The following is a 72,089-nucleotide window of genomic DNA, read 5'->3' as shown; positions in this document are numbered from 1 at the left end:
TTTCTTTCACTTGAATTCCTACCATTCTTGGAAGATAAAGTTCGATGCAAAGAATTCTCACTTATGTTCTCATAAAGACGCCACACGTCATCCTCATGCCTATTAATGTAAAAGCCACCCATGGAAGCATCAACCATGCCCTTGTAATTGTCTGATAAGCTCTCAAAGAAATATTGAACTAATTGCCATTTGGGTATGTCATAATATGGACACTTCCTAAGCAATTCATTGAATCTTTCCCATGCCTCATGGAACGTTTCCCCATCCTCGTGTGAAAACTCTCGAATTGAGGTTCTCATGGCATTGGTCTTAGAAACCGGATATTACTTCTTCAAGAACTCTTGTTATATTTCTGCCCAAGAAGTTATTAAAAAAGGTCTAAGATTGTTAAACCAATATTTTGCCTTGTCTTTAAGGGTGAATGGAAAAAGTTTATGCCTTAAGACCTCTTCTGGCATATCCGTGTATCTTACGATGGAACATACTTCAAGAAACTCATCCAAATGCTTGTAAGGTTCTTCACTTAGAAGTCCATGATAGTTAGGAAGCATTTGAATGGTTTGTGGTTTGAACTCATAGTGGTGTGCTCTAAATGGTGGCAATTGAATGCATGTGGGTGCATTGTATTCATTAGGCACATAGTGATCTCTTAAAGCAAGGGGAGGATTAGCAATTAGAGATGCAACATGGGCACCTTGATTGCCTTGAATGATGGAAGGTGGTGGAGCATAGATTGGCTTTGGCATTCCAAATGGAACTTAGCCTTATTGTTGTGGTGGATGAACAAATGGCCTCGGCATGCCTAATAGTACTTGCATGTTATCATGATACACAATGGGGTGGAGCATGCCTTGTTAGTCTATGTGACCAAGGTCTTCCACATGGTCCTCATTATGTCTTTCCATTGATGAAATGGATTGACTAGAACTACCTCTTCCCCTAGGGTTTTGAACAATGGATTCAAGATGAAAATTTAAAGGGACAACAGCTGGTCGCAATGATCTACAACCATGCATGCACAATGCAACACAACAAGAAATAATGACAAACACTTCACCTTCACAACAAATCAGCAATTAATAAACTTCCTCCACATACAATGTTCCCATACTCCCATGCTATCAACAATATGCAAGAAAGTAAATTGCCTCCGCGTGGGCTCACGATTTATCTAAGAATTGAAATTCAAGCCTTCACGCAGGCCAACGATTTAACTAGAGATTGAGTTAAGAAAGAGCTCACAAAGGGTCCTTTAGCACCTTCAATTTAATTTCGATTTTTAACCTTGCAATTTTTTTTAATAATTTTAGCCCTTTTCCTTTGCTTTGCTTAGCTCCTTTGCTTGGATGCTCCTTTGCTCACCTTCTTGCTCAATGCACCTAGTCAAACAAGAACCAACACAATAAGTAACAAAATGAAAACAAAGTAAAGACACGATCAAAAGAGTACTAATTCCTAATTGATTCCACAAATACGAAGTTGCCTTCAATCAATCCCCAGCAACGGCGCCAAAAACTTGGTGGTTTGCCACACACCGACCCAAAGTTAGTGCATCAAAAGATGATGGCGTAGAGCTATGATGAATGTGGCCAAGTTTTACATTTAGAAATTGCCACTACTACTTTTTACTAAAAATATAGCTAGGGTAAGTAGGGATCGTCCTAAGGGATTGGTGGGTCGTACTAGGTTGAGGAATCAAGATTAGGGTTAGTAGGTCGAGTGATTAAAAGATTGGTTGGTGGTTGAATTACACTAAGATGCAATTTAAACTAAAGTAGGCAATTACATGTAATAGAGAGAAAATAAGAGAGAAATCTTGGGGTTTAGAGATCACCACTAAGCATAGCTTTTCTACACCCTTAATGAATGATTAATGAGGGGGAAAAACATGTATTGCAACAAAGTGTGTGTGTGTGGTTGTTTCAACCAGCCATTAATCAAATATTGTCTAAGCAACATGGTGGATAACACAACATATCAAATTAAACCATTAATCCTTTCTTTAAGCTCACAACCAAACACTTCACAAGGTTAGAGATATATGTTACTTGCTTTCATAAGTATGGAACATCAAACAACAAGCATGGATTGTCCTCCCATTTAACATCTAAACTACAACTACACTACAATTAAGCTAATGATATAAAATTAAACTAATTAAACTAAGGGAGAGGTACAATCCATCAAGAAATGAGTATGAACCATCAAATAAACAACAAGAGCATTCCATTAAGCACTATGTCTTGACAATCTCTAGATCTATATCATTAATACACATAGAAATGCATCAATAGCACAAGAAATAGAGACAAACACATGAACATCTATTCTAGCATACATAGACATATGGATAGAATGAAATGATCAATTGGAAGCATTAAACCATACAAATCATTGAATAATCAAGATCTATATATAAAAGTGTCAAAACATGTATCACAATACAAATCCTCTCAAAAATACATAAATCAAGATGTAAAAAGCATGCTTAGGGCTAACTCTAGCCCCAAGAGGATGTCTAGCCACTCATGGATGGTATCCTCCAACCCTCAAGGGCTAACTCCATGGTAGAGATTGTTCCTCTTCTTGGTTGATGGAAGAACTCCAAGCTTGTATCTTTAGCCTTCTCCTCTCCTTTCTTCCTTGCTAAGATATGAAAATTATGCCTCTCAAGTATATCCAAAGTCTCTAATCCTCTCCTCTAAGTATATCTCAAAACGTGGTTCATATTCCTTATATAAGTATGTCAAATATCACCCCAAATGAGTTAGGCTCGTACACCAAATATTCCTCCAATGATTGGATATGAGACAACTTTTAATGAGCTGGAATTTGGATTTTCTCGGGATTTGGGAAGTTCGATCGATCAAACTTGTGGTGAGATCGTTCAAACATGGCTGAGATCTATCAAATTGAAGCTGGATCGATCCTCTATGGCGGCGCCTTTTTTGATAAAAACAAATCTGAGATATTTTGAAGTTATTTTTGAAAAAAAGACAAAAGTGGTTGGTAAGGTGGTACAGCTGGATAAGATCAATCATTTGGATAAGGACAAGATGGTTCGAGCGATCAGAGAATCAAGTTGGATCGATCAAACTTTGAGATCTTTGAATAGGGACAAACATGGCTCAGATCCATCTTGAAGTGTTGAGATCGATGAAAGTCGGATCGATCGTCGAAGTTGCTGAAATTCCACCCTTTTGCTTCCTTTTGCTCTACTTTGCTCATTTCTTTGATTCATCCCAGAATTGCTTCATTTCTGCTCTTATTTGGCTGAGTTAGCTTATTTTAGGGATAAGTACCTGAAAATAGAAATAACACGAAATCAATGTAAAGCGAAAAAATAAGATAGATAAAGGTTCTAGAATACCCAAGCTTAAGGGGTTTAAATGCGCATTTTTCAGCGCTCATCAGAGCTTATATTGGATGAGGCCAAGAACCAATATTTTTTCCTATTGAGAGGGTGTTCCTTGTATACCTTGTGTTTATTGTATTTGTTTGTCAACATTGATCTTGCTGTGATTAAAAAACCACACCCCCCCTAGCACGCCTGCCCACCCACTTGTACGCTTAGTCCAAAAGATTTGTTCCCCTATTAAGAATTAAAGGTCAGAATGTACACCTTATGGAAAATAGCATCATTTGGTCAAGGGGGGTAAAAAGAATTTTACCGAAGAGGCTGCGGATATTTTCGTTTGATCCAGGATGACCCATTAGGCTGTTAAGCCAATTGGGTATCAAAGAAGAATCGGTCATTGTGACCAATTTCAATTATGATCTTAACAGTTTAGGCCTTTAAAAAGTTTGGTCGGCCCTCAATTTTAAAGAGCTGGGGGAATAAAATTTTAAATTCGGCCACTTAGTAATGCTCTTGAGTAAAATCAGAGTTAAAATGTTCAAGTGTTGGTGAGGTGCTGAATCAGTATTTTGAGGTGTCGAACCTATAAATGGTTGAAATTCAGTTGTCGATTTACAATAACAATTGATCTATATTTTGGTACAACAATTATCAGTGATTATCAGTAGTTTCAGTCAGCCAAAATGATTAATAGAGTTTTTAGAAAACTTGGGACACGTGGCAGGAGGTGCTGAAGCACATAACAGAAGTTGCTGATGAAGACATAGACTTGCATTTGAATTTGAATTCAAATTTAAATTATATTTGAATTCAAAATTGAATTGTATTTGAATTCAAAATTAAATTGTATTTGAATTTAAATTGAGCAGTTGGTTACATCTAAATTATATTTGAATTCAAATTTGAATAGTATTTGAATTCAAATTCAGCAGTTAGTTAAAATCGCCATATAATACAATAGAATAATGTGCATTTAACTTCCTTTGTTTTCTTGTACACCAGAGGGGCATTAAAGTGGGACAAGAACAAAACCTGGGCAATCATTTCTGCTCGACCCTAATATTCCATTTTTAGAAATGAGAAAGAGGTTCTAAATATCATTTAGAGAAATAGGTTCCCACTTGCTTAGCTACAGAAGAATAGTTGTTAACCACCTTGAACCACGTTGAAGTCCAACTATAAAAGGCATTGGATAAGATTGTGCAAAATGTCCTTGGCTAAACAAATCTGCATTTTCTTACACAATGTGGTTTTTTTTTTATTTATACTTCTTTTCCATAGGAGTAGTAGTAATGTTAGTGTTGGAATACAATTCCTATCCTTGTACTTGTTCTCTTATACGAGGATTCTTACTTATGAAATAAATCTAGGCTCTAGGATTTCACTGTCTCCTCCAACGTTTATTTTATAAGTTATTTTGGAATTGATGAATGCTTGTGCATTTTTTTTTTGTTTTTCTCCCTTCATCTATTCTTCCATTGATGTTGAAAGTCCTCTTTGTTACACCACACACATGCATACATACACAAACATAGAACGAGATGGATACACACCTGACCACAAAGATAAAGAAAGAACTAGAGAGAGAAAGAAAGAACTAATTAGTTGATCTTTCCAAAATAGAGAGCTAGAAATGGATACAAACTTTTACCAAGAACTTAGTCAATTTTTCGAGTATGAAGACCACCAAGATGAACAAAAGGAGTGTGATTTTGGGAATTTTTTGAATAAAGGGTCAATCGATTTAGGGGAGTGAAGGCAATAAATTTGTGGATTTGGGGAAATTAGGTTAGATTATGTTTGGGTGTGTGTGTTGGTTATATGGTGCTTGGGTCCAATGGTAACAAAAAAAGGCATTATTTTCCTTTTATATTCATAAAGGTGCTGTTTACACCCTTATTTTCACCCAATGGAACAAACAGACACGTAGAGAGAGTTTTAGGTCAAGCCAATTTCTAATACAAGGAGGAGTTCTTATCAAGATAAAATTCAAGGAATTTCAATTTGAGGTGGCTTTTGGTTTTTTATATAAAATCAGTTTGTCCAATCAAATGAAGACACGTGGGGCATGTTTATAGAAGATCTATTCTATACAAAAGCAATAACTGATTTAAAGAAGCCCATGAAGATAGGGACTTTGAGAGTTGAATTGATATAGGAGTCCACTACAAGAAAAGCCACGTGTAAGGAATTTGAATGGGTCAAAGGAATGTGTTGACTATGTGAATATTAGCATATTGGAGTGCCTAAAAAACATGGAAGTCGGTTTTCTTCAAAAACCACGATATAACAAAGCTCTAATAGTTATAAAGTGGGCCATTACTACCACTATCCGAAGAAGAAGGAGATGGCCATTGCTCAGACAAAAGAAATCATTATTGTGATGTTTCCAAATTTTTGACATTTTTTTTTTTTCGAAAATTTTGTCACAGCAAGGGCATTTTCGTCTTTTGCCGTTTTGCATACCGGACACTGTGTAGTGTACCGGTTGTGCCCGAGAGTTTTTTGGGACATTTCATTGAGTCCTAAATTCCTTGAAATGCAAGGGTGATCATTTTTGCATTTTTCAGTTTTTCGGGCCGGATGGTCCTGTGTGGGACCCACTACCGGAATTGTCGAGTACGGGGGGCTTTAGTTGGATTCATTTGCATCATATTTATTTTATTTTATGTGTTTCAAGTGTTTGTGAATTAAATGTGTATTTATGTGTGTATGTGGTATAAATTGAAAACAAAAGAAAAAGGAAAATAAATTTAAAATAGGTGGGACCCACCATTATCACACAAAAAGCTATGAGATCACATGTTTGGTCTCATTCTCCTCCCTTCCTCCCGGCACCATCTCTCTCTTTCTCTATTTCTTGCTTTTTCTTTTCTTTTTTCATCTAAACCTTCAAGCTTAGATTATTCCTTCAATATTTGGTATTTTTGGAAGCCGTTTGCGGTAAATTAGAGATCACAGTGAGATCTATGAGTTGATCAGAGCAATTTCTTGTTTGGTGCACTCTAGAGGATTCGTGATTTAGGGCATAAATTTGGGCTTTTTACATAAATTAAGGTAGGGGTTTCTAATTCCCAATTTCTTGTTCCTTTGTGAGCCAATTTCTTGTTAATTGTTGCTAATATGTTTAATTGATATTAATTAACCCTATAATGATTTTAGCATGGTGTATAAAGTTTTTGGTTTTATGTATTAACTGATGTACATGAAAAACATGCTTAAGTGTTGATTTCCTATGCCTATTGTATTACTAATTGCTATAAATGATGTATGGAAGCATGTATAATTTTTTTTTAGAATTTTTTGTGAACCATGCCTTATTTCAATTGTTTGCCTTGAAAATGATATAATTGTTGTAAGAGAAAGTTTATACTTATATGTATTGATGGTATTATGTGAGAAACATGCCTAAATGTTAATTTCCAAGCCATGGTGTTTATTATTTTCTTATAAATTTCTATGAAGAAACATGTTAAATTGTGAAGTGTAAATCTCCTCTATTTTCATACTATTGATAAAAAATATATATATGGCATGCATCCATAGCATTGGGTATGAAGGAAAAGGGGAAAGTGTTTTGAAATGAAAGTGAAAGGGATTTTTGGGAAGAAATTTTGATAAAATGGTTTTTGAGAAATGATTTTTCCATAGCATGGTTGAGCTATCAAAGGGCCGTGGTGTTAATATAACCTAGAGGGAACTAGGGAGATTGCCATAGCATGGTTGAGCTATCTGGCACCAAATGACGCCACGGAGGTACCAATGGTCAGGGACAGTAGCCAATCCTTCTCATGTGTTGCCGCGAAGTCACCAACGGACAGGTTATATTAATAGTTTGAAAAGTGATGGATTTGGATTTTGAAAATGGGGAGTGACATTAATGGCATCACATATCATGGCACGACATTGTTATTTTGGAATTGGAATTAATGTTGTATTCCATCCAGACATAGTTTGACCCCGCTTCCTATTTCTATTCATTGTTTGGATTCACGGGGTCACAAGAGGTGTGTCTTAAGTACCACCTACTGAGCTTTATGCTCACCCTATTATTTTAACATTTTTCAGCATGTGGGAAAGAAATGGCAGATGACTTTCCACTATATGCCTAATTTGGATTAGAATATCATTTTGTAATTTTTGTATCCAAGTCTCACTATTTTTTTTGTAAAGCTTAGTATATTGTATTCTGTACGGACACTTATGGACTCTTGTTATTGTAATTATATTCACGGACTGCAAGTAGATGTAATTAGAGGAAAATTCTAGTATGTGAGCATGGAACTATGTATAAGACCAGTACTCTTTTATTATGATGAATGGGTTGATGGTGATGGGCTATTTTTAGGAGGTTATTGATGTTATTATTTTGTGAATGTTTTATATTATTTGTATTATGTGCTGGGACAGGTTAGATAAATTTTGAAAGTCCAAGAAAGGTTATTGCATTTTTATACATTTAAGTAGGTTGGCATAGGACCCTTTTTAGCAGAGGTCATGCCGAATTTTTTTTTTTATTTTTTATAATTGGTTTCAGTTTAGGGTTGTTACAAATTTGGTATCAGAGCAATGGTTCAAATACCATTAGGACGACGGGTGGAGACCTACTTAGGTTTGCATGGGGAAGTTGAATTGCATGATTATGTGCTACGTGTTAAAGTGTTTGAATTTTTGAGAAGTATGCCTACTTGTTTACTTGCTTACTTATTTATTTGCTTATGTTATAAGATGCTTATATATTTACAGTTTTGAAGGCATTCCTATTTGCTATGCGCTTACGTGTCTAGATGTTGGTATATGTAAATGAAACGTATATGTTAAGTGAAATCATGATGACTTGATCACCGATTGTAGCCTTAACTTATGATGATGGTGTCGTACATCATGTATACCTAGAACTGGTTAGTATGCAGCTTTGTATACGATTTTGTGTTAGGTGTACACGCTTGGGAAGGGTACGATTTTTTAGGGTAAGTTGTTTGGTGTGTTCTTAAGTGTTGTGTCTCAATTTTGAGTTATGTGAATGTTCAAAGCTTTGAGTCAGGGTTGCATGATTGTGTTGTATTTGACTCTTTTCTTTCCATTTTTAGAGTCATGCGACGTAGAGAAGCTGACAAGCTCTTTGATTGGGATATTTTGGTTAAGAATTCGGTTGAGGCCATGACAAACTTTATACGTACTGTTGTTATAGAGACTCAGAGGTTGATGGTATAGTCGGAAAGGACAGAGGTTATGGATAGATAGGGAGATAGGGGCTCATGGACTTAGGCTAAGGAGGTGGAGATATTGTCCGAGATTTATGTACGAAAGATGCTAAAGGGTGATTCTTCTCATTCTCCCGTTGTTTTTACCTCACTTTTGGAGACTTCCCCTAAGGTCGAGAAGGCTTGCTGTAGGTGCAAGTAAATAGGTCATTTGAAAGCAGAGTGCCTTTGGAGTCTGCCTAGTTCTGGAGTTTATTTTATATGTGGTCAGCTTGATCATAGGAAGAAGGATTGTCCCAAGAGAGGTGGAATTCCAGTTGGCGGGGTAGGTTCAGGGCAAGGACTGACTCGACCTTCAGTATCACAGATTGGTGTTCAACTTGGAGAGTCACAGGAATGGGAGACTCAGGGTCGTGTAGTCAGTCCGATTGTTTCTCCTGTTGAGTCATCGGAGGGCCCCCCCGTAGTCAAAGGTATGTAATTGCATTTATTTTTAGCATTTTATTGGTGTTTTCTTTTGGTAAGTGTTTGGTCTAATGGGTAATGGGGTGGTGATGGTAATGGTGATAATGTCGAAAAAGGAATGACAAAAAGTAATGATGTTGAACTTAGGATATGAAGTTTTCTTGTTTAGTCTTGTAAATCACCTTAGAAAGAGTGGTTTAAGTAGTTAGTTAAGTATTAACGATTGATTGCATTGTTAGTGGTTTTGAGGAGACTGTTGGGTGTTGAGCACTTTGAGATTATGCCCATGTTATTTTGAGGATTTGTTGGCATGGCATTGCTATATAGCGGTTCTTTCCTAGTGGTAAATAGAGGTTATTGTGGGGGGAGTTTCAAGAGGAATGGTTTTTTCATTTTTTGATGATGTTACCTTAAGGATATTTGAAGAAGAATCACTTAGTTATGGCTTGATGGTCTAGTGGGGTTGTAGGTTTGAACCGTTGTTTCGAATGAGTGGCAGTAGAGGCGTTATGGCAATGTTTAGCATTGGTGAGCATAATGGTTTCAGGTACGATCTGAGGATGGATTAGAATTGTGAGTGTTGTTGTATGTTGTCAGGTAGGTGATGGGATTGTGTGCTAGTTGAGGCAATTATGGATGGCTTAGTTTTTAGAACCAGCGAGAGCGGTGTTGCCGAATAGGTACCTTTTTCTTTTGAGGAGTCAGTGGACTATTGTGATTGAGGTCATGGGTTTTGCATGCACGTTGTTCGAGGTAATGTCATTTTAAAGGGTGAAGGTGGAATGGGTGGTAAAGTGTCATTTTATGAGGTTGTCATTTGGGAGTGACAGTTTCCGGATGGGACAGAACGCGGTATCCAAAGTGCTATGATTGTTTCTAGTAATCGAGTGTCGTGAGTATTAGTGCTCTTATCTGGTTGGTTTTGGTTGGCATGAGTATCACGATGTAGCTTATGTAAGGTTCTGTGTTTGTGTTTAAAGGTCCTTATGTGGCAAGGTCACCTAAAATTACGTTCGTAGTCTCGTATATTTTTCCAGTTGGTTCTTCTCCTTGTGTGTAAAAAGTTCATTTCATCTCAGGTGAGATTGGGTGTCTATGGTTAGACGAATGATGAGTGGCGTGTGATAGGGTGTCGGGTGTATTCAGGTGTGAGTTGTCAGTCTTTTGTGAGAATGGGGTTCATTACCCTTTCCATTTGTTCTATTCCTGGTAAGGACGTCATTTATCTTGTGACTTGTTCTCCATCTAGAAGTTATGCGCGTCCGTAGGCGGACAAATTTGTGAGTGGTTTATTGTGTTGTTAGAGTTCACCGATTGAGGTCCTAATTGAAGGGGTTGACTCACTCCCATAGAGGGAGGTGGAGTCTTTAGTTTTTGTAGTGTTTGTTCTAAGAGTGGTTTTGACTGGTAGTATGTGAGGCACGGGTTGCCGAATAGGAGTTGTATTTCGATGTTTAGTACTAACGGTGATGGCTAGGAAATGTGTCGTGAATCGTAGTCTAAGGATGATTAAGTGATCGGATGTGAGTCATGTACTCGGATGTTTTTATACGCCTTTAATTCGAGCAGTGTCTTGAGGATAAGTGTCGATGTTGCTTTAGAATTTTGTGATTTGAGAAAGTGAATATGTGATTCGATTGAGGAATAATAGGAATGATTGACTTTGGTTTTGAGGTTTTAGGTATGAGACAGCAGTATTATGTGTTTTGAAGAAGTAAGAATTGAACTGAATAATGTCATAGAGTTGTTTACCTGGTGAGGATGTTACGAGGAAATTAGGGATCTTTAGTGCTGATCAATGATTGTGATGTTTGGTGTCGTGTTGCTTTTAGCTTGTTATGATTGTGTGATCGAGGAATGATTGTCGTGTTGCTTTTAGAATGTTGTTATGTGACTGTATAGTTGTTGAGGTTATGTAGAGCAATGGATTGATTAGACATAGTGAATCTCATGGTTGTTTTTTGGACAGTGTAGGGTTTTGTTTGAGGTTTAGACCTGAGGACAGGAATGACGTCTGTGTTGAGATTGGATCGATGATGAGAATGGCCAGGCCAACCATTTCTCTTGAATCAGTCCCTCTTTAGCATGATGTTGGGTCAAGGGTGAATGATTGATTTAATTTGTTAGGAACAGTAAGAGTATGGTTTTGGGTGTTGTGTCGATGTGATAGTGTGAATTCAGGTGGTTGATCTCGGGTGATGAGGTGTGGTAGGTAGCACCAAGTGTTCGATGAAGGATTTGTGGTACGATCATTGATTATTGAAGAAAGTGTTTTAAGAATTTGTGTCCTATGTATAGGATGGTGCATTTTACTAATTTGGTGACTAATGTTTATATAGTCATTGGGGAACTCATTGTTTAATCATCTTGAAGTTGTTAAGTACAATGATTATCGTACAGTGTGATTTGTAGTTATTGGTACGGTTATGTGGTAGTGTAGGTACGTACTAGATAGCAAGTGTTTGGTCTGCCAGGGAAGTGTAAGTTAGAGTTGAGATTGATCGAGAGATAAACAGGATTTCTTGTTTGGGGTTTGGTGTGTGCTTTGAAGAATATGTTGAGGTTAGATGTTGTCTTTTTCGGTGGTCTCATAACCGTCATTTTCGCGAGTTTTGGAGCCTTTTGTGACTGTTTAGAGTAAACTGATGTCTGGTTTGAGTCAGGCATAAGGTCTAGTTGGTCTTGTGTTATAAAGAAGGGAGAGATGGGCAACCACATTGGGTTTTGGTGGCAGTGATGTGTGATTGCCTAGTGACGTCCGGTATCAAAGACAATAATGTTGGTGGGTTCATAGTCTCGATGTTTTGTGAGGTGTTCTTAGAGGAGAGTGTGTGGCTGTGGGCCTTCTTCATAAGGATGGTAGATTTCGAGGACGAAATCTCTTTAAGGAGGGTAGATTGTGATGTTTCCAAATTTTTGCCATTTTTCATTTTTTCAGAAATTCTATCGCAGCAAGGGCTTTTTTGTCTTTTGCTGTTTTGTGTACCGGACACTGTGGAGTGTACCGGTTGTGCCCGATAGTTGTTTGGGATATTTAATTGAGTCCAAAACTCCTTGAAATGCAAGGGTGATTATTTTTGCATTTTTCAGTTTTTTGGGCTGGACGGTCCTGTGTGGGACTCACTATCAGAATTGTCAAGTATGGAGTGCTTTGGTTGGATTCATTTGCATCATGTTTATTTTATTTTATGTGTTTCAAGTGTTTGTGAATTAAATGTGTATTTATATGTGTATGTGGTATAAATTGAAAACAAAAGAAAAAAGGAAAATAAATTTAAAATAGGTGGGACCCAACATTATCACACAAAAAGCTATGATACCACATGTTTGTTCTCATTCTTCTCTCTTCCTCCTGGCACCATCTCTCTGTTTCTCTATTTCTTGCATTTTTTTTTTCTTTTTTCATCTAAAACTTCAAGCTTAGATTACTCCTTCAATATTTTGTATTTTTGGGAGCCGTTTATGGCAAATTAGAGATCACGGCGAGATCTACGAGTTGATCGGAGCAATTCCTTGTTTGGTGCACTCTAGGGGATTCGTGATTTAGGGTATAAATTGGGGCTTTTTGTTTCAATTAAGGTAGGGTTTCTAATTCCTAATTTCTTGTTCCTTTGTGAGCCAATTTCTTGTTAATTGTTGCTAACATGTTTAATTGATGTTAATTAACCCTAGAATGATTTCATTGTCGTGTATAAAGTTCTTGATTTTATGTATTAATTGATGTGTATGAAAAACATGCTTAATTGTTGATTTCCTATGCCTATTATATTACTAATTGCTAGAAATGATGTATGTAAGCATGTATAATTTTTTTTAGAATTTCATTTGAAGCATGCCTTATTTAAATTATTTGCCTTGAAAATGATATAATTGTTTTAATAGAAAGTATATGCTTATATGTGTTGATGGTATTATGTGAGAAGCATGCCTAAATGTTAATTTCTATGCCATGGTGTTCATTATTTTCCTAGAAATTTCTATGAAGAAGCATGTTAAATTGTGAAGTGTAAATTTCCTCTATTTTCATACAATTGAAAATAATAATAATAATAATAATAATACATGGCATGCATCCATAGCATTGGGTATGAAAGAAAAGGGGAAAGTGCTTTGAAATGAAAGTGAAAGGGATTTTTGGAAAGAAATTTTGACAAAATGGTTTTTGAGAAAACCCGATCGCCATAGAGCTACCAAAGGGCCGTGGTGTTAATATAAGTTAGAGGAAACTAGGGAGATTGCCCTAGTGTGGTTGAGCTATCTGGCCCCACATGACGTCGCGAAAGTACCGACAGTAGCCAATCCTTCTCTCGTGTCGTCGCGGAGTCACCAACGGACGGGTTATATTAACAGTTTGAAAAGTGATGGATTTGGATTTTGAAAACCGGGAGTGACATTCATGGCATCACATATCATGGCACGGCATTGTTATTTTGGAATTGGAATTAATGATGTATTCCTTCCCTACATAGTTTGACCTCGCTTCCTATTTCTATTCATTGTTTGGATTCACGGGGTCACACGAGGTGTGTCTTAGGCACCACCTACTGAGCTTTATGCTCACCCTATTATTTTAATATTTTTCACGATATGGGAAAGAAATGGCAGATGACGTTCCACCACATGCCTAATTTGGATTAGAAGATCATTTTGCTATTTTTGTATCCAAGTCTCAATATTTTTTTGTAAAACTTAGTATATTTTATTCTATACGGAGACTTATGGACTCTTGTTATTGTAATTATATTCATGGACTGTAAGTAGATGCAATTAGAAGAAAATTCTAGTATGTGAGCATGGAACTATTTATAAGACTAGTACTCTTTTATTCTGATGAATGGGTTGACGGTGATGGGTTATTTTGAGGAGGTTGTTGATGTTGTTATTTTGGGAATGTTTTATATTATTTGCATTATGTGCTAGGATAGGTTAGATAAATTTTTAAAGTCCAAGAGAGACCATTGTATTTTTATACATTTAAGTAGGTTGGCGTAGGACCCTTTTTAGCAGAGGTCACGTCAATTTTGTTTTTATAATTGGTTTCGGTTTAGGGTCATTACAAATTTGGTATCAGAGTAATGGTTCAAATACCATTAGGACGATGGGTAGAGGCTTACTTAGGTTTGCATGGGGAAGTTGAATTGCATGATTATGTGCTACGTCTTAAAGTGTTTGAATGTTTGAGAAGTATGCCTACTTATTTACCTGCTCACTTATTTATTTGCTTATGTGATCACATGCTAATATGTTTACAGTTTTGAAGGCATTCCTATTTGCTATGTGCTTACGTGTCTAGATGTCGGTATATGTAAATGAAGCGTTTATGTTAAGTGAAAGCATGATGACTTGATCACCCATTGTAGGCTTAACTTATAATGATGGTGTCGTACATCATGTATACCTAGAATTGGTTAGTATGTAGCATTGTATACGATTTTGTGATAGGTGTACATGCTTGGGAAGGGTACGATTTTATAGGGTGAGTTGTTTGGTGTGTTCTTAAGTGTTATGTCTCAGTTTTGAGTTATGTGAATGTTCAATGCTTTGAGTCAGGGTCGCATGATTGTGTTGTATTTGACTCTTTTCTTTCCATTTTCAGAGTTATGCCTCCGAAGAGACGTAGAGAAGCAGATGATGGTGGGGAGTAGGATGACTTCTTTGATTGGGACATTTTGGTTAAGAATTTGGTTGAGGCCATGACAAACTTTGTACGTGCAGTAATCATAGAGAGTCAGAGGTCGATGGTACAGTCGGAGAGAACAGAGGTTATGGATAGATAGGGAGATAGAGGCTCATGGACTTAGGCTAAGGAGGTGGAGATGTTGTCCGAGATTCATGTACGAAAGATGCTAAAGGGTGATTCTTCTCATTCTCCTGTTGTTTTTACTCGCTTTTGGAGACTTCCCCTAAGGTCGAGAAGGCTTGCTGTAGGTGCAAATAAACAGGTCATTTGAAAGTAGAGTGCCCTTGGAGTCTGCCTAGTTCTGGAGTTGATTTTATATGTGGCCAGCTTGATCATAGGAAGAAGGATTGTCCCAAGAGAGGTGGAATTCCAATTGGCGGGGTAGGTTCAGGGCAAGGACTGACTCAACCTTCAGTATCACAAATTGGTGTTCAACTTGGAGAGTCACAGGAATGAGAGACTCAGGGTCATGTAGTCAGTCCGATTGTTTCTCCTGTTAAGTCACCGGAGGGCCCCCCTGTAGTCAAAGGTATGTAATTGCATTTATTTTTAGCACTTTATTGGTGTTTTCTTTTGGTAAGTGTTTGGTCTAATGGGTAATGGGGTAGTGATGGTAATTGTGATAATGTTTAAAAATGAATGACGAGAAATAGTGATGTTGAACTTAGGACATGAAGTTTTGTTGTTTAGTCTTGTAGATCGCCTTAGAAAGAGTGTGTTAATCATTAATTGACTCTAGAGGGGGGGTGAATAGAGTCAATGGCCAATTTTTAAAAATTACTTCTAACTAATTTTTATGCAATACTCAATTGAAATATTTAAATAATATAAACACAAATATAAAGAGATAGAGATAGAAATTTACAAACAATGACACGATAATTTAGTGAGGTTCGGAAGCTCCTACTCCTTGGCTTAAGGTCCTCCCTTGAGACTTTCCAAAATCACTAGAGCTCCTCCTTAATGGTGGAGAGCAAACCTTCAATTGAAGTAAGACCTTGCTTCTCTTTCTTGCTAGGAGAATACCCTTCTCCTAGGCTTTGCTTTTGGGTCACACCAACCCTTACAAGATTGTAGAGATATATAAATGAGGATTACAATATTGTTTCTCTCTCTCTCTCTCTAGAAGATATTACAAGAATCAATCTCACACTAGAGTAAGTGGATGAAATAAATGAAGCTCAAGTCTCTAAACTGATATGAGAGAAGGAATGAGAAGTAAATGCTCAAATTAGAATGTTTGGCTCTTTGAATGCTCTTGAATGCACTTGGATGATATTCTTGAATGCTCTCTCAAAGAAGTACTTTTGTTTGTAGACCAACCCTCTGTATTTATAGAGATTTCGAGTTTAATAGAGCTGTTGCAGGTGGTTGGGAGCATTAAATGAAATTTGAGCCGTTAGAAATTTGAATATGCAGAGCTACGATCAAACCGGTCGACATGTGGCTTAAACCGGTTGATGTATGCAACAAACCGGTTGATGTATGCTGCAAACCGGTTGATGTTTTCTTCATGAACCAATTGATGTGTTCTTTGAATCTGTCGATGTAAATGAGCTTCATCTTGACATTTTGCTACTACCTAGATACCAATCGACGTAAATGAGCTTCAACTTGAAATTTCCCACTACCTAGATACCAGTCGACATATGCATCAAACCAGTCAATGTAAATTGCTTGATCTTCTTGTTTTAAGCCCTTTTCTATTGTCAATTGACAAGATCATATTTTGACCCTTTGAATTTTATTGAGTACACTTTGTATGCATATTTATAGTGAGATGGAGCTTTAATTAATTCCATCTATTACTCTGATATACTTTCTTCCTTTCTATAACAATGCATTCATTTCCCTGCGTTTAAATTCAGTTAAACCATTAGTATAAAACTTATTAACTGATTTGTTATCATCAAAACTAATAGATTAGGACATTTGATCAACAATCTCCCCCTTTTTGATGATGACAAATCAATTGTGTGATCTTAAAATAATATAGGGTTGTATAAAAATACTTCCCCTGTTAATTTTCATATTGAATATATAATTGACATGCTTGGAGGAATAAAATTTAAGCAGTCATGACAGAATATCTTTTGTAAGTATATATTTAATTTTGGAGATGTTATCTCCCCCTGTTTACATGCTTCAATTAAATCTATGTAGCATTGAGACTTAGTGAAGTAAAAGGATAGTCATTTTTATATCACACTTTTCATGAAGTTCATAAATGACTAATTGTAACTGGCATGTAACATTTCAAATACACTACTGAGCATCCATGACTCAACTAAGTTAAATTGCATAGATTAACATTAAACCAAATAGTAAAAGGTCACAACAAAATGTACTGCCAAGATGACCAAAGCTAAAATATCACAACAAAATATCAATGTTTTGTCAAAATAACCCAAGTACAATCTATGCTAAGCGTAGATTGTAGATCACCCTAGATCACATCTTCTCCCCCTTTGTCACATCAAAAAGAGGGGAAGGACAAACAGCTAGTGAGGTGGAAGATCGAAATTGGTGCGCAACTCTTGGAGATTATCCTTCATGCTTCTGAGTTCTTCCCGTAGCATCATTACTTCCTCTTGAGTTTGACGAGAGACAGCCAATTGCTGAAGGATTAGCTCGCAAATAGATGGTTCTGCGGATGAACCAGTCTACAAAGCATCAAGAGGAATTCCAGTTTTTGTATTAGCTGGAGGGATTTCATTATTACTCTGGTTGCCCTCTGGTTCTTCCTTATCCAATTCTTCAGATCCACTTTCATTTTGTGCATCATTTTGAAATTTGGGATCAAACCAATTTCCGTCATCATCTCGTTTTAATCTCATACGAGGAAGAGCCAATTTGTTAAAGCGATGTTGAGATAGTAGCTTCATTTGAGGCTGGCCAGCAATCATTACCCCTTTTGCCCGGAATATTTTTGTGAGAAGCATTGCGTGGTACATATGGTATTTTTTGTGATTAACACAATCCATCATGTGATGGTATATTAAGTGAGCCATATCAATTTTGCGTCCCTTAAGCACTCACCAAGTCAGAAGAGCTTCTATAAAGGAAACATCGGAATAGCCGCCAGACTTGGGAATGATGGAATGGACAATGACTCGATAGATTAATCGGGCTTCAATGGTGAGGTCACTGGACTTTATGATATCAATGTCCTCGGTAGTTTTGTCGTGACTGATATCACGAACAGTTATGAGAGGATCAAAGTTGACACCTTCATACCAAGAATGGGTTTCATAGTGCCGGAGACCACCCTCGGGAAGATTTAGTAATACTTTTAAATCACTTTTGCGAAGAGAAATTTCAACACCCTGGACATATGACTGAAGGGTGTTTGTTTTATTAATTTTCTTGAGATGGGTGTAGAAAAGGCGAACTAATTTTGATAAAATGGAACTTCCATTGACACGAAATCAGCCAAGCCTACAGCTTCGAAAAGATCATAGGTATTGAGATTGTTATCAATACAATCGGCATTTTTGAGAGTTTTCCCATAAGCGACTTTCTTTTGAAGAAAAATGGTTTCAAATCTCACCTTATATTTGGGAGATTGGAAGATCATAAGGTTACAAGGAGGAGGTGGAATTGAAACACTGGCTTCATAATCATGAAGGGCCTTGGTTCTATTCTCTCGGGTTTGGGAGGAACGAGGTGGGTTTTTCCTAGGACACATTAATCGGGATTTGATGTGAAGATATGGCAGATATGAATGTAGATTAAGAAGAGTAATTTAAGTTAAATCAATGAGACTCCTAAGTGACACAACAGGATTTTGAAGAGGCGATACAGAGGGTTAAAAAAACTTCAATACACATGTAGATATAACATGGATTGATCCTAAAGATTTTGGCACCCAATGATTATCTGATATTAACTAGTTACTAGGAAGATTAAATATTCAAAAGGCAAAAGAGAATACAAAAATTAAGCTATGAACCCTAGATTAGGATTTACCAAGAAGGATATTACAGCTTTAGTATTTACGATGAGTATAAGATGCAAATTGAAACAAAAACTAGAGAAGTATGGATTACTTACTTTGAATGATGCGAGAATGAAGGAGGCTTGAGAAACCCTAATTTGCCTTGAAGAGGGAAGAGAACAAGAGTGAGAGAAAATGAGAAGTGAAAGTGAAAAGTAAAAAAAATGATGTCACGGTTCAAGTAATATAACAGGTGAAAAATGAACCGTCACAGGAGTCGGTCGATGTAAAAGTTACAAACGCTGACTGGTTTTCTTAATTCGGTTGATGTAAGGTATTGAAACGTGAACCGGTTCACTTAATTCGGTTGATGTAAGGTATGGAAACGTCGACCGGTTGGAGTAAATATGCTGAACCATGTCTGTTTAACAAGTTTAGACCACCTCATTTGCACAGACCATTCCTAAGTTCCTTCTAAGTGAACAGAATTGATCTTCTTGAATAGGTTTAGTGAATATATCTGCTAATTGCTTTTCGGTGCTTATGTATGTGAGCACGATATTACCTTTTGACACATAATCCCTTAAAAAATGATATCTAATTTTAATATACTTTGTTCTTGAATGTTGAATGGGATTTTTAGAAATACATATTGCACTTGTGTTATCACACATAATAGGGATATGATTAAGGAAAAGTCCAAAATCTTCAAGTTGTTGCTTAATATAAAGAGTTTGAGCGCAACAATTATCAGCTGCAATATATTCAGCTTCGGCCGTAGATAGAGCCACGTAATTCTATTTCTTGCAAGACCAAGATACTAGAGATTGTCCAAGAAAGTGACATGTCCCACTAGTGCTTTTTTTATCAACTTTGCATCCGCCAAAATCTGCATCCGGGTATCCAACAAGTTCAAATGAGGTATGCCTAGGATACCAAAGACCTAAACTCATGGTTTTGCTTAAATAGCGAAAAATTCGTTTAACGGCACACAAGTGACATTCTTTTGGACTAGATTGAAAACAAGCACACAAACATATACACTAAACATGATGTCCGGTTTACTTGCGGTTAGATACAATAGACTACCAATAATGCCTCTATACTTCTTAATATCTATATTAACCCCTTTTTCATCTTTATCAAGATTCAAAGATGAGCTCATAGGAGTATTGGCATGTTTGACTTCCTCCAAGCCAAATTTCTTTAGCAAATCTTTAATATACTTTGATTGACAAATGAAAATGCCATTAAGCATTTGTTTAATTTGCAATCCTAAAAAGAAAGTGAGTTCACCCATCATGCTCATTTCAAACTCATTTTGCATGCAAGAAGTAAACTTTTCACATAGCATTTTATTGGTTGATCCAAAGATAATATCATCAACATAAATTTGAATGATTAATAAGTTGTTATCAATAGTTTTAATAAAAAGGGTATTATCAATTTTTCCTCTAGAAAAACCATTTTTAAGTAGAAATCCACTTAGTCTTTCGTACCAAGCTCTTGGAGCTTGTTCCAAACCGTACAATGCTTTTGTCAATTTAAAAACATGATTTGGACAATCATAATTTTCAAAGCCCGGTGGTTGTTCTACGAACACTTCTTCATAAATGAATCCATTGAAGAAGGTACTTTTTACATCCATTTGATATAATTTAAAGTTCTTATGGGATGCAAATGTAAGGAGCATTCTTATAACTTCAAGTCTGGCTACAGGAGCGAAGGTTTCCTCATATTCAATTCCTTCTTCTTGATTATAACCTTGAGCAATAAGCCTTGCCTTATTTCTTACAATTGTTCCTAATTTATCCTTTTTGTTTCTAAATACGCACTTTGTGCCAATAATGGTCTTATTTTTAGGTCTTGGAACCAATTGCCAAACTTCATTTCTTTCGAACTGATTGAGTTCTTCTTGCATTGCAAAGAGCCAAGACTCATCATTTTCGGCTTCATGAATATTTTTCAGTTCAAGTTGTGAAACAAAGGCGACATAATTGCATATATTGCTCATTTGAGATCTAATGCTTACTCCTTTGGATGGATCGCTAATAATTTGATTGATTGGATGATGAGACACTTGCTTCCAAGTCTTAGGAAGTGTATCCTTATGAGAGTGGCTTTCTTTTGGATCGTCTTTGGTGAAATCTTCTATAGATGAATCATTTAAATCAAGGTTTTCAAGATCCTTTTCAATTTCAATCACATCCTCATTATCATCCAAAGAGCATCTAAGAGGGGGTAATGGTGATTCATCAAACACAACATATATGGATTCAACAACTACAAGTGTTCTTTTGTTGTACACTCTAAATGCTCTGCTACGAGATGAATACCCTAGGAAAATCCCTTCATCCGATTTAGGTTCAAATTTTCCTAGGTTATCTTTAACATTCAATACAAAGCATTTACATCTGAAAACCTTAAAATAACCAATGTTGGGCTTCCTTTTGTTCGAAACTTCATAAGGAGTTTTGTTGAGAAGTTTTCTAATAATGACTCGATTAATGACATAGCAAGAGGTACTAACGGCTTCGACCCATAGAGACCTAGGAGATTTATGTTCATTCAACATAGTCCTAGCCATTTCTTGGAGGGACCTATTCTTCCTTTCAACAACTCTAATTTGTTGAGGAGTTTTAGGAGCCAAAAGATTATGATTGTATCCATTATCATCAATAAAATCTTTCAACATCTTGGTTTTCAAACTCTCTTCCTCTATCACTTTGAATGGTTTTAATCTTACACTCTTTTTTGTTCTCAACTCTTTTACAAAATTTAGCAAATATTGTATGAGCCTCATTTTTGTGGGAAAGGAAAAACACCCAAGTGAACCTAGAGAAATCATCAACAATGACAAATGCATAGAGTTTTCCACCAAGACTAGCAATTCTCTCCGGGCCAAATAAGTCCATATGAATTAATTCAAGTGGTCTTGAAGTCGTTATGTCCTTTTTCCTTTTGAATAACGATTTGATTTGCTTCCCTATTTGGCATGCGCTATAAGTTTTATCTTTTAAAAAATTAGTCTTTGGGAGGCCTTTGACTAATTCATTTTTAGATAATTTTGAGATCAAATCCATGCTAGCACGACCTAACCTTCTATGCTATAGCCAACTATTTTCATTTGAAGAAACAAAGCACTTAACATCTTGATCATATAATTCACACAAAAGTAAAGTATATACATTACCATTTCTAAGAGCATGAAATACTTAATTATTATCCTTTTTGACAATGTATTTATCCGATTTAAACAACACATCATATCCTTTATCACATAGTTGGCTAATACTAAACAAGTTATGTTTTAAGCCTTTAACAAGTAATACATCGTCAATAGATAAGGAAGAGGATATACCAATAGTTCTGATCCTAATGACCTTGCCTTTTGAATTATCTCCAAATGTAACGTTTCCTCCTTTGTGAGACTTGATAGAGAGAAATTTTGATCGATCTCCCGTCATATTTCTTGAGCATCCACTATCAAGGAACCATTTGTCCTTGGATGAATATGGAGACTTCAAGCAAACCTACAGAAGGAATTTAAGTAATCTTCTTTTGGTACCCACAATTTCTTTGGTCCATGAGAGTTAGGAAGAGGCATATATGTCCCTTTAATAACCCAGATTTCTTTTGTCATACATGGCCTAATAGGACAATGATTGATCTTATATCCTAGCTTCTTACAATAATTGCATTTTGGACTAAAAGAGGAATTTTTAACAAAGTAATTGTTCAAAGGTTTTCTCTTTTTCAATAAGCAAGAATCTTTGTTATGAGGATCAAATCCAAGCCCATCCTTAGCATAAGTATTTCTTTGCTTTCCAAGTATGAGGCCCAAATTCTCTCTACCTTTTGTGAATTTCGCTAAAGTCTTAATTTGATCTTCAATAATAACTTTCAATGATTCATTTTTGGAAATTAAGTTAATTGAGGCCGATTCTTTAGCTAATTCTTTTTCTTTTTTCAAGACTTCATTTTCAAGTTGAGATTTTTCAAGGTTTTGAAAGATGATGTACTTTTCTCTTTTAAGACTAGCACATTTTTGAACCATTTTACCTAATTCATCATGTAATTCTTTAAAAGCATCTAGCAAGTAGTTATGTGCATCAACCAATTCATCATAAGTAGTTTCCAAATCAAATGAGTTGTGATTAGAATTAACCTTATCTTCGTCGGCCATGAGACAAAGATTAACCAATTTATTGAATTCATCGTCACTTTCAGATCCATTTGAATCATCATCCTCCCATATAGCTCGCATGGCTTTGCCTTTCTTTTTCCTTTCCTTTTCATTTTTGTAAGCATAGCAATCAGATTTGAAATGTCCCGGTTTTCCACAATGGAAATAGGTGGGTGCTTCTCTTTTTCCTTGCTCACTAGATGAACAACTTCTTTTGAAGTTACTGCTCTTTTGATACCTCTTCATTTGAAGGACTCTTCTCATGGTTTTGGTAATGAGAGCAATTTCTTCTTCTTCTTCATCATTAGGAGCCTTATCAATTGCGACATCTTTGGTAGTAGCTTGAAGAGCTATGTCCTTCTTTTGAGTTTCTTTTTTTTTTCCATCTTTATCATTTATTTCAAGTTCATACGCCATCAATGAACCAATGAGTTCATCTATGGGAAGTGTGTTGAGATCTTTGGCTTCTTGGATGCGGTCTTCTTGGCTTCCCAATTTTTAGGCAAAGACCTAAGAATTTTTCTTACATTCTCGGATGATGTATATGACTTTACAAGAGCCTCTAAAGGATTCACAATGTTAGTAAAACGAAAGTACATTTCACTAATAGTTTCTTTGTCGTTCATGGAAAAAAGTTTATATTTACGAGCATATTCTTTTTGGATTCCTTAACATGACTAGTACCTACATAGGTAACTTCAAGTTTATCCCAAATTTCTTTGGTCGTTTCGCAATCCGAAATTCTATTGAATTCGTCTTTGCTTAAGGGACAATAGAGATTCATGATAGCTTTGACATTGTATTGTACAAGCCTACGGTTATTGAGGGTCTATTCAATATCGGGTGTTGGAACATTTTCACCATTTACTATTTTGGTTGGAACATGGTCTCCTTGTTCGGTGGCTTTCCAAACATCTATATCTATGCCTCTTAGGATTGCTCTCATTTTGATTTTTCAATAGTTATAGTCACTTCTGTCAAACCAAGGAGGTCTATTGTTAGATTGACCTTCTTGATGAAACATTGTATTGGCCATGATCATTCTCTAAGATGATTAAATCTTTTTATAGAGATTAGGCTCTGATACCAATTGTTAATCACTAATTGACTCTAGAGGGGGGTGAATAGAGTCAATGGCCAATTTTTAAAAATTACTCCCAACTAATTATTATGCAATACTCAATTGAAATATTTAAACAATATAAGCACAAATATAAAGAGATAGAGATAGAAATTTACAAACAATGACACGGCAATTTAGCAAGGTTCGGAAGCTCCTACTCCTCAGCTCAAGGTCCTTCCTCGAGACTTTCCAAAATCAATAGAGCTCCTCCTTAATGGTGGAGAGCAAACCTTCAATTGAAGCAAGACCTTGCTTCTCTTTCTTGCTAGGAGAACACCCTTCTCCTAGGCTTTGCTTTTGGGTCACACCAACCCTTACAAGATTGTAGAGATATAGAAATGAGGATTACAATATTGTTTCTCTCTCTCTCTCTCTAGAAGATATTACAAGAATCAATCTCACACTAGAGTAAGTGGATAAAATAAATGAAGCTCAAGTCTCTAAACTGATGTAAGAGAAGGAATGAGAACTAATTGCTCATATCATAATGTTTGGCTCTTTGAATGCACTTGGATGATATTTTTGAATGCTGTCTCAAAGAAGTACTATTGTTTGTAGACCAACCTTCTGTATTTGTAGACATTTTGAGTTCAATAAAGCTGTTACAGGTGGTTGAGAGCATTAAATGAAATTTAAGCCGTTAGAAATTTGAATATGCAGAGTTGCGACCAAACTGGTCAACACGTGGCATAAACCGGTTGATGTATACTACAAACCGGTTGATGTATGTTGCAAACCAGTCGACGTTTTCTTCATGAACCAGTTGATGTATGCTCTGAATCAGTCGATGTAAAATGACCTACAGCTTAACATTTTGCTACTGCCTAAATACCAGTCGACATATCCTTCAAACCAGTCGACGTAAATGAGCTTCAACTTGAAATTTCCCACTGCCTAGATACCAGTCGACATATGCATCAAACCAGTCGATGTGAATTGCTTGATCATGCTGTTTTAAGTCTTTTTCTATTGTAGATTGACAAAATCATATTTTGACCTTTTGAATTTTGTTGAGTACACTTTGTATGCATATTTATAGTGAGATGGAGCTTTAATTAATTCTATCTATTACTCTGATATACTTTCTTCCTTTCTATAACAAAGCATTCATTTCCCTGCATTTAAACTCAGTTGAACCATTAGTATAAAACTTTATTAACTGATTTGTTATCATCAAAGCTAATGGATTAGGAGATTTGATCAATAGAGTGGTTTAAGTAGTTGGTTAAGTATTAATGATTGATTGCATTGTTAGTGGTTTTGAGGAGACTGTTGGGTGTTGAGCACTCTGAGATTGTGCCCATGTTATTTGAAGATTTTTCGGCATGGCATTACCATATGGAGATTCTTTCCTAGTGGTAAATAGTGGTTGTTGTGGGGGTAGTATCAAGAGGAATGGTTATTTCTTGTTTTGATGACATTACCTTATGATCGGGTCTCGTCGACTATCAATAATAATCAACCCTTTGCAATAACATAAATCATTGTAAAATAGGGCTATTGGACGGGTAAGTTGAACCACTAGGATTGCTAGTTTATGGAAACCAAGATTATAAAAATCACTTTTAGATTGATGAAAGGGGGTATATGAGTTGTGTTTGATTTGTCACTTAGAAACTAGGAATTAGAGTTGCATAAAACAAAATAATACTTGCAAGGAATTGGTTAGATAAAAATAATATAGAGGGGACTAGGGAAGTGAATCCACTACCTACCCTATTAACATGCTAGTTTGTGGGTAACTTAGGAAATAAATTAGATATATGGTAGTGATATGTAGCAACACAAAATTGCTACACTATCTTTAAGAATTTTATAGAATCAAGAATTAAGCATAATCCCTCAAAGTTTCACATGCTTGACTACCTAAATTAGAGTGTAGCTTCACATCTTCACTAAGCTAGGGACTATTAAACCCGTCAATAACTATGGTGATAGCATATGGAGCCAAGAATTAAGAAAAATCCATCAAAGGGGGGATCCTAAGTCATGGACTAACAAGGTTCTCTATGCCAATAAAAACACTTCCACAATCTCATTTACATTGTCACTATAAAAATGAAAGTAATATAATCATGAGAGGAAACAATCTAAGATAAGAAAATTAACTCAAAATGATCATTTATAAGCATTTAGGTCCATTACATTAAGTGCAAAGCTCTAGATCATGAAAATACCATATATATACATATTTCCCAAAATTAAACCCAACATTAAGACATGCTTACAAGGGAGGGCTTCATCACCTCCCTAGAAATGGAGTTAGTTACCCATGGAAGCAATGGAGGAAGGAGTTATGATGGCCCAACCTTCCATTTTCGCACCTAGAGGGAAGCTTCAACCCAAAACCCTTAAGAACACCTATTTCTCTCTCTAAAACCTTACAAATTGTGAGATGATGTGAGATAAATCATACATGCCTTATTATATCCACCTTATCCTCCTATCTACCCCCAAATTCGTGGTCCATTAGCCTCAGACAATATCAGAGCAATCCCCTAATTAGGTGGATAACATTTGGTGGGAAAAAAAGGGAGCCCATGCCTCTTTGTTTGCAAAATGGCGGGTGCCCGCGGCTGCACGAAGATACTGGCCAAATGGGCAGGCGCTCGCGGAAGCAGGAATGCTACTGGAAAATGGGCGTTTTGGGCTTTTGCTCTGAATTTTTGCTCTTGAACTGCTTTGGCGTGGACCGTTGACGCAACTCTTCTTCCTAGAACATTTTGCATAGATCGTCATGAGTTCCATGGACCATTAACTTGGCTAAAACGAATGTCCCTGGGAACGGCGTACTTCGATCTTCAAAAACTTATCAAAGCAGCACTTTTAACTCTCTTTGGGGAACCAACCTGAAAATAGACAAAAGTATGCAATTAAGGCTAATATATATAGTATAATCAACTAATGGACTTAATTAATACAAATAAGGGCTCTTGAATATACAATATTTGGCGCTTATCACACCCCCAAACTTACATTTTGCTAGTCCCATGGCAAAAGCAAAAATTAAACTCTTAACAAAATAACAACATTTGAAATGCTATCAATCATATAGTAATCATGGAGCAAGTAAATACATACATAGCTCAAATGTAACTCGGAACAGACAGAATGATGGAGACGGAATCATTTTGCAGACTACCTTGCATATATGAATCCTTGATATAACAACATGGCTAATCATATTTTAATTCTCATGTATCAATATCATAGTCTATATAAATACTTTAATTGTCATCTCTTGAGTAGAAATCAACTTTAACTTCAGTGAGAGAGAACCGGATTCCCAATATACGACTTTTGCCTTCTTTTTCCCATTTCAAAACACAAGCTTTAAATCATTGAATTTCCCTTTTAAATAAGGTCTCTCAGGCATGAATTTATTCAACATACAACTTTTATTCCTTTTAATTTTTTTTTTTTTTTTTTTTTTTTTTTTTTTTTTTTTTTTTTTTATGATACATATTATGGTTGTGCAATGTCGAAATCCCTTAAGCTTTCTAACCAACCCATGTAGCAAGTGTTAGGCCAGCAATTCCCAAACCAGATGGCTTTAGGGTGCTAAGTGTAAAGACACTCTTAGGGCTTAATAACTTGAATTGGCAAGGTTACAAACTCCAACAAACCATATTTATTTATTTTTATTTTTGTGAATGACCGTGCAATGCCTAAGTCCCTTAAGCTTTCTAACCAACCCATGTAGCAAGTGTTAGGCCAGCAATTCCCTAACCAGATGGCTTTAGGGTGCTAAGTGTAAGGACACTCCAAGGGCTTAATAACTCGAGTTAGCAAGGCTACGAACTTAAACTAGTCATTATCCTTATTCATTTTTTATTTTATTTTTATTTTATTTTATGAGATTCAATGCCAAAGATATCCATTCATTAGGGTCATCAATTCAAATCAACTGAGTCAAGGTCAAGGTCAATCAGGTTGCATGCGTCACAATTGAGTTTCCAGTGTGCATTTGTGCAGTGTAAAGCATTAAAGAGTATGAAATCTGACAAAAATCTAATTGAACCATTTATACAAGCCAATTTGAATCAATATGATCATTTCAGGTTTTTTTTATTTTATTTTCAAAACTATCATTTGCCTCTATACACAAAGTATTAAACATATACTTCAATCTCCAACAAGTTCTAAGATTACTCTATCACTGTTTTCCAAAAAATGATTTTTATTAACTTACATGAATCAAGTTAAACATGTAAGCAAAAATGTCATACCAAAAATGCAATAATGTACCCCCAAACTTGAAAGTCACATTATCCTCAATATGAGAAGACAAAGAATGAAAATGGAAACGAAAAGAGGGTACAAAGAGCAATAATACCAAACGGATGAGGAAATTCAGTGGCGGTGCAAAAGTAAGCCACCTTGAATTCCAAAAGCACGCCCCCAAACTTGATTCGAAAAACCTACCAAAACATATCTATACACAACAAACATCATATGAATTCAGACAAAGATGAATAGAAATACTGTAATTTTATTTACCTAAAAACTAAATATCCATACAAAATAGCAAAAGACTTGCAGTTAGAAGTGTAAAAATACGAACTAAAAGTAATGCCAAAAATGGCCCAAAATAGATCCAAAAAGTACTACTAGAAGCAAAATAGATAGGGAAAGCATAAAATCACTCCATCATCAGAGTGGAGGAGGAGCCACCGGTGCCGCTGATAGGGCAGTCAATCAAGGCCTGTAGCATGGCCTGCAGCACTTTCTGTCCGTCCTGAGTCTCCTTACGGAAGTCTATAAGGGCGCCCTCGACGTTCCCGACTCACATGTGAAGTGCATCAGGACGAGTGCTGAGAGAGAAATAATCGGCACAGGACATAACAGGCGGAGGCAGCGCAAAGGGTGAGGGAGTAGCAAGAGCAGCTGGGGTAGGGGCAACAGGGACAACCGGAGCTCCCCAATCTAACACATTGCCAATATGGGCCTGACGAGAAGTCTTAAGTTGGACGGTGCTAGACTTCCATGTGCTATTGTCGAACATAAAAATATCCGTCTTCTTCTCTTCAGTATGGGGTGGCCTAAACCCATTGTTTTTTAGCAGCCTGGTGATCAAGGATGGGAAAGAAAATGCCCAAGTGATGGCATTGCTCGTCTGCATCACAATTAAGTCATTATAGATTTTGAGGAATTGGTCCCAGACAAGCTGCAGAATAGAAAACCAATGCTCTTTCTTCGCCGTATATAGGGAACCCAAAAAAGCCCCTTTACGTTCAGAGTGCTTAGGGATGGGGAGGACATTTTTGGACAGGATGGAGTCCACGAACCATAGCTGGCATGGGAGGAAGGACTTATTAGTGCTCGTCTTCCAATTCCTGGTATATTGGTTATTGCAAATGTCCTCTACAATGTCAGACAATGCCAGATCAGCCGGAGAAGCAACATACTGAGGTAAGCCTGCCTCATCCATGGGAGATACCAATGGCCAAGCCAAGGCTGCAGCAAAGTCATCAATGGTGAACTCAAAAGGCTCGCTATCAATGGTGGTCTTGATGATCTCTAGCTCGACACATTTTTAAAACATATTGGAAAAGAACTGGCAGACAATGCGCGGATAGTAAGAACTGGCGCGTGGCTTGAATAGAGATTTTAGGCCACGGTCCATCAATTCTTTGACTGCCCACGCTGTTTTCGGATTGTCCTCGAAGCCATCTTTGATGACAAATCTGGCCTCGGTTTTAATAGGCTAGTCAGCCCAATTTGGTGTGGGAGGTTCCTCGGAAGGCCCCTCGGAAGAACGAGCACGCTTGGATGAGATTTTAGGCGCCATTTGGAAGTAGAAGTTGGTTCAGGAAATTAATCGAACACCCAGCGTGCACAAAAATTAGGAAGAGAGACAAAAGGGAATTAGAGTTATGAAATCTCAAAAATTTTGGCCCTGCAATCAAGAAAGTACAACCCCAAACATAAAAAAATCCTCCACATAATCAATCCCGTTTTCTATTGATGCACAAATTGAAAGAAAGGGAGAAGAAAACTTACCCCCAAGGTGAAAAACCAAAAGCTCCCTTGTTGATACAAAAAGGATGGGATGATGAGGAGTATGGATGAGAGATGATGGAGATAGTTGGGGGAGAGGAAGAAGGAAGGGAGAAAAAAAGGAGAGGAAGAATGAAATTGAGGGTTGAAGGGTTTGGGGTCACAGGTTGAGAGAGAGGGAGAGTTTATAATGTCACAATGGGCTTTCAAGCCTATTTAATGATATTGCGAAGGGGGGGCGGGTGCCCACAGCTTGTCAATGTGCTGCTGCCCTTTTTGGCCGGCTCCCGCAGCTTTTGCGCTAGCGCCCGCGAAGGCATGATCCTCACTGCTCGTTTGGGCAGGCGCCGACGGGTTTTTGGCAGACGCCCACAAGGGCTTGGGCAGACTCCTTCTTTGACTAAGTTTTTGGCCTAACAGGGGCTGGGACAAGATCGACAACTCCCTAATTTGAAATTAAACTCCTATTTACCCGAGACACCTTGAAGAACCTTTGGAACGGGATTCGGAGCGCAATTTCAGAAGTGATTATTTTAGTGGCCCCAATTTCTCGTGATGTTTGGATTAGTCTAGAAAATTGCCCGAATAACCTTGAAAAATTCCAAAAATGGTACCGAGACCTTAAAATGACTAAGAAAACAAAATGTGATTTTTGGAACGTAATTCGAGATAATTCCGGAAGAGTTCACATTTTGGTTAAACTTAGCTAATTTATGAAAAATTCTTAGCTATGGCAACTTGGAAGAGGGAAGCTTGGAGTTGGAAGAATTGCTTCCTATGAGTGCTAAATTTAACGTTGATAGCTATACGAACCATGGTTTCGCATTAGTCCTTGTAAGTTAGGTCTGTCAATAGGACTTTCTCTACTTTTTGGATAGGGACTATGCCATCAACATAAGGCTTAAGCCATTGACCATTAACCTTAAAAAGAGATCCATCGGTAGGATTTTGGAGTTTGATTGCACCATGAGGATAGACGGATGTGATGACATATAGACTATCCCACCGCGAACGGAGTTTACCGGTAAAGAGTCGCAAGCGAGAATTGAAAAGCCAAACTTTCTGTCCAGGGGTAAAAGACTTGTTGACAATGTGCTTGTCATGAAATGCTTAAGTATTTGCCTTATAAATTTTGGCGCTTTCATATGCATCCTTTCAAATTTCCTCGAGCTCATTGAGCTACAATTTGCGATTAGAGATGGCTTGTTTAAGATCAAAGTTGAACCGTTTTATGGCCCAATAAGCACAGTACTCTAATTCAACTGGAAGGTGATAAGCTTTTCCAAAGACAAGCCGATATGGCGACATGCCAATGGACGTCTTATACGCTGTTCGGTAGGCCCAAAGCGCATCATTTAGTCTTAATGACCAATCTTTGCGGTCTGGACGAATCATTTTTTCTAGAATATGCTTGATCTCACGATTAGATACTTTCACTTGACCACTTATTTGAGGGTGGTAAGGTGTGACAATCTTATGGATGACGAAATATTTAAGAAGGATGGATTTGAGATAGCAATTTCGAAAATGAGATCTGCCGTCACTGATGAGTGCTCGGGGCGTACCAAAACGGCTAAAAATGTTCGATTAAATGAACTTAACCACAACTTTATGATCATTGGTTTTGGTAGCCTCAGCCTCGACCCATTTAGACATATAATCCACCGTTACTAGAATATGCTCATAGCCATAAGAAGATGGAAATAGTCCCATGAAGTCAATTCCCCATACATCAAAAATTTCTATGATCAAGATGGGATTAAGGGGCATCATGTCTCTTCTAGACATGGAGCCGAGCTTTTGGCAACGCTCACAAGATTTATAGAAATTGTAAGCATCCCGAAATAAAGAAGGCCAATAAAATCCGCTTTGAAAGACTTCGTCAGTGGTTTTCTTGGCACTGAAGTAACCCCCATAAGCAAGGGTGTGGTAGAAATTTAGGACACTTGTGAATTCAGTTTCAGGAATGCATTGCCGGATGATTTGGTCCGGGCAATATTTGAACAACTCCGGATCTTCCCAAAAGAAATTTTTTACTTGGGAGAAGAACCGGTCTTCCTCTTATTTGGACCATTTGGATGGAATTTTTTCTACAGCAAGGTAGTTGACAATATCTGCAAACCAAGGAAGACTAGAATGAGAAATCTGAAACAATTGCTCATCCAGGAAGGAATCGCGAACTGCAGCAAATTCAGAAGATTTCTCAAAGCGAGAGAGATGGTCTGCGACAATATTGTCTGTCCTTTTTTTATCTCGAATTTCAATGTCAAACTCTTGGAGTAAGAGTATCCATCGAATTAGCCAGGGTTTGGTCTTTTTTTTAGCGAGCAAATGTTTAAGAGCGGCATGGTCGACACCACGGCTAGTAACTCTTTTTCAGTGGTGGTGTAATTCAATTGAGTATCAGATAGAGTTTTGCTAGCATAATTGATAGCATGTGGAAGCTTGTCCACACGCTGGCCCAAAACCGCACCCAATGCATAATTGGATGCATCACACATGACCTCAAATGGAAGAGACCAGTTGGGCGGTTTCATGATTGGGGCTGATGAGAGAAGAGTACAGAGCTTCTTAAAAGCTTTCAAGCAGGCTTCATCAAAATTAAAGGGAATATCCTTGGCAAGTAGATTACATAAAGGCCGGGATATTTTGCTAAAATCTTTGATGAAGCGGCGATAAAAGCCGGCATGACCAAGAAAGGAACGGATTTGTCAGACAGAATTTGGAGGAGGAAGATTAGAGATCAATTCAACTTTGGCCTTGTCGACCTCGATTACCTTTTTAGAAATGACATGTCCCAAGACAATGCCTTCTTGGACCATAAAATGACTCTTTTCCCAACTTAGAATTAGATTTGTCTTCTTGCATCTTTGAAGCTCAAGGGATAGATTTTGGAGACAGGAGTCAAAGGAAGATCCAAAGATGGAGAAATCATCCATGAATACTTCGAAAAACTTTTCAACCATATAAAAAAATATGGACATCATGCACCTTTGGAAGGTTGCCGGTGCATTGCATAGCCCAAAGGGCATGCACCTATAGGCAAATGTTGCAAAGGGACATGTGAATGTGGTCTTCTCTTGATCTTGAGGATCAATTGCTACTTGGTTATAGCTGAAATAACCATCAAGGAAATAATAGTAGCTTTTACCAGTTAGCCTCTCTAGGATTTGATCAATGAATGGGAGTGGGAAATGATCCTTCTTAGTGGTAGAGTTGAGTTTCTGGTAGTCAATGCACACACGCCACCCAGTGGTGGTGCGTTGTGGCATGAGCTCTCCCGCTGAATTTTTAACAATGGTGAGACCAAATTTCTTAGGAACGACTTGAGTGGGGCTTACCCACTTGCTATCAGAGATGGGGTAGATGATTCCCGCATCTAGTAGCTTGATCACTTTTTTCATGACTACTTCCTTCATGCTGGGATTCAACTGGTGTTGCACCACTCTAGAAGGTTTAGTGTCATCCTTGATATGAATGCAATGTATATAAATAAAAGGGTCAATTCCTTTCAAATCAGCCACTGCCCAGCCAATAGCTTCTTTGTGCTCTTGTAGCACCGCTAAAAGGCTGTTTTCTTGGTCCTTTAAAAGGTCCGATGCAATGATGACTGGAAGAGTTTTGTTTGCACCAAGAAACACATACTTAAGGTGGACCGGGAGCAGCTTTAACTCAAGTTGTGGTGGAGATTTTAAGGAAGGGACCGGAGGAGTAGTTGAAAGTTGAGGAAGTGGTTTTCTTGGCAGTTTCCAAGGAGGATAATCCATGATAACACCAATATCAAGCAAAGAATTCACTTCTTGGATGGATTGATTGATATCAAAGTTTGAGAAGTCAAAGTGAGACATACAAGTTTCAAGAGGATTTTTACTTAGAATGAAGGGGAGAGATTCCTCGACCACTTCATCTACCACATTAATGAGAAAACAATCATCCTCTTCGGGAGGATGTTGAATTGCATGGAAAATGTGGAGTTTGAATTACATATTTCCAAAGGCAATATCCGTCACCCCAGTTCGGCAATTAATTAAAGCGTTATCCGTAGCTAAGAATGGCCTACCAAGGATCACGGGAATATGTTTCTTTGGATCATGGACCGGTTCCGTGTCAAGAACCACAAAGTCTACCGGGAAGTAGAATTTGTCCACTTTAATTATGACATCTTCAAGAATACCCCGTGGGTGCTTGACCGATCTATCGGCAAGCTACAAAACCACGGATGTTGGCTTAAGATCTCCCAACTTAAGTTATAAGTAAACTGAATATGGAATCAAGTTCACACTCACTCCTAAGTCAAGGAGGGCCCTTTTCTATCTTGTTGTCACCAATGACACACGAGATTGTTGGGGCACTCGGATCCTTATACTTTGGAGGTGTGCTGTGCTAAATAATTGGACTCACATTTTCAGTTAGTCTTACCTTCTTTGGTAGATGACTTTTGGAAGTGCGCTTTTGAGTGCACAAATCCTTGAGAAATTTTGCATAGGGAGGGATTTTCTTGATAGCATCCAAGAGAGGCAAGTTGATCTTTACTTGGTTGAAGACTTCCTACATGTCTTGAATTTTGCAATTTTTGTTCCCAAAATGTGTTGACTCTTGGAGACGTTGAGGAAACGGAGCCTTAGGCTCATAAGAAGTCTCCACATTTAGGGTGACAAGCTTGGAATTTTCAGTGCTAGACTTTAGATTTCTAGGAGTGAAATTTGGATTAGATGAGATAGGATTTAGATTTTTGGGAGGAGGAACTTTTTCCCCTTTTTCAACATCAACCTTGTTGTCCACAATTCGACCACTCCTAAGGGTGGTGATTACTTGGACTTGTTCATGAGTCGGCCCACTCGGAGGAGGGGCTTCGTTAATCACATGCATCCCTCTAGGATTCTCAAATGGTTGAGCGGGAAGTTTTCCCTTATCTCTTTAAAGAAGTTGGTTCATTGAAGTAGCTATTTGTCCTACTTGATTCTCAAGTTTAGCTATTGACAGAGTATGAAAATGAACCATTTAGAGAGTGGGCTGTAATGATGTGAAGAGTTGCTTGTTGCATTCCAATATTTGCTTGTTTAGAGATTCCATCATTTGCTTGTTTGCAGCGAGAATTTCATCAATTGGAAACACAGGAGATGGAGTAGAGACATTTGGATTATAAGGTGGATGATAACTTGAAGTGGCTTGAAATTGTGTATTTTGAAATTGAGAATGGGCTTGATTTTGATGCCCTTGATTTTGAAAATTCAAATTTTGTGGGGTGGGTTGCCTCCACCAAAAATTCGGATGATCTCTCCATCCCGGATTATAGGTTTTGGAATATGAATTATTTTCGGGCCTGGAAAACAAAGCATTTGCTTGCTCATGATTGTTACTAGGAAATTGTTCCGGTGTGGGGCAATCTTCCGAGAGATGAAAAGGGCTAGTGCGTGATGCACACACCACGCTTGCTGAATTTTGAGACAAGGAAGGGGAGGGATAAGTTGCCATTAATTGATAGAATTTGTGAGCTATGGCATCCACTTGAGAAGATTCTTTCCTCAGTGTCTTTGGTTAACATTGGTTGTTGTTCTTTGCATTGGTTGAGGTTGGAGCACTACGAGAATTATATTGCAATGAGTTTTCACTCAAATTCTCGAGAAAGGTCCAAGCCTCATCCGCATTCTTAGACATGAACATCCCTCCACATGATGAGTCAATTATGAATCTATGGGGGTTGGTTAAACTAGCATAAAAAGCTTGCACCAATTACCATTTTGGAATTAAATGGTGCAGTGTAATACTCCTAGTTTCCAAAAGGATAAAATGGAAATTTAATTTTGATTTTTATATGTATTTTTATTTAAATTATGTGACTTGATTAATTGATTATTTGTGAATATGTAAATTAATTGGGTAATTTTAAATTGTATCTGTTTTACTTTATTTGTCTGTATTACTTTATTTTATTTAATTGTGTTTTTATTTTCTTTAATTAAATTAATTGTTTTAATTTGCTTAATGGGGTAATTGCATTATTTATAGTTGGTTTAGGTTTTGATTTAGGTTCTCAGGTGAAGCCTATAAATACGTTATTATATGTCTGTATAAGGGTTACAAACAAACCCTATTCACGTATTGAGGCAGAGAGATACAAAGAGTAAATTAGAGAGAAACAGAGAGTGAACCTTGAGAGATTTACAGAGAGGATCAAAGAGAAAGAAACTTGTTTGCTTCTGGGTTGAACCAAAAGCACTTGAGGGGTGGAACGGCAGTTTAGGACGTTGATGGAAAACTCAGAGACGGTGGTTTAGAGTTTCAAAATCTGAAACTAAAGACAAGTCTCTGCTCTACTCTTTCCCTTAAATCTATGTTCTGTGCATGCCTAGCTAGACTCCAAGGGTTTAATGAATGCTAAAATGGAGTAATTATGCATGCTTAGTTGGACTAAAACAGAGGGTGTATGATTTTGTTTTCGCATTCCTGTTTTGAATGATTCTGGAAATTCTTGATGCACAATTGATGTTTAAGTTTAATCTTTTCTTGTTAAAACATCTAAAATAATTTAGTATGGACGTATGGGACTTAGGTTGAAGCTTAGAGGCTTTAACTATGGAGTTTTAGGGTTTACAGAGGCTGAGCAGACGAAAAAGATGACTTCAACACCAACTCAGCTGACTTAGTTGGAACTTAGTCGACTAAGTTGGCAACTCAGCCGACTACGTTGGGAACTTAGCCTGCTAAGTTGGCAACTCAGCCAGCTAAGTTGGACCGCGACCTGGATTTTGGTTTTAATTGCCCCGAATTATTTCTAAACCTATTTTAATTAATCTAAATAGGTTTTATGGATTTAGGAAGATCCCATAATGCATTGTATATTTATATATGCTAAGAAAGTGGATGGTTTGGAAATTTAAATAACTTATATGTTGTTTAGATCGGATGGAAGGGTAAATTTATTTGCATTGACAATTGAAATTAATGTTTAAACGGATTAAACAATGTTCATGAAACATTATATTTGTTTATCTGAGATGTATGTTAGTGACTTGGAGGGTAAGTTAGCTGTATGCTATTTAAACTGTGGTATTGCTTAAATCAATGCAATACTTATTTGTATGATGTATATCATATTATCTGTGGATTAAATTGATATACTATTTTTATATTGCATCATTTATTGGACTGGATGGTTCAATCTTAGTATCAATTTATGGATGATTTGGAGAATTTAAATGCTATGACTTATTGTGGCTGTTTAAATTGTTGGAGCATGATTTTTAGGTTCTGTAATGAATGCCTAATGTCATGATATATGTATTAAACCGTAGTTATGCATAATTGAAGAACTGTTAAAATGTATGTTCGATCAATTGTATGGATGTGGGTAATTTAAATTATTTATCATTACTTTAACAATTTAAAAGGAGGATTTATGATTATAATCATATACTGGATGCATGATAGGATCATAATAATATCTGATTTACATTATGCTAGTTTCTGGATATACTTGATGTTCATTTGAGTGTGCATCATTTGTGGATCATATGCATTATATGCACCGGTATGGGACGATGGCATATCAGAGATGGATTAGATCAAAAAGTTAAATCCTACCTCTTCACACATACGTAATGGATTAACTAAAACAGTTAAATCCTACATGGATGCATGTCCTGTCAACTAAAATAGTTGAACGACATAATGGATATTTGTTTTACTTTTCTGCATTAGAAAGGAATTTATATATATGCTTATGGTATCGTGATATTAGCTTGAGTCTTCTAATCACAGTTAGGGTGCGTATATCGCCTGGATGGATAACTGGACCTAATGGCGTTCCCTGGTAGGTCTAGATGTGCATGACTACGCTACGTGCGTTTTGCGTGTTGCCTTTTACTCAGGTGTGATGACTATAGGTTAGTGAGTATCCTATAGTGTGTATCTATATCCATATGGACTATTTTAGATATTGTCGAGCTATCTAGGATGTATCTGCATATCGGGTTTATGTACGGATTATAGTTGGATGGAACTTGCATGTGGGCCTGAACCACTCTTATTTTTCAGGTGTTTATCAGTACTAGGCTTAAAGCTTGATCGTGATGATGCAGAAACAGACACTCACTCTTCCGCTTACATAGGATTTCCTTTCTTATTTTAGTTGTGGATATCAGTAATGTAATTTATTTTTACTTGGGATTATTAGGGGTCCACTGGATGGATTCCCGAGTTGTACGGATTTGAAGGTTATTAATTTATTAAACTTTTATATTGGGAGGATTTTCGTATTTAGAGTTCTTTACAGCTTTTTTTTTTTTTTTTTTTTTTTTTTTTTTTTTTTTTTTTTTTTTTTTTACATTCAGTTTTGTATTCTGTGTTTGTTTTAAATATTAATTGTTTGGTACCTCTCGAATCTGTGCTCGGACTTGATCACCTGTGGCTCTAGAATCGAGGGGTATCACAGTTGGTATCAGAGCACTCCAAGTTCTATTGTCCTTAGGATTGTCTTTCGTTAGATGACTTCCGCGTTGCGTCTCTTAAAAACTTAGAGCTATATTAGGATTCGTTGTACTCTATTACGGTTCGTTAGGAGGAGCAGTAGATGTCAATTATATTTCATAATTATGAAATGGTTGACACTTGGAGGAGGATGGGGTTCAAGGCGATAGCGATACAGACCCAAAGGAGTAAAGGAGTACGTTATCGAGTTCTTTGTTAGATGCAGAACTTGGGATCAAGGTTTAGTTCCGGTTGGCGATACTTTCAATATACCCAAGCAAGAGGGTATTGAATCTGGACAATCAAGGATTGCACGAAGGTGATCTAGTTCGCTAGTAGTATAGTGAACGATGCTAGTAGGGTTGGTGTGGATTGACCTACATATAGGTAAATTTTTGTGTTATGTTAAAAGAGGTAGATAAAGAGAACTCTTCAGGAGTTTAGGATTGAATAGAGTTCTTATCGAAACGCAGCTATGATTTTATATTACGTTCTGAGGATTATGGGAATTAGGTTGTGATGATCTAAGTTGCTTTATAAAGCTACATTAGACAGCTTTCATTCTGTGTATAAGGAGGATGAAGGTTGAGTCTTTGGAATTTGCTAAGGCAAATGGATTTTCGTTTAGAGCTTTGGTTGGAGCTTATGTTTCGAGGTTGGTTGATTACCTCTGAAACTGGAAAAGGAGATTGTGAACCAATCAGGTAAAGTTGATTTCTAAAGAAGATTTTCTTTGCCAGGAGGAATGATGTTTTTCGTAATTTTTTTTTTATTATCACATTTTTATTGTATGTGCGTTATGTGTTTCATTTTCGTTAATTATTCAGGATCGGGAATACGGTTTAGTTGGGGACACAAGTGAGTGATCAGTCAACTACCGTTTTGGAGGAATAGCGTTAATTACGCTAGGATTTTGGGCATATGGTCATAGGATTTGGTAAGTATACCTACCTTTAGCCAATTTAATGAACCTAGACATGCGTAGTTATAGTGCGTTTTCAGGATGGGATAAGTAAACCAGCAATTCGAGTCAAATAACATAGATTCGCTCGATAAACTGTAACGCCACGATGATTTATCGGAGGAACTGACTTTGCGGAATACCTTTTTAGAAATTTTAAAAGGTGTTCCCAAGTCAGCAGGAGGATTTTGTACTGATTTAAGTACTTATTGGAATTGTACCAGTTGAAGATAGTAGACGGACTAACTAGTTAGCAGTCTACTCTTAAGGAAGAAATTTTTTTTTTTTTTCATGAGGAGGTGTCATTAGGAGGAGTTCCTGGAGCTGCATATCAAGGAGGAAGCAATGTCTCTTCATTAGCACAAATAATTTGGAAAAAAAAAATTTATTTTTGGGTCACAGTTCGCAACAAATAGTTGTTACTGGGAAATTGTTGACTGTTTAGAGGATGGAAAGATTCTATATTCTTTTGAAGTTAGATAGGAAGTCTAACAGACACTTGCTTGTGTTAGTGAAGTAGGATGTCTAAGACTTGAATGTGAGACTGAACATCTAAATATGGAAGCTGGTGCTACCAGACTAACGATATTTTCGTTAGACAAATTAGAAGGAGGATGTAAGGACTGAGGTTCACAACTCTTAGTTCTTTATTGATCCTGGAGGAAACATGATACTTCACAGAGGGAAGTAGATGTTTGGAAGGCAGGTAGGAGGAGGGACATAGTGATTTTGTCTCAAAGTCGGATATCTAGTAGATAATCTAGATGGACCGTCAGAGATCATTAGATCTTTTCAGCCACTTCTCATACTAGAGTGGGACTGACAGAGAAGTTACACGGATTTAGATGAGAGATTGCTGATTCTACACAAGGGTCAGGATTGTGGTTAGGATATTGTTTGACTGATAAAATTAAATCAGCTTCATTTTGTCTATTTTGGAACTGGTAAGATATCAGTTCCTACGAATAGCACGGATCACGAGACGGCTTAGATGGATAGATGTGGTGCTTCACACTTTGCATTAAGTTTTGTCTAGTGGAAGTAATAAGGAGGATGATGATCTTATCCATCGATATGGTAATTGAACCTGCGGTGGTTATTGTGTAATCCGTTGCATTTTAGCATGTGGAAATACCAACACCTATTATTACCAGGGAAAAGGAAGCGGTCAACGTGGAATATTTGAGCTGACCCCACAGGAGGTATTACCTTACTCAGATGAGTTTGGGATATTGAAGGAGGATTGGTAGTTGTCATCTAGATTCCAGGAAGGTTGTAGTGACTGAGGGGTAAAATTCATAAAATATTACGGTGCAGTCCAATGGTTATGAGTTGCATCACAACATACTAGATTCGTTTTGGTGAGCCGGTACGGATAGGGACATATACATAACGATCCCCAAGTTGTCACCAGTTAACAAGGTGAAAAATTGATATTTGGATATCATTGGAGGTTTTTGTCACTTCCTATACCAAAATAGGAGTAGGACTAATCAGGAGGAGATGGTTGGTAGAAATTACTGCCATTGGTTGGGAATTTCAATTCTATATGGATTAAGGGGGTGGGTAGAACATGTTTGCTTATGGACACTAATTCTAGTAGTGTTTACTTTGGCATTTGGTATCAGTTCTATATTGCACTGATAATAGAGTTATAGCATGTGGTTATTGTAAAGACCTGGGTTTTCTTCAACCCGGTGGGTAAGTGATGAACTGAGGATTAACCCGTTAACGGATCCAGAATGTGGAAGCGGAAGATAAACTATAGTTATTTGAGATATAAATCATCTCTAAGATACCAATGTGACTTTCCATGAGGTCACGGAAGCTAAAGAGAACAAAAGAGGAAACTAGAGTTAAAATGGGTTAAATCTATCAACCAAGGGCAAAATGGTCAATTCATAATTAAAAGGAGAAATTTGACTCTAAACAAGTCAAACAAGGTGAATACAACCTAATCTAACCATTTCCTAACATTCCAAGAGGTTCTAAGAACTTTGGGTAAGAATCCCACAAAAATGCCCTTTCCCGGTTTAAGCAAAAACTGACCCTACCTCACTAAAACATGGATATCTCTCACTGTGTTTTGAATCTAAGGATGGGATTGATACCATTGGAAATATAAATCAAAATCCTTGAGTTTAGGCTCAAGAATCACCCCATTTGGATTAGAAATGAAAAAGTTATGACCCTTTGAAGTGGGAAAATCAGTGCTGAAACTCAACAGAAGCTATGCTTGGTTTCTTGCTATTTTGGTCAACCGAAATGGAGTTTCAGATGACCAAAATGGACATGCTAAGAGTTGAAATCATGAAGAAAAGGTGCTTGCTGCTTCGGTAGACCGAAATAAAGGTTCGGTCGACCGAAATGACTCTTGAACAGTAGATTTGGCTACTAGAATTGAGTTTTACTGTTCAAATACAAAACCATTAACCATCGGTTGACCGAAATGGAGTTTCGGTCGACTGAAACACCTCGAAAACCTGCTAAAAAAGCTGCTAAATGCATAAAGTGCTAAGGTTCAACCTATACTTTGAATTTCTATGATGACTTAGTCCAAAAATGAAGTTTAAAACTGATTTTCATGAGGATTCAAGTGTGTGAACATACCCACAACCTAGATATGAATGAATGAATACAAAACATTGGCTCATGGCCTCATACACTTCATTTACATAATTTTCATATGTTAAACCTCCAATTAAGCTAAAGTATGCTTTTAAGGCAAATTAATGCACCAATTGAATACAAATACTAAAGGAAACATGTTTGGCTCTTGGCCATATTACAACACATCCATAGAGCATCAAAAGGTACACTTAAGTGTACATTACATAGTTTAGACAACAAATATATATTTTGTCATACTAAGCAAAATGGAACAAGATATACTAACATGTGTATATTCTAGCATAGCAAAAATACTCCAAGAGGTCTAGCAAGTCTATGATTGTTGTGCTTCCCACAATATTGCTTCTTTACCTAAAAAATACCCGGTAACTTCGGGGTGAGTAAACAAGTTTACTCGTAGGGAATGAGCATGCACAAGTTCAACATATTACAAAGTTTGCAATTTGATATAATTCAATCCAAGTCCTAGCCGAGTCATGTTCTTGATAATATCCCAAGTTTCCAAAATCAACAAGTAGAGCAACAAGTCATGATATATGATAAAACACAACAAGATCCATGAATTGAATGACTAAATCATTAGAACAATAAGATAGAAATTAATAAAACTAATTAAGTAATTTCTCTATATTTCAAGAGTTGTCCAAATGATTCCAATTAAACATATGACAAGTAGTAACTCATGGACATGCCATATATTAAGTCAAAAATGGAATTTAAGCATGGTACAATTAAGTAGAATTTAAATCAATTTAAATCAATTAATTCATTTATTTCTTATTTCAATACAAGATATGCATACAACATGGATATCACTATAAGAATAATTAAATCACTTGAAAATAAATTATAACACCCTCTACCTCAATAGAGAATCGAATCGCTATAATCCTATGCAACAAGCTCAAAATGGAAAACCAAGCTAGGTTTTATATAGAGGAGAGTGAGAGGATACTATTGTACTCCAAGTTCAAAGTTCTAATATGAGTGGAAGGTTATCAAAATGAAGCTCAAAGCTTTAATTCAAGCTTAGCTTCAATGGAGATTTCTTAAGGTTCTTGGAAGAAAGGTGGTGAATCAATTAAAATGTACTAGAAAACCTTAAGTAAAAGTGGTGGAGATCTCCACTTACTAGGTGCTCTTACACTACCTCTCACACACACACTTCCAAGACAAATTGTGAAGCCTACACTTGTAATCAATCTAAGTGAGCTTCCAAGATCAAATATTGAGCCTACACTTGTCAACCATCCATGCTAACATGTGTTCCACTCCTAGGCCAACAAATGGTTGAATCTCTACCCTCCATGTGTCAAAGGATTAAGCCCACAAATGGCTTCACTACAAAATCAACAAATGGCACCTTAGGAAAGTGACACTTGTCACATTTCCAGAAATTGCAAAAAGGTCCTTTTTGAAAATATCTTCCAAATTAAATTGCTAAATGGTCCCTAAGACGAAAACAAATTAATTTACTTAATTACCCAAAAAACCCCTCAAGTTATGGATAATTACAAAAAGTCTTGTTTTCATGCCCTTTACAAGAGAAGTAAGCATTTAACATGGTTTTCTATAAAAGTGAAAGTGTAGATATCTTAGGAATCAAAAATCATGGATGTATGCAAAGCCGAAATCAAATCCGAGCACAAAGAGTGAGGTTATGCAAGGAAAAATGAAAAATGACTAAAAGTCGAAATAAGGAAAAGACAAAAAAAATGAATTTACCGAAAAAGAAAAGGAGGGAAATTTTCGAGTCGTTATAGTTATTTTTATGGTAGATAACTAGTGCTGTGTCAAAGGAGTTTTGAAGATATTGGAGCAACAACTATGCTTCGCATCTTTAGACGGGAAATTTGGTCAAAAAATTATATTTGATCATGGCAGATATGCTTAGGATATATATATCCTGGGTTGGCATGGGTAATTGAAAGTGTTATGTCGCTTTCCAGTTACTTCCGGGGCTATCGATGGCACAAGGAGGGTGGTGCGACAACGTTTGGGGTTTTGGGCTATTATTTAGTGCAGATCTCTCACTTGTTGGTCTGGCATGGAGGCAAGGTTATATAATAAGACCTTGCCTTTATTTAAGGATACATCGGAGATAAATACTCTCTTTTGGTAAAGATTGTGCGTGGTTTGGAGGCGGCAGTCGGATTTTGTAGATAGTTGAGCTCATATATAGGAGTTTTCTATCAGGAAATGGTTATTTGAGAAGACTTCCGTATAGGAAGCAATGGGTTTTGGAGCAAGGTCAGTGTTATGTATTACACTGACTTTTCATGGAATTTGCTTATTAACTTAGGCAGTCGTCTATTGCTGAGCGTTATCAATTAGCTAGCGCTGGATGCATAAGAATTTTATGCATATGTTCTATGGAACTTGGAGGAATAGAGATCGTTACCCTTCACTAAATATTGGGTAAGATTGGATCGTTGATAAATACAACCTAGGCGTTCTACATTTATGCTATTTCTTATCCATAGAAACTTACTATATTATTGGATATGTTGGAATTTGGTGGAGCTCATTTAAACAGGCTGTGCTACATGAAAACGGAAATGAATTTTGCAAAGGTATTCGTTCAGAGTTTCGTGAATTCCGAGGACGGAATTCCTTTTGTTACGGGGGAAGAATATAATACCCCTACTTTTCAAAAGGATAAAATGGGAATTTAATTTTGATTTTTATGTGTATTTTTATTTAAATTTTGTGACTTGATTAATTGATTATTTGTGAATATGTAAATTAATTGGGTAATTTTAACTTGTATCTGTTTTACTTTATTTGTCCGTAATACTTTATTTTATTTTATTGTGTTTTTATTTTCTTTAATTAAATTTATTGTTTTAATTTGCTTAATGGGGTAATTGTATTATTTATTTTTTTTATATGCATTATTTGGTTAAATTAGTTTTATTAATAGTTTTAACTGTATTAAATAATTATTAGGTTTTTATGTTTTATCACGTTGTGGGATTTAGCCGACTTATAGTTGGTTTAGGTTTTGATTTAGGTTTTCAGGTAAAGCCTATAAATACATTATTATATGTCTGTATAAGGGTTACAAACAAACCCTATTCACGTATTGAGGCAGAGAGAAACAAAGAGTAAATTAGAGAGAAACAGAGAGTGAACCTTGAGAGATTTATAGAGAGGTTCAAGGAGAAAGGAACTTGTTTGCTTCTGGGTTGAACCAAAAGCACCAGAGGGGTGGAATGGTAGTCTAGGACGTTGACGGAAAACTCAGAGACGGTGGTTTAGAGTTTCAAAATCTGAAACTAAAGGCAAGTCTCTGTTCTACTCTTTCCCTTAAATTTGTGTTCTGTACATGCCTAGCTAGACTCCAGGGGTTTAATGAATGTTAAAATTAAGTAATTATGCATGCTTAGTTGGACTAAAACAGAGGGTGTATGATTTTGTTTTCACATTCCTGTTTTGAATGATTCTGGAAATTCTTGATGCACAATTGATGTTTAAGTTTAATCTTTGAATGTTAAAACATCTTAAATAATTTAGTATGGACTTATGGGACTTAGGTTAAAGCTTAGAGGATTTAACTATGGAGTTTTAGGGTTTATAGAGGCTGAACAGACAAAAAAGACGACTTCAGCACCAACTCAGCTGACTAAGTTAGAACTCAGCTGACTAAGTGTGGAACTCAGCCGACTAAGTTAGGAACTTAGCCTGCTAAGTTGGCAACTCGGCCAGCTAAGTTGGACCGCGACCTACATTTTGGTTTTAATTACCTTGAATTATTTCTAAACCTATTTTAATTAATCTAAATGGGTTTTATGGACTTAGGAAGATCCCAGAATGCATCTTATATTTATATATGCTAAGAAGGTGGATGGGTTGGAAATTTAAATAACTTATATGTTATTTAGATCGGATGGAAGGGTAAATTTATTTGCTTTGACAATTGAAATTAATGTTTAAACGCATTAAACAATGTTCATGAAACGTTATATTTCTTTATTTGAGATGTATGTTAGTGACTTGGAGGGTAAGTTAGCTGCAAGCTATTTAAACTGTGGTATTGCTTACATCAATGCAATACTTATCTGTATGATGTATATCATATTATCTGTGGATTAAATTGATGTATTATTTTTATATTGCATCATTTATTAGACTGGATGGTTTAATCTTGGTATCAATTTATGGATGATTAGGAGAATTTAAATGCTATGACATATTATGGCTGTCTAAATTGTTGGAGTATGATTTTTAGGTTCTGTAATAAATGCCTAATGTCATGATATATGTATTAAACCGTAGTTATGCATAATTGAAGAACTGTTAAAATGCATGTTCGATCAATTGTATAGATGTGGATAATTTAAATTGTTTATCACTACTTTAACAATTTAAAAGGAGGATTTATGATTATAATTATATACTAGATGCATGATAGGATCGTAATAATATCTGATTTCTATTATGCTAGTTTCTGGATATACTTGATGTTCATTTGAGTGTGCATCATTTGTGGATCATATGCATTATATGCACCGATATGGGACGGTGGCATATCAGAGATGGATTAGATCAAAAATCTAAATCCTACCTCTTCGTACATACGAAATGGATTAACTAAAACAGTTAAATCCTACATGGATGCATGTCCTGTCAACTAAAATAGTTGAACGACATAACGGATATTTGTTTTACTTTTCTACATTATGAAGGAATTTATATATATACTTATGGTATCGTGATATTGGCTTGAGTCTTCTAATCACGGTTAGGGTGCGTATATCACCTGGATGGATAACTGGACCTAATGACGTTCCCTGGTAGGTCTAGGTGTGCATGACTACGTTATGTGCATTTTGCGTGTTACCTTCTACTCAGGTGTGATGACTATAGGTTAGTGAGTATCCTATAGTGTGTATCTATATCTATATGGACTATTTTAGATATTGTCGAGCTATCTAGGATGTATCTGCGTATCGTTTATGTACGGATTGTAGTAGGATGGAACTTGCATGTGGGCCTGACCCACTCTTATTTTTCAGGTGTTTGTCAGTACTAGGCTTAAAGCTTGATCGTGATGATGCAGATATAGACACTCACTCTTCCGCCTACATAGGATTTCCTTTCTTATTTTAGTTTTGGATATCAGTAATGTAATTTATTTTCACTTGGGATTATTAGGGGTTAACTGGATGAATTCCCGAGTTGTACGGATTTGAAGGTTATTAATTTATTAAACTTTTATATTTGGAGGATTTTCGTATTTAGAGTTCTTTCCAGCTTATTTATTTATTTATTTTTACATTCATTTTTGTATTCTGTGTTCGTTTTACATATTAATTGTTTGGTACCTCTCAGATCTGTGTACTCGGACTTGATCACCCGTGGCTCTAGAATTAAGGGGTATCACATGCAAACATTTCCTAAGGAGATCTTGAAGTCTCTCCCAAGTCTTATGCAGTTGTTCCCCATCGATTTGTGCAAAGCTAAGAATAGAACGCCTTATTTGATTGGTTTTACTCACAGGGTAGTATTTTTTTAAGAATTCTTGTTGCAACTGAGCCCATGTAGTGATGGACTTTGGAGCAAGGGAGTTCAACCAATATTTCGCCTTCTTTTTTAAGGCGAATGGGAAAAGATGCAAATGGAGAGCAAATTTCAGGGACGCTCCTAAGCTTGATGGTAGAACATATTTCAAGGAACTCATTAAGATACTTATAAGGGTCTTCATTTTCAAAGCCATGAAAGGATGGAAACATTTGAATTGTGCTAGATTTGATCTCATATTAGGCTGCCTCAATGTTTGGCATCACTATGCAAGAAGGAGAAGCATAAGTGGTAGGGATGAAATGGTCCCTAAGAGTTATAGGAACTAAATTTAGAATTTTGGCCCTATCATTATTGATTCCCTCATTCCCAACATTTTCCACATTATCAGCCATTGTATTAAATTCAAGTTCAATTCCTCTTATGTTTGCAGATTCCCTAAGGTTTCTTCTAAGAGTCCTTTCAAGCGAATTTATGTTAATAGGAGATTCAAGAGTAGGTAATGATAATAACCTATGACCAAACATCAACTGCATAATTTACAACAACCACAACAATTCATCACCATCACCTCCACATACGATATTCCCTTTCTCCTCAATTATTAACAAGACAGAAAATAAATGGCTACGACAAGGACCGATGCTTCGTAAAATAGTAAAGTAAGAATAGCCTCAACAAGGGCTTCACAATCTAATATTTCTAATTTTAACCACATGAAGGTATTCACAAATTTGAAGCTAGAACTTTGGAAACTTACCGGGAGTCCTTTAGACTTACAAATTTGCTAGCTTTCCCTCAACAAGCCTTGAGTCCTTAGAATCTCACAAGAACTTAAAAACACAATGATTATCAAAACCAACAAGAAAATATTCACAGAACACAATATTCATAATCAAACTAAAGTTAATCTTACAACCTCGGTTACAAAACCGTTTGCAATCCCTGGCAACGGCGCCAAAAATTGATCGGGTCTTGTCGACTATCAATAATAATCAACCCTTTGCAATAACACGAATCATTGTAAAATAGGGCTATTAGATAGGTAAGTCGAACCACTAGGATTACTAGTTTATGGCAACCAAGATTGTAAAATCACTTTTAGATTGATGAAAGGGGGTATAAGAGTTGTGTTTAATTTGTCACTTAGAAACTAGGAATTAGAGATTGCATGAAACAAAACAATACTTGCAAGGAATTGAAAAGATAAAAATAATGTAGAGGGGACTAGGAAAGTGAATCCACTACCTACCCTATTAACATGCTAGTTTATGGGTAACTTAGGAAATAAATTAGATATATGGCAATGATATGTAGTAACACAAAATTGCTACACTATCTTCAAGAATTTCATAGAATCAAGTATTAAGCATAATCCCTCAAAGTTCCACATGCTTAACTAACTAAATTAGAGTGTAGCTTCACATCTTCACTAAGCTAGGGACTATCAAACCCCCCAATAACTATGGTGACAGCACATGGAGCCAAGAATCAAGAAAAATCCATTAAAGGGGGGATCCTAAGTCATGGACTAACAAGGTTCTCAAATAGATGTCAATAAAAACACTTCCACAATCTCATTTACATTGTCACTATAAAAATGAAAGTAATATAGTCACGAGAGGAAACAATCTAAGACAAGAAAATTAACTCAAAATGATCATTTATAAGCATTTAGGTCCATTACATCAAGTGCAAAGCTCTAGATCATGAAAATACCATATATATACATATTTCCCAAAATTAAACCCAACATTAAGACATGCTTACAAGGGAGGGCTTCATCACCTCCCTAGAAATGGAGTTAGTTACCCATGGAAGCAATGGAGGAAGGAGTTGTGATGGCCCAACCTTCCATTTTCGCACCTAGAGGGAAGCTTCAACCCAAAACCCTCAAGAACACCTCTTTCTCTCTCTAGAACCTTTCAAATTGTGAGAAGATGTGAGATAAATCCTACATGCCTTATTATATCCACCTTATCCTCCTATCGCCTAATATATACAGTATAATCAACTAATGGACTTAACTAATGCAAATAAGGGCACTTGAATATGCAATATTTGGCGCTTATCACCTTAAGGATGTTTGAAGAAGAATCGCTTAGTTATAGCTTGATGGTCTGGTGGGGTGATAGGTTTAAACCGTTGTTTCGAATGAGTGGCAGTAAAGGCGTTATGGCAATGTTTAGCATTGATAAGCATAATGGTTTCAGGTACGATCCAAGGATGGATTAAAATTTTGAGTGTTATTGTATGTTGTCAAGTAGGTGATGGGATTGTGCGCCAGTTAAGGCAATTGTGGATGGCTTAGTTTTTTAGACCTGTGACGGCCCTGGTTTTTCAAGCCAGTGCGTCCTGTGATGAACCGTAGTTTGAAGGACCTGTGACGGCCCTGGATCCAAAATGCGGAAGCAAAAATAGAAAATAAGACTCTAAGAAGTCAAAGTGACCTTCCATGAGGTCGTGAAACTCAATGAGAATTGATGCAGAAGCAAAAGACCAAAAATATGACAAAATAAGCCCCTAGGGGCAAAATAACCATTTCTGAAAACTATGGGCTCGGGTGCCACCGAGCACACCGCTGGAAGGACAACGAAAAACTAATCAAGATGGACTTAAGAATCACTTGATTCGGAGTCCGGATGAAGAAGATATGAAACTCCAAATTTTCATAAAATCAAACTTTTGGGTTCGAAATAAATGCGGCAAGGGTACTTTACAAGGGGTAAAATTGTCTTTTTAGATATAATTTGATGTAACCGTGCATACTGTTATATAGACCAGCAAAAACTAATAAACTTAGACTCAAAAATCACTTGATTTGGAGTCCGGATGATGAAGATATGAGGCTTCAAAGTTTCAAAAAAATCAACTTATTTTCTGGGTAAGAAATCTAGGCAGGAATAGTGTTTTTACAGCAAGCAACGTTAATTTTTTTTTCAGAATTGAGGCTAAAAACCGGCCCTTAAATGAGTTTTTCTGGAAAAACACGAAGAAGAAACCCCCCTTAAAATCACATTTTCTACCCGGCTTGGTGGAAGGAAACAAAAAAAACACACTGTAAAATCCCTAAAATGCCCCCTAGATCAGCATAGATCAAGAAAGTCCAAAAAGCTGCTACAAGATTTCTTTTCAGAATCTGCCAGTAACTGAGAGCAAAAACGGGCTAGAAGATGAATTTTTCTGGAAAAACACGAAAAATAAACCACTCCTGAAATCAAATTTTCTACCTGGCTTTGTCATAGAAAATGAAAAAAACTTACTGTAAAATGCCCAAAATGCCCCTAAACGAAATCTGGTAGTGAAGGTGAAAAAGCTGCTACATTGCAAAACTGAAAACTGAACTTTGCCAGGGATTTTCGGTACCAAGACGACATTTTCTGGAAAAACACAAAAAAGATACCCCTGCTAAAATCACGTTTTCAAAGTGACTATATCGAAAGGAGAAAATAAAACTGATATGAAAAGTCTAGACTGCAACTATATCAGATTATGCAACAAAATTTCAAAATGAGTCCTTAGGAGGCTCATTTCAGGAAAGAAGAAGGGTTGCCCGGAGACGACCATGCACGCAAATGTAACTTACTTATTTGAATGCGCTACAATGGTCCATGGCTTATAAATACCACCGATGCAAAATCCGACCCCCCAACGGCCAAAAAGGCAAAAATGAACTAGACATGAGAAATTTGAAAACTAAAATTAACAAATGATTTCAAATTACCGTTTGGCCCTTGGCCACACTTCATACATGATTAATGAGACCCTATGAAAGAATAAAAATGGAATTTCCACACCCGATGCTAGCATAGTGAAGCAATGAGTTGGCATTTTCCAATATTTTCATAATATTTCATGAAGTTAAAAGTTACATAGAACACAATATAAATGTCATTGCCCTTTGGCCTCATCTCATACACGTCAAGTACATTGAAAAGAGTGTACTTATGTACACTTCACATATTTGGCATCAAAGAATACATGTTTTGACATATGAGCTACTAATAGCTTTTCATGCTAACATTTTCATGAAAATGATACTTCAAGTCTACGAAACTTCGATGGCATAGTGTGCATCCCAAATCAAGATCCTTGCACTTGAAAAATGTCCCCACTACGTGAGTGAGTAACATAAAGCTACTCGTAGGAGATTAGCATACATCGACCTAGTATTTTACAATTATATCACCTTAAGGTGGAACATGTTAAAGGGGCTCATGCCACCTAACATCTATGTCAGATTGAGACTCAGGGAGCATCCTAAGCTACTCATGCAATTTAAAGTGAACAACGGCATACAAGTATACATGCTCAAGTATACTAAACAATGTAAAATATGTTATACGATATACAAGCATACATTTCCAAGTATACTAAACCATATTAAAACAAGTCATGCAATGTCTAAGCATATTTACACAAGTATGCATTTTATATGGAAATCTCGTAAATCAAGCATACGAACACAACTATACTAAGCTAAAAGAGATATACCTAAAACAAGTATACACGGCACAAGCATACTAAATGAAATTAAAACTCATGGAGCAAGTATACAAGTTCAAGTGTACTAAATAGGAATCAAATATCCAAGGCAAGCATTAATTCTCAAGTTACAAGTAATCCATGATTAACAACTTGAAATTAAATGTGAAATCAAATAGTGGAAAGACTAGGATCCTTGGCTGCAGACCAATCAAGTTATTCTAGGTTACTGGCCCGCAAAGTACTACCTACTGCGCACTTCATATGACTTAGGAAACTCACAAATCTGTACTAGGGCTGGACCCTAGCCATCACATGAACATAATCCTTACAAGCCTCCAAAAATAATAAGTTCAAAACTTATGCAAAATCAATAAGTTAAACTAAACTTATACATTTCAAATAATGTCTAGGAATTAATGTACATGCACAAGTAAGGTTGAATCCTGACAAACCATGTCCTAGAGTTCAAGTCTAAATAACATATGACATGTCAAGTCTCCAATATGCAATTTATACACAAAGCAAGAATATTTAATAACAATTGAGCCACATTACCATCTTAAGCCACAAGTACTAAATAGGCTATAATTTAGTATCAAGCTTTCAAGGTAATCAATTGTAACATTCTTAACATACTATATACTTACATAAGATATATTTGAATAAGATAATCGAGACAATTATAGTACATATCATGCTAAGTCAAATTACCATCTTTAGACACACAAGTACTAATTCTACAACAAGTTAGTAGCATGCTCACAAGGTAATTAAACATATTATATTTCAAGAGATTATCAACCTAACATGAAAAATCTCTAGATTTCAATTCAATTCCAATTATGCTCAATTTAATATATGATAATGGTCATAACATGGTTTTCACATATATCATACCCAATATCAATTTAAGTGACTACAACACTTAAAATAAAATTAATTAAGCTAATTAATTAATTTTCTCTCGATTTTTAAACAACTTCAACTGTCCTCAATTTAACATTTGTTAAAGAACTCACCAAGGCCTACTTTAATATCACTTTACAAGTTAATTTCATACTTGATACAACTATGTGAATTAATCTTTCACCAAAGATAAATATTAAATAAATTTTACAATTCTAATCCAAATGCTCCCAATTTAGTATATGTCAACAAGTACGCCAATGCCTAAATTACTAGCATGTCACAATTTAATTCTAAGCAACATACATCCATGTGAATTAAATCTTAATCATAGAAAATAATTAAATTAAATTCTAAAACTTGAACAAAGGCATGCTTACAAGTTGTATATGCTCATATAACAATCAATACAACATTAATATAAACCTAAGACATCCCCTACCTCAATTTGAGATGAAAATCTCAAAAGCCCACCGAAATGAAACCGCTCCGAATCCGACGAAACTCTTAGGTTTTGTCGGGGACAACACGATCTACATGAACCCATAAGAAGCCCCATCAAAATAACAACTTGACTTCAAACCCGAACTCAAGAAACGGTCAGAAACGGGTTCTAATAAGGGTGAAAGATGCGCGCTATCAAGACAAGCACAAAAAGCCAAAGCACTATGACTTTATAACAAAGGGAAGGAGGTTTAATAGAGAAAAGAAAGGTAGCAACCCCCTTTGGGCAGCCATGGGAGCTGTTGGTCGTGCTTGATGAGAGGAGAAGATGGCTTTTCAATTTTATAACCTCATATTTATAGAAAATCTCAAAAAGTGCCCCGAACGGGCCCCGCCGGGTCCGAAAAGGTGAAATTTGAGCAGGCGCACTCAAATGGCAAAACTTTGTGAACAAAAAAGATTCAAAATGAGAAAATATGAATAACGGTAGAAACGGCGTTGAAAACCGAGACTCGAGCAGAGAGTTATGCCCCGAACAAGTTCGGCGGCAATAGGGGCCAAAAACCCTGAAACTGGAGAAAAACGACCAGAAGGAAATTCCATGAATACATGACTCAACGAAAAGTGAAAATGAATCCTGTACAAAGATTCAAGATCAAAATGAGGCAATTTTGCAATAACTTTCATTAATTGCACAATGGCCCCTCTAAAAAGTGAAAACTACACTAATGCCCAGAATGAAAATATATTCCAAAAATATTTTCTTAAAAACCCCTGAAATAAAATATGTTCAAAAGATATTTACAAAAAAAAACCCAAGAAAAGAAAATAATTCCAAAGAACTTTGCATCCATGCCCCTATGGACACCAGGAGCAACCAGAGTACTTTCTTGCAAAAGTAAAGATACATATTTCGTGGAAACCACTTAAAATGATGATACGTGAAGTCAAAAACCAACTCTGAACACAAGGAGTGAGGTTTTACCAAAAAAGTGACAAACTGGGAAAAGACAAAATAGGGAAAAGGACAAAACAGGGAAAAGGACGAAAAATGAATAGTGTCAAAAAACGAAAAATGTGGAAATGACTCGGTCCTCAAAGGAAGTTGTTAATCCAAAGGAAAAAAATCTCAGAAACCATTTCCGAGCACTCAAGACGACACTAAACGATGATAAACCGAACTTAGAAAATGAATTTCAATGAAAAAAATTCATCCGTAAAATTCTAAGGAAAAAGGAAAGGAAGGAAATGACCGAGCATTACAACCTACCCTCCTTAAAGAGATTTCGTCCCCGAAATTAGGAACTTTCCTAGAAGAACCGAAGATGGACCGTACACAAGGTCACACCAAGGAATAGATCATAAAGTACCCACGGACAACTCCAAAGGTCTCGAGATCAACGAAGAGATACGAAACTATGAATAGTGAGACACCTCTCCAACGAATTGACATACTAACCCAATGTCAACCACCTAAAGGAGATCAAGGAAACTACACATCGAAACAAGGATCACAATCAGAAGCAACATGGTAGCACGAATACTGACTAGAACCCACCCACAACGTACCCAAGGTGTGGTAGCATCCACAGTGTCAAGTGCCTGCCCACACTCACATTACTAGCTAGGTAATGCAAGGTAGCATCGACGGCAACTAGCACTCGCCCACACATAACCTGTACGGTAGCATGACAGTATAAAGCCCTAATTCGTCACCTACCCCCAACAATCTCACCCGTGAAACCTATCGATACAAATGACATTAATGTCAAACAATCATTACCAAAAGCACCACGGAAACCAGGCATTTTGTGAGAGTTACAATATGGTCCAAAATGTCCGGCCGGACCATTCTGGCCAATCCAAAACCCTGACAGCAATGTCATAGGCACCGCTACGCTTAAGGCCTTAAATCCTCAATACTGGAAAAACTGACAACCCCAAGTCTCAAAACACTGTTGTCAACCACATCAGTCATGAATCTAAAGCCTGACAAGTCTATGCCCCCAAGCCAATAAATCAGACTTTACAAATCAAACAACATCATCATCACCCTAGTCACAACGACTTCTAATAAGACAATGCACCTAAGAACCTCCACGTCATCCTAAAGCTGACCTATTACAAGGCTATGCCTAGGAATCTAAACATCAGATTTAGGTCACACACACAATCCTTGACAGCCAAAGTCACACAACCCCAGGCACAGTACAGGAATGATAAAAGAAATGAACTAATAAAGCAATTAGTCATGCAACATACACGTATATATACACAAGTATACATTCACAAGTATACTAAATAGTACTAAATCCATGGTGAACAAGTATACAGGCTCAAGTATACTAAATCAAAGTGAAATGAAATAAACAACGCGCAAGTATGCTAGGTACAAGTATACTAAATGTAAATGAAATTCTATGAATAATTTCACATAAACAATATTGCACCATACAACTAAACACATAGTGTACAAGGGTAATCAAATATGCTACCTATCACATAGGGGTCAAGCATCAGAAGCATACTACACATCACCTATGACGCTAGCATGACAAATAGATATAGTAAATGGAAAACACAACATCTATACCAGCACATAGCCATCAAATAGTCACATTCCCTAACATGTTTCTAAGGCATGCTCAAAGCAACAAGGTATATAAACATGTAGGAATGACTATGCAAATAAGAATCCTACAAAATCATAAGCAAGAAGGGATGAAATGCCTCTCGAAAGTACAAACTCACCGAAAGTGAATCCCCAAAACCTGGATGAGTCTAATCCCCTACTGCGAGGAAATGAATCATCTCCTAGAATGAACACAAAGGTCCCTGAAACAATGAGCCTATAAGTCTTTCCCAAGACTGGCCCCAACATACAGTGGAATCCTAACACCACACAAAACAAAATGACGAAATGGATAGTCCCAATACTAACCATTACATGACACCAACAAGAGAACTCAACTCAAGATGTGTGATTCCCCTCGATTCTAGAGCCACGGGTGATCAAGTCCGAGCACAGAATTAAGGAATACCAAACAATCAATATATAAACAAGCAGGAATAAAAACTGAATGAAGAATAAGACAATAATGCGCTGAAAGAAATCTAAAATAAAAAATCCTCAAACTTTAAATAATAAATTAATATTATTTAAATCCTTCAAATCCGTACAACTCGGGAATCCATCCAGTGGACCTCTAATAATTTCAACTGATAAATAAATTTACAGAATAAATAACCAAAACTAAAATAAGAAAAGAAATCCTATGTGGTCGGAAGAATGAGTGACTGTATCCGCATCACTACGATCAAGCCCTAAGCCTAGTACTCACGAACACCTGAAAAATAAAGGTGGGTCAGGCCCACACGCAAGTTCCATCCTACTACAATCCGTACATAAACCCGGTACGCAGATACATCCTAGATAGCTCGACAATATCTATAATAGTCTATATATATATATATACACACACTATAGGATGCTTACTAGCCTATAACATAGTTCAGCCTGGGTAGAAGGTGACATATAAAACACGCTTTTCAGCGGCCAAGTACCTAGACCTAGTAGGGAACATCAACTATATCTAGCTATCCAACCTTTGCGATATACGCATCCTATCCATGATCAGGAGACTCAAGCTCATATCACGGTACCATAAGTATATATATAAATTTCTTCCTAATACAGAAAAGTAAAACAAACATCCGTTATGTCGTTCAACCGTTTTAGTTGACAGGATATGCATCCATATAGGATTTAACTGTTTTAGTTAATCCATTCCGTATGTATGAAGGGGTAAGACTTAGCTTTTTTTTTTTTTTTTTTATCTAATCCATCCCTGATATGTCACCGTCCCATAGCGGTGCATATAATGCAAATGATCCACAAATAATGCACTTTCATTAGAACATTAAATACATACAGAGTACGACACAATAGCAATCAGATATAAGCAAGATTCTATTATGCATACAGTACATGATTAAAATCACAAAACATCCGTTTAAATTGGTAAAGTAGTGATAAACAATTTAAACTATCCATTTCCATATAATTGACAGAACATAAATTATAACAGTTCCCCAATTAATATCCGTAGCATGTATAATGATTATCAGAATTAAAACCTGAGCACATTATGCTAGACTTCCCTAACCATACTCTCATACTAGTTCATTTAAATTATTAAAACAAAGACTAGTAAAGAAAGTCCTCTTTAATCCTTGACGGCATGAAAATTATTGTTTCATTACATGACGTCCTTTTTAATCCTCCATCTCAAAACCTGTGCCTGACATAATATGTCAACTAAGAAGTCTCACTACACATTATATAAAACCCCAACGGTATTTTATACTTACCCAAATAAACTGGTTAAAACAAACCAGCAAATAGAAGCTCATCCACTCCTGACAGCATGCAACCATGTATTTAAATTACATGACGTCCACAACCACAATCCAACCAACCCTCATGGAACTTAAATATATAATAAATATATCTAATATAAAAGCCTAAAAGAAAAACTTGTTATCTCAGTTCATTTAAATTATTAGAACAGTTGGCAATACCGTCCTTCTTTCTTCCGACGGCATTCACATTTAATAATTTATAATTCATGCCATCTTCTCCAGTTAACCCACCAACTTATACTAACTATTTTAAGGATCTAACAGGTAAATTTTAAGTATTTACAACCTCCCATACTTTCCGAAAACTCCGTTCAAGCCCCTGAAGTCAGAAAAATACCAAAAATACCCCCGAAAGTGTTTCTGTCCAAAGGAGCTGGCTTCTCCCACGGGAGCCGGCTCTTTATCTTCCAGAGCCGGCTCTCCCTCATGGAGAGCCGGCTCTACCTGCTTGGGAGCCGGCTCCCTCACTTAGGGAGCAGGCTCTCTTTCCCTGAGAGCCTGCTCCTTCATCTCCGAAGAAAAAGGTTTGCCCGGAAACAACCATGCACGCAAATGTAACTTACCTATTTGAACACGCTACAATGGTCCATGGCTTAAAAATACCACCGATGCAAAATCCGACCCCCTAACGGCTAAAAAGGCAAAAATGAACTAGACATGGGAAATTTGAAAACTAAAATAAACAAATTATTTCAAATTACCATTTGGCCCTTGGCCACAGTTTGTACATGATTAATGAGGCCCTATGAAAGAATAAAAATGGAATTCCCACACCCGATGCAAGCATAGTGAAGCAATGACTCGTCATTTTTCAATATTTTCATAATATTTAATGAAGTTAAAAGTTACATAGAATACAATATAAATGTCATTGGCCTCTGGCCTCATCTCATACATGTCAAGTACATTGAAAAGAGTGTATTTATGTGCACTTTACATATTTGGAATTAAAGAATACAAGTTTTGACATATGAGCTACTAATAGAATTTCATGCTAACATTTTCATGAAAATGATACTTCAAGTCTACGAAACTTCCATGGCATAGTGTGCATCCCAAATCAAGGTCCTTGCACCTGAAAAATGTCCCAACTACGTAGGTGAGTAATATAAAGCTACTCGTAGGAGATGAATATGTATCGATCTAGCATTTTAGAATTATATCACCTTAAGGTGAAACATATTAAAGGGGCTCATGCCACCTAACGTCTATGTCAGAGTGAGACTCAGGGAGCATCCTAAGCTACTCATGTAATTTAAAGTGAACAATGGCATACAAGTATACATGCTCAAGTATACTAAACAATGTAAAACATATTATACGACATACAAGCATACATTTCCAAGTATACTAAACCATATTAAGACAAGTCATGCAATGCCTAAGCATATTTACACAAGTATGCATTTTATATGGAAATCTCGTAAATCAAGCATACGAGCACAAGTATACTAAGCTAAAAGAGATACGCCTAAAACAAGTATACACAGCACAAGCATACCAAATGAAATTTAAATTCACGGAGCAAGTATACAAGTTCAAGTGTACTACATAGGAATCAAATATCCAAGGCAAGCATTAATTCTCAAGTTACAAGTAATCCATGATTAACAAATTGAAATTAAATGCGAAATCAAATAGTGGAAAGACTAGGATCCTTGGCTGCAGACCAATCAAGTTATTCCAGGTTACTAACCCGCAAGGTACTACCTAGTGCGCACGTGTATCAGTTATTCCGGGTAATTACGACCCACAAGGTACTACCTACTGCGCACTTCATATGACTTAGGAAACTCACGAATCTGTACTAGGGCTAGACCCTAGCCATCACATGAAAATGATCCTTACAATCCTCCAAAAATAATAAGTTCAAAACTTATGCAAAATTAATAAGTTAAACCAAACTTATACATTTCAAATAATGTCTAGGAATCAATATACATGCACAAGTAAGGTTGAATCCACACAAACCATGTCCTAGAGTTCAAGTCTAAATAGCATATGACATGTCAAATCTCCAATATGCAATTTATACATAAAACAAGAATATTTAACAATAATTGAGCCACATTACCATCCTAAGCCACAAGTACTAAATAGGCAACAATTTAGTATCAAGCTTTCAAGGTAATCAATTGTAACATTCTAAACGTGCTATATACCTACACAAGATATATTTGAACAAGATAATCGAGACAATGATATTACATATCATGCTAAGTCAAATTACCATCTTTAGACACACAAGTACTAATTCTACAACAAGTTAGTAACATGCTCACAAGGTAATTAAACATATTATATTTCAAGAGATTTTCAACCTAACATGAAAAATCTTTAGATTTCAATTCAATTCCAATTATGCTCAATTTAATATATGTTAATGGTCATAACATGGTCTTCATATATATCATACCCAATATCAATTTAAGTGACTACAACACTTAAAGTAAAATTAATTAAGCTAATGAATTAATTTTCTCTAGATTTTTAAACAACTTCAATTGTCCTCAATTTAATATATGTTAAAGAATCCACCAAGGCTTACTTTATAAGTTGATTTCATGCTTGATACAACTATGTGAATTAATCTTTCACCAAAGAAAAATATTAAATAAATTTTGCAATTCTTATCCAAATGCTCCCAATTTAATATATGTCAACAAGTATACTAAGGCCTAAATTACTAGCGTTTCACAATTTAATTCTAAGCAACATACATCCATGTGAATTAAATCTTAATCATAGAAAATAATTAAATTAAATTCTCTAAACTTGAACAAAGGCATGCTTACAAGTTGTATATGCTCATATAATAATCAATACAACATTAATATAAACTAAAGACATCCCCTACCTCAATTTGAGATGAAAATCTCAAAAGCCCACCGAAATGAAACCGCTCCGAATCCAACAAAACTCTTAGGTTTTGTCGGGGACAACACGATCTACATGAACCCACAAGAAGCCCCATCAAAATCACAACTTGACTTCAAACCTGAACTCAAGAAATGGTCAAAAATGGGTTCTAATAAGGGTGAAAGATGCGCGCCGTCAAGACAAGCACAAAACGTAAAGGCACTATAACTTTATAACAAATGGAAGGAGGTTTAATTGAGAGAAGAAGGGTGGCAGCCCTCTTTGGGCAGCCATGGGAGCTGCTGGTCGTGCTTGATGAGAGGAGAAGATGGCTTTTCAATTTTATAACCTCCTATTTATAGAAAATCTAAAAAAGTGCCCCGAACGGGCCCTGCCGGGTCCGAAAAAGTGAAATTTGAGCAGACGCTCTCAAATGGAAAAACTCTGTGAACAAAAAAGATTCAAAATGAGAAAATATGGACAATGGAAGAAACTACATCAAAAACCGAGTCCCAAGCAGAGAGTTATACCCCGAACAAGTTCGGCGGCAACTGGGGCCAAAAACCCTGAAACTGGAGAAAAACGACCAGAAGAAAATTCCATGAGTACACGACTTGACAAAAAGTGAAAATGAATCTCGTACAAGGATCCAGGATCAAAATGAGGCAATTTTGCAATAACTTTCATTAATTGCACAATGGCCCCTCCAAAAAGTGAAAACTGCACTAATGCCCAGAATGAAAATATCTTCCAAAAATATTTTCTTAAAAACCTCTGAAATAAAATATCTTCAAAAGATATTTACGAAAAACACCCCAAGAAAAGAAAATAATTCCAAAAAACTTTGCATCTATGCCCCTATGAACACCGGGAGGAACCAGAGTACTTTCTTGCAAAAGTAAAGATACGTATTTCATGGAAACCACTTAGAATGATGATACGTGAAGTCAAAAACCAACTCCAAACACAAGGAGTGAGGTTTTGCCAACAAAGTGACAAATTGGGAAAAAACAAAATAGGGAAAAGGACAAAATTGGGAAAAGAACGAAAAGTGAATATTGTCAAAAAATGAAAAATGTGGAAATGACTCGGTCCTCAAAGGAAGTTGTCAATCCAAAGGAAAGATTTTCAGAAACCATTTCCGAGCACTCAAGATGACACTAAACAATGAGAAACCGAACTTAGAAAAGGAATTTCAACGAAAAAAATTCATTCATAAAATTCTAAGGGTCGTTACAGGACTAGCCAAAGCGGTGTTACTGGATAGGTACCTTTTTCTTTTGAGTCAGTGGACTATTATGACTGAGGTCATGGGTCTTGCATGCACGGTGTTCAAGGTAATGTCGTTTTGAAAGGTGAAGGTGGAATAGGTAATAAAGTGTCATTTTATGAGGTTATCATTTGGGAGTGATGGTTTCCAGATGGGATGGAATGCGGTGTCCAAAGTGATATGATTGTTTCTAGTGATCGAGTATCGTGAGCATTAGTGCTCTTATCTGGTTAGTTTTGGTTGGCATAAGTATCGCGATGTAGCATATGTAAGGTTCTGTGTTTGTGTTTCATGGTCCTTAAATGGCGAGGTCACGTAGAATTACGTTCGTAGTCCCGTATGTGTTTCCAGTTGGTTCTTCTCCTTGTACGTAAAAAGTTTATTTCATCTCAGGTGAGATTGGGTGTCCATGGTTGGACGAACGATGAGTAGCGTGTGATAGGTTATTGGGTGCATTCAGGTATGAGTTGTTAGTCTCTTGTGAGAGCAAGGTTCATTACCCTTTCCATTTGTTCTATTCCTGGTAAGGACGTCGTTTGTCTTGTGACTTGTTCTCCATCTAGAAATTATGCGTGTCCATGGGCGGACGGATTTGTGAGTGGTTTGTTGCACTGTTAGAGTTCATCAATTGAGCACCTGATTGAAGGGGTCGACTCACTCCCACGGTGGGAGGTGGAGTCTTTGGTTTTTGTAGTGTTTGTTTTAAGAGTGGTTTTGACTGGTAGGATATGAGGCACGGGTTGCTGAATAGGAGTTATGTTTTCAATGTTTAGTACTAGAGGTGATGGCTGGAAAATATGTCGTGAATCGTAGTCTAAGGATGATTAAGTGATGGGATGTGAGTCATGTACTCGGATGTTTTTATAAGTGTTTAATTTGAGTAGTGTCTTGAGGATAAGTGTCGATGTTGCTTTAGAATTTTGTGCTTAGAGAAAGTGAATGTGTGATTTTATTGAGGAATAATAGGAATGATTGACTTTGGTTTTGAGGTTTCAGGTATAAAACAGCCATATTATGTGTTTTGAAGAAGTAAGAATTAAACTGAATAATGTCATGGAGTTGTTTACCTGGTTTGGATGTTATGAGGAAATTAGGGATCTTTAGTGCTGATCAATGATTATGACGTTTGGTGTCGTATTGCTTTTAGCTTGTTATAATTGTATGATCGAGGAATGATTGTCGCGTTACTTTTAGCATATTGTTATGTGACTGTATAGTTGTTGAGGTTATGTAGAGCGATGGATTGATTAGAGAGAGTGAATTTCGTAGTTGTTTTGTGGACTGTGTAGGGTTGTGTTTGAGGTTTAGACCTGAGGACAGGAATGATGTCTGTGTTGAGATTGGATCGATGATGAGAATGGCCAGGCTAACCATTTCTCTTGAATCAGTCCCTCTTTAGCACAATATCGGGTGAAGGGTCAATGATTGTTTTAATTGTCAGGAACAGTGAGAGTATGGTTTTGAGCATTGTGTTGGTGTGATAGTGTGAATTAAGGTGGTTAATTTGGGGTGATGAGGTGTATTAGGTAGCACCAAGTGTCCGATAAAGGGTTTTTGGTATGATCATTGATTATTGAAGATCTTGTTTTGAGGATTTGCTTTATGGGTACAGGATGGTGCATTTTACTAATTTGGTGACTAATGTTTATGTAGTCATTGGGGAACTCATTGTTTAATCATCTTGAAGTTGTTAAGTACAATGATTGTCGTATAGTGTGATTTGTAGTTGTTGGTATGGTTATATGGTGGTACAAGTATGGACTAGATAGCAAGTGTTTGGTCTGCTAGGTATGTGTAGGCTAGAATTGAGATTGATCGAGAGATAGACAGGATTTCTTGTTTAAGGTTGGGTGTGTCCTTTGAAAGATGTGTTTAGGTTAGATGTTGTCTTTTTCGGTGATCTGATAACCGTCATTTTCTCAGGTTTTGGAGCCTTTTGTGACTGTGTAGAGTAGACTGATATCTGTTTTGACTCAGGCGTAAGGTCTAGTTGGTCTTATGTTATGATGAAGGGAGAGATGGGTGATCGTATTGGGTTTTGGTGGTAGTAATGTGTGGTTGCCTGGTGATGTCCGGTATCAAAGGCAATAATATCGGTAGGTTCATAGTCTCGATCTTTTATGAGGTGTTCTTGAAGGAGAGTGTGTGGCTGTGGGCCTTCTTATTAAGGAGGGTAAATTGTGATGTTTCCTAATTTTTGCCATTTTTTTTTTTAAAAAAAATTTTGTCCGAGCAAGGGCATTTTTGTCTTTTGTCGTTTTACGTACCGGACACTGTGGAGTGTACTGGTCGTGCCTGAGAGTTGTTTAGGACATTATTAAGTCCAGAACTCTTTGAAATGTAAGGGTGATCATTTTTACATTTTTCAGTTTTTTGGGCAGGACCCGTATGGGACCCACTACCGGAATTGTCGAGTACAGGGGGCTTTAGTTGGATTCATTTGCATCATGTTTATTTTATTTTATGTGTTTCAAGTGTTTGTGAATTAAATGTGTATTTATGTGTGTATGTGGTATAAATTGAAAACAAAAGAAAAAAGGAAAATAAATTTAAAATAGGTGGGACCCACCATTGTCACACAAAAAGCAATGAGACCACATGTTTGGTCTCATTCTCCTCTCTTCCTTCCGGTACCATCACTCTCTTTCTCTCTTTCTTGCTTTTTCTTTTCTTTTTTAATCTAAAACTTCAAGCTTAGATTACTCCTTTAATATTTGGCATTTTTGGAAGCCGTTTGCGGTAAATTAGAGATCACGATAAGATCTACGAGTTGATTGAAGCAATTCCTTGTTTGGTGCACTCTAGGGGATTCGTGATTTAGGGCATAAATTGGGGCTTTTTGATTAAATTAAGGTAGGGGTTTCTAATTCCCAATTTCTTGTTTCTTTGTGAGCCAATTTCTTGTTAATTGTTGCTAACATGTTTAATTGATATTAATTAACCCTATAATGGTTTTCTTGTGGTGTATAAAGTTTTTGATTTTATGTATTAATTGATGTGTATGAAAAACATGCTTAAGTGTTGATTTCCTATGCCTAATGTATTACTAATTGCTAGAAATGATGTATGTAAGCATGTATAAATTTTTTTTGAATTTCTTATGAAGCATGACTTATTTAAATCGGTTACCTTGAAAATGATATAATTGTTGTAATAGAAATTTTATGCTAATATGTGTTGATGGTACTATGTGAGAAGTATGCCTAAATGTTAATTTCCATGCCATGGTGTTTATTATTTTCCTAGAAATTTCTATAAAGAAGCATGTTAAATTGTGAAGTGTAAATCTCCTCTATTTTCATACTATTGAATATATATATATATATATATGGCATGCATCCATAGCATTGGGTATGAAGAAAAAGGGGAAAGTGTTTCGAAATGATAGTAAAAGGGATTTTTTGGAAGAAATTTTGATAAAATGGTTTCTAAGAAAACCCGGTCGCCGCGGAGCTACCGAAGGGCCGTGTTGTTAATATAATCTAGAGGGAATTAGGGAGATTGCCCTTGCGTGGTTGAGCTATCTGGGCCCCAAATGACGCCGCGGAAGTACCAACGGTCAGGGAAAGTGGCCAATCCTTCTCTCGTGTTAACGCGGAGTCACCAACGGACGAGTTATATTAATAGTTTGAAAAGTGATGGATTTGGATTTTGAAAATGGGGAGCGACATTCATGGCATCACATATCATGGCACGGCGTTGTTATTTTGGAATTGGAATTAATGTTGTATTCCTTCCCAGCATAGTATGACTTCACTTCCTATTTCTTTTCATTATTTGGATTCACGGGGTCATAAGAGGTTTGTCTTAGGCACCACCTACTGAGCTTTATGCTCACCCTATTATTTTAACATGTTTTAGGTTATGGGAAAGAAGTGGCGGATGACGTTCCGCCACATGCCTAATTTGGATTAGAAGATCATTTTGCTATTTTTGTATCCAAGTCTCACTATTTTTTTTTGTAAAACTTAGTATATTGTATTTTGTACGGAGACTTATGGACTCTTGTTATTGTAATTATATTCATGCACTGTAAGTATATGTAATTGGAGCCAAATTCTAGTATGTGAGCATGGAACTACGTATAAGACCAGTACTCTTTTATTCTGGATGAATGGGTTGATGGTGATGGGCTATTTTGAGGAGGTTGTTAATGTTGTTATTTTAGGAATGTTTTATATTATTTGTATTGTGTGTTAGGACAAGTTAGATAAATTTTGAAAGTCCAAGAGAGGCCATTGCAATTTTATACATTTAAGCAGATTGGTGTAGGACCCTTTTTAGCAGAGGTCATGCCGAATTTTTATTTTTTTATTTTTTTATTTATTTTTATTTTTTTATAATTAGTTTCAGGTTAGGGCCGTTATAGATATTATTTGTTTAGGAAATACTATAATTAAAAGCATGATTACATGGCTTGGACGCATGAAAGCTTTAGAAGAATCGAAGGGAAAATTGGAACGCATAGCGCAAGATTATCCAGTCCTCCCTTGGAAGCATTTGAAGACAGCAATAGAACTGCTTGGAACTGCTTTGTTAACTGTCATTTTCATAGTTCTATAAATAGGTTATCATGTTATAACGTAAAAAGCCTGTTCAGACACACAACACAATTACAAACATCATTTCAATACAATCTTACTTTTTATTATAGTGCCATTTCAACATGTTTAGCATAAGTCCCGTACTGCGATACCCCTCGATTCTAGAGTCACGGGTGATCAAGTCTGAGCACAGATCCAAGGGATACTAAATAATTAATTTTTAAATGAATACAAAATATAAAAGAATAATAAGAATTAAATAATAAAGTTGAAAGAATCTAATTAATAAAATCCTCGGAATAAAATTTATAACATCCCAAAACTTTTCAAAACCTCCAATACTTAAACAACTCGGGAATCCATCTCTAGTGGACCCTTAATAAAAATCCTAAACTAAAATGTAAACAACTAAAATAAAATCCAAAGCTAAACCATGAAGAGAAATCCTACGTCGTCGGAAGAGTGAGTGACATTCTCTACTCAGCACGAACAAGCATTACGCATGGAACTGACGAACACCTGAAAAATGATAGTGGGTCAGGCCCACGAGCAAGTTCTATACTACTACAATCCAAACAGAGACCCGATACGCATGCACATCCTAAACAACTCAACAATAGCTATATATATATATATATATATATATATATATATATATATATCCATAGTAAGGGACTCTCACTGGACTACAAAGGGGGTCTCAACCTGAATAGAGGCAACATGCAAAACGCACTTGAAGTAGGCATGTGTACCTAAACCTAACAGGGTACACCACTACCTATTATAGCCAATTATGCATCCCAATACATATACGCTCCCTAACCATCGATCCTGAGAGTCAAGCTCATATCATGGTACCATAATCATATATGTAAAAATCCTATCCTATCCATCCATAAGAAATCCAGTTAGTCATTCAACTTGTTCAGCTGATCTGACTTAAATATAAGTATGATTTAATTTTATAATCCATTCCCTTATTCCAGAATAGGTAGGGCTTAGCGTTATGAGCTAATCTATCCCTAATATGCCACCGTCCCATACCGGTGCATATTATCCAAACATCCAACAATTGATAATACAGATAATAATTGTAAACATCAACTGATCCATGATAAGCGTAACAGAAATATATAAATTAACATGCTTATTTGATCCTACTCCGCAAAATCCAATAATTGATGAATTAAAGTAAGAATACATTTAAACATCAATTCATTCCCAATGAGCCTAATTCAAATATGTAATATACATGATCATAAAATGCTGCTATTACATTCTTCCTACTGTATTATCATTCACAGAAAATTGCTATAATAAAGCTAAGCAATTTATATAACCATATCCAGTATCAATATGCAAATTTGTTAAAACTCTCATATTGTTTAAAGTCTCTAGCAATAACAAGTTTCTTATGTATACTGGATTTAAAACATGTCCCTGTAAGCTATTTAAAACCTCCCATAGCAGTTCCTAGTTGAATCTGGAACTTAAAACTCAACTACAATAGCAAAACCATCGACAAAAACTTAAAAAAAAAAATTTCAGCAAAGAGCCGACTCCCTAACAAAGGGAGCCACCTCCACCCTCAATGAGCCGGCTCCCTAGGTTAAGGAGCCGCCTCCCAATAGCCTAGAGCCGGCTCCCCACTAAGGGGAGCCACATCCACTCCATTGGAATCGACTCAATCCAAGAGGGAGCCGGCTCTCTCCCTCCTCTGCTTCGTCTTTCACTCATCTGGCGACTTTCCCATATCCCGTTCCTCTCTGTTAGGGTTCCTAGCAGTCATAGCTAAGTCCTAGATTGTCCCAAAAAGTTTTTAAGTCCATAATGTATCACTAAAATTAATTTAAAACCGAGAATCATGCAAGAAATTACAAGTTCAAGCAATTCAAAAATTATTAACCCAAATACTGTTATGATCAGATTATAACATGCATAACAGATAAATTTTTAACATTCAATTAATCCTGGAATTATTTAGGCATGTAAAGAACACAAAGCCTAAGGGAGAGAGTTAGATATAAAACTTGCCTGTGAGATTTTGAATTAAAATCTCAACGCTATCTTTCTAGATTTTCCCGGCGAGTTTTGATTACTGTAAAGCCTCCTACTGCTCTGGCTCAAACCAACAAACAACCCTTCCTTTTTCCTTGGCTTAACCTTTACTCTACAGCCGAAACCCGTACTGGTTCTCTCTGTTCTCTTAAACCTCTCTATATGTGTATACAACTTGTGTTTTTTTCCACCCTAGGCAGACTTATAATGATATATTTATAGACCAACTTAGGTTAACCTAATTCCAATTATACTCAGGAAATGAAAAGCAAAGAAAATACAAGTCGACTAACCTGTGAAAACATACAAAACCCTAATTGTATATAATAAATAATAAAACTAATTTAATCCAATAAAATAATTAATTCATTTTCCACATAAGCATAAAATAAAGAAAACAAATAATTAAATTAAATCATTACACAATTAAAACAATTTGGCAAATAATCAAATTATCAAATAAAAATGCAATAAAATAATAATTGAAATACTAAGACTATCCTTTTAAAATTAGGGGTTTTACATTCTCCCCCCCTAACAAAAGGAATTCCGTCCTCGGAATTTGCTCTTACCTTCTTCTCTGATTTCAGGAAACTGCAAGCAAATGACATCGTCCCGTTCCTAAGTAGACTCAGCCGCATTGTGGTGACTCCACTGAACATGCACTAATGGAATAACCTTATTATGAATAATCTTATCCTGACGGTCGACAATACGACACGATGGCTCCAAATATGTTACATCCGGCTGCAATTCAATCTCACCAACATTGATATGCTGATACCAATCCTCATCTCGTAGAAATTTCAGTAACAAGGAAACATGAAACACATTGTGCACACGATCCAAATGATCTGGAAGTGCCAACCGATAAGCTACTACTCCAACTTGATCCGTAATCATGAATGGACCGATAAACCGCGGTGACAACTTCCTTTTCTTCCTAAAGCGTATTACTCTTTTCATAGGAGACACTTTGAAGAGAACTTGATCCCCAACCTGAAACTCCAATACATGAGTATGACGATCTGCATAACTCTTCTACCTACTCTGAGCAGTATGCATGAGATCCCTAATAAGAGCAATATTTTCAGAAGTATCCTTAATGAACACAGGACCCAAAAATCTGCTGTCACCGACCTCCATCCAACAAATAGGAGATTGACATGGTCGGCCATACAATACCTCAAACGGTACCATACCAATAGTCTTTTGGAAGCTATTATTATACGCGAATTCCACAAGTGGCAAATAATCCTCCCAGTGAAGTCAAGAACACGCAAACGAAGCATATCTTCCAGGATCTAATTAACCCTCTCGGTCTGGCCATCTATCTGAGGATGATAAGCAGTACTAAGATGCAACTCTTTACCCAAAGCCTACTGAAAAATCTTTTAGAATCCTGATACAAAGCTCGAATCCTTGTCCGATATAATAGGTAATGGAATGTAATGTAACTTCACAATCTTTGTAATGTAAAGTCTCGCCAACTGCTCCGAAGTGAAGTCAGTACGAATAAGCAAGAAATGAGCTGATTTAGTCAACTTATCAACGATAACCCAAATAAAATTGTGATCTTTAAAAGAATTTGGCAATCCCTCCTCAAACTCTATAGAAATGCTCTCCCACTTCCACTTTGGTATAGGCAGTGACTGTAGAGATCCTGCCGGCCTCTGATGATCATCTGACAAGTACTACCCCGAGACACAAAAATAATAATGTCCTTTTTCATACCTACCCACCAAAACTACCGCTTCATATCATGATGCATCTTGTCTCCTCCTCCATGAATAGAAGACTCAAAATGATGAGTCTCAGTCATCATATCCTTCCTTAAATCATCAGCAGAAGGTACCACTAAATGTCCCTTGTACCTCAAACCTCCATCAGTCCCAACATAGTAAAATGGAACCTCCCCAGAAGCTATCTCTGCAACTTTTTCAATACACTGCTAATCCGTGAGTTGTGCCTTTAAAATCTTATGAATGATAGAAGGTATAACTACCATGCAAGCCATAAAAGCATTAGCCAACTCATCAACTGTCTTTAAAGCATTCCACTCAGTGGTGAATAAAACAGAAAGACTCGTATAGGGTCGGCGACTAAGTGCATCTGCCACCACATTTGTTTTCCCTAGATGATACTAGATAGAGAAATGATAATCTTTCACAAACTCTAACCATTGGTGCTATCTCATATTCAACTCCCACTGAGTGATCAAATACTGCAGACTCTTGTGATCACTAAATAATCTGAAGGACTCTCCCAATAGATAATACCTCTAAATACGTAAGGCAAAGACCATAGCTGCCAACTCCAAATCATGTGTTGGATAATTAAGCTCATGAAGCTTAAGCTTACGAGATTCATACGAAATTGGTCATTCTTCCTGCATCAAAACATACCCAAGACCTTGCAAAGAAGTATCTACGTAAACCAGACCCTGAACACTCTATTCATCAAATCCATGAAGACCGCTGGTGCGTTAGTCAATCTGAAAGGCATGACATGAAACTCATAAGAACCGTATCTACTGAGAAACGCTGTCCTAGGAACATCCTGCTCCCTAACCCAAAGTTGATGATATCCAGAACGCAGATTAATTTTAGAGAAGTACGTAGCTCCCTTCAATTGATCAAAAAGATCATCAATTTTGGACAAAGGATACTTGTTCCGAATAGTAACCTTGTTCAACTCCCTATAATCTATACACAGGCGAAGTGAACCATCCTTTTTCTTCATAAACAAAACTGGTGCTCCCCAGGGTGAAGTATTCCTACGAATAAAACCCTGGCTGAGTAATTGCTGAATCTGATCCCTTAGCTCTCGCATCTCCACTGGTGTCATCCTGTATGGTGCTCTAGCAATAGGCATAGTACTTGGAGCTAAGTCAATCACAAAGTCTATCTCTCGACTAGGTGACAATCCTGGAATCTCCTAAAAAACATCCAAAAATTCTTGTACAATTGGTATGCTATCAAATGACGCAGTTGTCTCCTCCTCCGTTCCCTCCTCCATATGGAACAAATAAGTGCTAGAGACCCCATTAGAACGTGGTATAGCGATGAAATATATCTCCTGACCAGGTATGGTGAAAATAATAGGCCTATCATAACAATTAACTTGGGTATGGTAGTGAGATAACCAGTCCATCCCAAGTATCACATCATAAGTGTGCATGTCCAGGACCAATAGATTGGCTAGAAATCTGAATCTACCAACATCTAGTGTCACAGGCCCATCACTCGCATATGAAATGTCAGTATCGCCTAAAGGTGTAGAAATATAATGAAGTCTATCGCAGACTCGTGTCCTTATCCCAGATAAAGCAATAAAAGATTTGATACAAATGAGTGTGTAGTACGCGTATCAAATAAAACATGACCTGTAAACCGTGAATAAGAAACATACCTTCAACAGCCTGAAGTGCCTGAACATCCTATGGCATGGGGTTGTACACCCTGCCATAATGTAACTGTTGCTGTGCCTGTCCTTGAGGCTGTGGCGGTGATGGCAAAGCTGGATATGTCTGCCCCTAGATCCGTGGAATCTGCGGAGTGG

The 72,089-nt window shown here is 36.6% G+C and overlaps 1 pseudogene; it reads left to right on the top strand.

The window, feature by feature from the left end:
• Window positions 1–195: 195 nt before the first annotated feature.
• Window positions 196–294, top strand: LOC132267975 (small nucleolar RNA R71; annotated as a pseudogene).
• Window positions 295–72,089: the final 71,795 nt, after the last annotated feature.

Source organism: Cornus florida, unplaced genomic scaffold (genome assembly GCF_030987335.1).
Source record: "Cornus florida cultivar Cherokee Brave unplaced genomic scaffold, ASM3098733v1 CherokeeBrave_3.0.0_Hap2_Chr07, whole genome shotgun sequence".
Lineage (NCBI taxonomy): Eukaryota > Viridiplantae > Streptophyta > Magnoliopsida > Cornales > Cornaceae > Cornus > Cornus florida.
Note: the sequence above shows the minus strand (reverse complement) of the source record. Positions and strands in the feature narration are given on the sequence as shown.